The sequence below is a fragment of the Coregonus lavaretus genome, assembly GCF_964263955.1.
Source record: "Coregonus lavaretus genome assembly, chromosome: 9".
NCBI lineage: Eukaryota > Metazoa > Chordata > Actinopteri > Salmoniformes > Salmonidae > Coregonus > Coregonus lavaretus.
Window position 1 is genome coordinate 50410446 of NC_139996.1, and position 66719 is coordinate 50477164.

The 66719-nt window shown below is 43.6% G+C and overlaps 3 protein-coding genes across 3 annotated transcripts; 1 reads left to right on the plus strand and 2 right to left on the minus strand.

The window, feature by feature from the left end:
- Nucleotides 1-28152: 28152 nt before the first annotated feature.
- On the plus strand, nt 28153-29301 carry LOC311135389 (relaxin-3 receptor 1-like; the record flags this gene model as incomplete). The annotated part of the gene is made up of 1 exon (XM_084169324.1): nt 28153-29301. Exon 1 carries the CDS (start codon nt 28156-28158, stop codon nt 29299-29301), a length of 1146 nt encoding a protein of 381 aa, XP_084025450.1. The 5' UTR covers nt 28153-28155.
- Nucleotides 29302-36775: 7474 nt separating this feature from the next.
- Nucleotides 36776-43933, minus strand: LOC311134466 (calmodulin-like protein 4). Its single transcript, XM_084168149.1, has 5 exons — nt 43645-43933; nt 43494-43524; nt 38163-38303; nt 37775-37963; nt 36776-37423 (listed from the first exon to the last, which is right to left on the minus strand). Exons 1-5 carry the CDS (start codon nt 43645-43647, stop codon nt 37326-37328), a joined length of 462 nt encoding a protein of 153 aa, XP_084024275.1. The 5' UTR covers nt 43648-43933; the 3' UTR covers nt 36776-37325.
- A 3573-nt stretch (nt 43934-47506) lies between these two features.
- Nucleotides 47507-59975, minus strand: LOC311135390 (ceroid-lipofuscinosis neuronal protein 6 homolog; the record flags this gene model as incomplete). The annotated part of the gene is made up of 8 exons (XM_084169325.1): nt 47507-47657; nt 48034-48162; nt 51860-51982; nt 52273-52328; nt 53167-53355; nt 55686-55784; nt 56202-56316; nt 59917-59975. 8 exons carry the CDS (start codon nt 59973-59975, stop codon nt 47507-47509), a joined length of 921 nt encoding a protein of 306 aa, XP_084025451.1.
- Between the last annotated feature and the right edge of the window lie 6744 nt (nt 59976-66719).

Consider the following 66719-nt stretch of genomic DNA (forward strand, 5'->3'; position numbering starts at 1 on the left):
AGGAATCAGTGATATTTGTCCCCAAGCATCTATTAAAAGGTTGTTTGAGACGTGGTCTCCTACATCTCCCTTAACATACTGTCACGATCGTCGTAAGAACCGGACCAAGGCGCAGCGTGATATGCGTACATTCTTTATTTTCTAGTACACACGAACAAAACAACAAACCAAAACGATACGTGAAGTCCAAGGTTAAACACCAAAACAAACCTTACACGGAACAAGATCCCACAAATAACAAGTGCAAAACAGGCTGCCTAAGTATGGTTCCCAATCAGAGACAACAAGCCACAGCTGCCTCTGATTGGGAACCACCCCGGCCAACATAGAAACACATGAACTAGAACATGAACATAGAACACTAAACATAGAAACTAACACCCTGGCTCAACATATAAGAGTCCCCAGAGCCAGGGCGTGACAGTACCCCCCCCAAAGGCGCGGACTGCGACCGCGCCAACTAAACCCAACAGGGGAGGGGCCGGGTGGGCATTCCGCCTCGGAGGCGGATCCGGCTCCGGGCGTGACCACCACTCTCTAGCTACCCCCCCATAGCGCCCCTGATCTGGTCTGGCCCGCTGGCTGGAGCTGGACTGGACATCAGTGGAGCGGATTGCTTAGGCTCCGGTGTGGAGCAGCTGACCGGTTCCTGACCAGGCACCGGTGGAACAGGCACGGGCTGTGCCGGACTGACGACACGCACCACTGGTTTGGTGCGGGGAGCAGGAACAGGCCGGGCCGGGCTGGCGATGCGCACCACAGGCTTGGTGCGGGGAGCAGGAACCGGCCGGACCGGGCTGGCGACGCGCCCCACTAGCTTGGTGCGGGGAGCAGGGACGGGCCGGACCGGGCTGACGACGCGCACCACTGGCTTGGTGCGGGGAGCAGGAACGGGCCGGACCGGGCTGACGACGCGCACCACTGGCTTGGTGCGGGGAGCAGGAACAGGCCGGACCGGGCTGACGACGCGCACCACTGGCTTGGTGCGGGGAGCAGGAACAGGCCGGGCCGGGCTGGCGACGCGCACCACAGGCTTGGTGCGGGGAGCAGGAACCGGCCGGACCGGGCTGGCGACGCGCACCACTGGCTTGGTGCGGGGAGCAGGGACGGGCCGGACCGGGCTGACGACGCGCACCACTGGCTTGGTGCGGGGAGCAGGAACGGGCCTGACCGTACTGGGAACACACACCACTGGCCTTGTGCGGGAATCAGGAACGGGCCGGACCGGACTGGTGACACACACCACTTGCTTGGTGCGAGGAGTGGGACTGGGTTTCCTCATAAACCTCTGCTCCCTCTGCTGCCTACTCAGTTCCTCTCGCCGTGCCTCCACACTCTCCTTCTTCCTCCTGACCAATGGCCCCCGTAACCTGGTGGCCTCCTCTCCTTGTCCACACACTCGCCCTTTAGCTGCCTCCAGCAGCCCCGTCGTCCATGCCGTGTGCCCCCCAAAAAAATTATTGGGGTTGCCTCTCGCCTGTCCGACGACGGCCCGGTTGGCGCCGCTTCTCCTCTCCTGCCTGGACATCCTCCCTCATCGCCCTCCGGTAGCGGACGGCCTCCTCCTCGGTGATCTTCCCCCAACCGAGGAGGACATCCACTAGCGTTACCTCCAGCGTTTGCTCCTGGACACGCTGCTTGGTCCTTAATTGGTTGGATCTTCTGTCACGATCGTCGTAAGAACCGGACCAAGGCGCAGCGTGATATGCGTACATTCTTTTAATGAGTACTTTAAACAACAATTACAAAACAACAAAAACGATACGTGAAGTCCAAGGTTAAACACCAAAACAAACCTTACACGGAACAAGATCCCACAAATAACAAGTGCAAAACAGGCTGCCTAAGTATGGTTCCCAATCAGAGACAACAAGCCACAGCTGCCTCTGATTGGGAACCACCCCGGCCAACATAGAAACACATGAACTAGAACATGAACATAGAACACTAAACATAGAAACTAACACCCTGGCTCAACATATAAGAGTCCCCAGAGCCAGGGCGTGACACATACATACTGTAGGGGACTTCCATCAATCCTGGAAGAAAGAATCCTACTCAAGACACATCAGATAATACAGTGTTCAATTAAGGGAAAAAGACACCTTATAAAATAAACAAACTCATAACCCCTTTCGGATAATCTAATCATTGCAACCAGTGATCCGGGTCAACAGCATCAATGTAACAGTTTTGCTTCCGCCCCTCTCCTCGCCCCAACCTGGGCTTGAACCAGGGACCCTCTGCACACATCGAAAACAATCACCCTTGAAGCACCATTACCCATCACTCCACAAAAGCCGCAGCCTTTGCAAAGCAAGGGAAACAACTACTTCAAGGTCTCAGAGCGAGTGACCTCACTGATGGAATGCTACTAACGCGCACCGCTAACTAGCTAGCCATTCCACACCGGTTACACTCACCCCCCTTTGACTTCCTCCTTTTCCGCAGCAACCAGTGATCACACTACACCAAACTTAACCCATTATGTCCCTTACAGCCCACTCGAGTTCAGCGAGCCCCAGTCGCTAACACCCGCATACATAAACATGGAAACTCTTACTAGTAGATTTTTTAAAAAACATTCTCAAACAATGTTCTGTGTTTACCTCTATCGTAAGGTTAAAAACAACTTGCACAATACTAGATTGCTGTTGTAGCCTTATGTTTGGTTCAGTGTCTCTGTTAGGATGTAGGCCAACAATATTTTCCTTACTGTTTTCCTCGTGCCTAATTGTTCCCTTATTATTGTCGCTCATTTTGGAATAACCCACTGAACTTCTCTCAATACTTATAGTCACTGCTAATTGAGGTTCTCCTATTGTTCTCCTGTCTGACCTTTCCCTCTTGTGCCCTTAGCTCTTCCCCTAATGTCAGACAAGTTTCAACCTGTTCATCTATTGGGATTATTAGAAAATACATCCTTTTTGATCTGCTAACTTCTTCAAGAGTTTCTCCAATGTTCTGTATTGTTCTATCCCAGCCCAATCTTGTCACGGTTTCGGCCGAGGCTGCTCCTCCTCCTGGTTCGGGCAGGTTTCGGCGGTCGTCGTCCCCGGAGTACTAGCTGCCACCGATCTATGTTTCATGTTCGTTTGGTTTTGTCTTGATGTTGTACACGTGTGTCTAGTTAGTCCTCGTTAGTGTCCTATTTAGTTCTCGTTGTGTGTGTTTGGTGTTGTGTGTGATTGCTCCTCTGTTTGGTGTTCTGAGCTACGTATCGTCCCTCCGTTGTTTGGAGAGGTTTTCGCACATGTTAGTGCGCCTTTTGTTTGACGCCTGTGTGCGCCTTTATTTCGCCTCCGGGCTTATGGTTCTCGTGTACTACGTGAATAACTCACTAAAGTCTTTTGGACTAAGCTTCTGCGTCCTGCACTTGATTCCTGCACCACACCCACCTTCAGCACCCCTGACAGAATCACACACCTTAATGACTGGAATCAGCAGGAGCAACAGTCACGCCTGAGTCGCTGGAGGAGCATGTCCGCGGCCAGGATGACCAGATACGACAACTGGGGACCGCTCTACAGGACGTCATCAACACCCTGCACCGATGGGAGTCCAGAGGGGTACCCACACCTCCACCTACCCTGCCACCCCCATCGGCCGGTCCACCAGTCCCAGGTCCGGAACCCAGTGGGATTCGGCTCTCGCTCCCGAGGGCGTATGACGGAACAGCTGCCGGGTGTCAGGGGTTCCTCCTGCAGGTGGAGCTCTACCTGGCCACTGTACACCCGGTGCCCTCGGGACACGAGAGCGTTTCCGCCCTCATCTCCTGTCTCACGGGCAAGGCTTTGGAATGGGCCAACGCCGAGTGGAGGAGGATGGACGCCACCACCATCTCCTACGCCGAGTTCTCCCGTCGCTTCAAGGCCGTGTTCGACCATCCACCTGAGGGCAAAGCGGCGGGGGAGCGTCTAGTCCACCTGAGACAGGGGAGGAGGAGCGCACAGGCGTTCGCGCTGGAGTTCCGGACTCTAGCGGCAGACGCAGGGTGGAATGAACGGGCCCTCATCGACCATTTTCGATGTAGCCTACGGGAGGACGTTCAACGTGAGTTGGCCTGCAGGGATACCAATTTCACCTTCGACCAGTTGGTCGATATGTCCATCCATCTGGACACCCTGCTGGCCCCCCGTGGACGTCCCGAGTGGGGTCCGTCCATTCCACCCTCCGGCACCTCCGAGCCGAGCCCTATGGAGCTCGGGGGTGCTGGCGCTAGAGAAAGGAGGAGGAGGAGCCCGAGGGGGCCTGTCCCCTGCACCAAGTGCGGTCGTGGAGGGCACACTGCGGCCAGGTGCTGGGGAGGGTTCCCCGAGGGAGGAGACAACAGGCCACGCACTGGGGAGCCCTCCCAGGTGAGTAGTCGCCCCACTTACCCAGAGCTCTCTGTTGCGCACTTTTGTATACCTGTTTTGTTTTCCACAGGTTGCACCTCATTCCCAGCATAAGGCGCTAGTAGATTAAGGCGCAGCTGGGAATTTTGTTGATCGGACGTTTTGTTTAGATTTAGGGATCCCTCTCCTACCTGTTGACAAACCTTTTCCCGTTCATGCTTTAGATAGCCGCCCGTTGGGGTCGGGGTTGATTAGGGAGGTCACAGCGCCACTTAGGATGTGTGCGCAGGGGGGTCATGAAGAGACTATACAGTTGTATCTGATTGACTCTCCTGCGTACCCGGTGGTGCTGGGAATTCCCTGGTTAAGCACCCATAACCCTGCTATTTTGTGGCAACAGAGGGCTCTCAATGGGTGGTCTGCTCAGTGTGAGGGGCGATGTCTGGGTGTTTCCGTAGGGGCGACTTCGGTGGAAAGTCCAAACCAAGTGCCCGCACTGCACATTCCGCCTGAATATGGGGATTTAGCTCTCGTGTTTAGTAAAGCTAGGGCGACGCAGTTGCCTCCTCATAGACAGGGGGATTGTGCGATTGATCTCCAGGCAGGAGCAGCGCTCCCACGGAGCCACGTGTATCCTTTGTCTCAAGAGGAGAGAAAAGCTATGGAAACTTACATAGCCGAATCTTTGAGACAGGGATACATACGGCCCTCCACTTCTCCCGCCTCCTCGAGCTTCTTTTTTGTGAAGAAAAAAATGGAGGGTTGCGCCCGTGCATCGATTACCGTGGTCTCAATCAGATTACTGTGAAATACAGTTATCCACTCCCTCTGATTGCGACCATGACGGAGTCATTGCATGGAGCGCGGTTTTTCACAAAACTGGAACTCAGGAGCGCGTATAACTTAGTGCGCATTAGGGAGGGCGACGAATGGAAAACAGCGTTTAGTACCACGTCAGGTCATTTCGAGTATCTCGTCATGCCATATGGGTTGATGAATGCTCCATCAGTCTTCCAATCCTTCGTAGATGACATTTTCCGGGATATGCAGGGGCAAGGGGTGGTCGTGTACATTGATGACATTCTAGTGTACTCGTCTACCCGAGCCGAGCATATAGCCCTGGTGCGTCGTGTATTGAGGAGGCTGTTGGAACACGACCTATATGTCAAGGCAGAGAAATGTCTGTTTTCCCAGGAGTCGGTCTCCTTTTTGAGTTATCGGTTGTCCGCGTCAGGGGTGAGAATGGAGGTGGATCGTGTGTCCGCTGTGCGTAATTGGCAAACCCCAACCACTGTCAAAGAGGTGCAGCAGTTCTTGGGCTTTGCGAATTACTACCGGAGGTTTATCCGGGGTTTTGGACAGGTGGCAGCTCCCATCACGTCCCTTCTGAAAGGGGGTCCGGTGTGCTTGCAGTGGTCAGCTGATGCGGACAGGGCCTTTAGGAGACTGAAGGACCTGTTTACGTCGGCTCCGGTGCTGGCGCATCCGGACCCGCATTACCCTTTCAGGTCGAGGTGGACGCGTCTGAGGCCGGTATAGGGGCCGTTCTCTCTCAACGGTCCGGCACGCCACCTAAACTCCGCCCCTGTGCTTTTTACTCTAAAAAGCTCAGCCCGGCGGAGCGTAATTATGACGTCGGGGACAGGGAGCTGTTAGCTGTAGTTCAGGCCCTTAAGGTGTGGAGGCATTGGCTTGAGGGGGCTCAACACCCTTTCCTCATTTTGACTGACCATCGGAACCTGGAGTACATCCGGGCAGCGAGGAGACTGAACCCTCGCCAGGCTCGATGGAGTATGTTTCTCACCAGGTTCGTATTTAAAATCACGTACATCCCTGGGTCCCAGAATGGTAAGGCAGATGCGCTGTCCCGGCGGTATGACACGGAGGAGAGGTCCGTTGAGCCTACTCCCATACTACCGGAGACTTGTCTTGTGGCACCGGTGGTGTGGGAGGTCGATGCCGAAATCGAGCGAGCGTTGCGTACCGACCCCAGCCCTCCACAGTGTCCTGAGGGTCGGAAGTAAGTTCCGCTCGAGATTCGGGATCGACTCATTTACTGGGCTCACACGTCACCCTCCTCTGGACATCCGGGTATTGGCCGGACACAGCATTGTCTTAGCACTAAATACTGGTGGCCCACGTTAGCCAGGGATGTGAGGGTTTATGTCTCCTCCTGCTCGGTGTGTGCCCAGTGTAAGGCGCCCAGACACCTGCCCAGGGGTAAGTTACAACCCCTGCCCGTTCCACAACGACCATGGTCCCACCTCTCGGTGGATTTTGTGACAGACCTTCCCCTCTCTCAGGGGAATACCACCATCCTGGTCGTTGTGGACCGGTTCTCTAAGGCCTGTCGTCTTCTCCCTATGTCGGGTCTTCCTACTGCCCTACAAACCGCTGAGGCCCTATTTACCCACGTCTTCCGTCATTACGGGGTACCCGAGGATATAGTGTCTGATCGAGGCCCCCAGTTTACCTCCCGAGTATGGAGAGCGTTCATGGAGCGTTTGGGGGTCTCGGTGAGCCTTACCTCAGGGTACCACCCGGAGAGTAACGGGCAGGTAGAACGAGTCAACCAGGATGTGGGTAGGTTTCTGAGGTCGTATTGCCAGGACCGGCCTGAGGAGTGGGCTCGGTACATTCCCTGGGTCGAGATGGCCCAGAACTCTCTCCGCCACTCCTCTACCAACCTAACCCCCTTCCAATGTGTGTTAGGTTACCAGCCGGTTCTGGCACCTTGGCAGCAGAGCCAGATCGAGGCCCCTGCGGTGGATGATTGGATGAGGCGCTCGGAGGAGACGTGGAACGCTGCACACGTCCACCTGCAGCGGGCCATCCGTCGTCACAAGGCGAGCGCCGATCTCCACCGCAGTGAGGGGCCGGTGTACGCACCCGGAGATCGAGTCTGGCTCTCTACCAGAAACCTACCCCTCCGCCTGCCCTGCCGGAAGCTGGGTCGGCGGTTTGTGGGGCCTTTTAAAGTCCTGAGAAGATTGAACGAGGTGTGTTATAGGTTACATCTGCCTGTTGAATATAAGAATATTAACCCCTCGTTCCATGTGTCTCTTCTCAGGCCGGTGGTAGCTGGTCCACTCCAGGAAGGTGAGATAGGAGAGACTCCTCCGCCCCCACTGGACATCGAGGGGGCTCCGGCGTACACGTTCGGTCCATCTTGGACTCAAGACGCCGGATGGGGGGTCTCCAGTATCTCGTGGAGTGGGAGGGGTACGGCCCAGAGGAGCGGTGCTGGGTGCCGCGGAGGGACATCCTAGCCCCAATCTCTCCTGTCGGAGTTCCACCGGGACCATCCCGCGCGCCCTGCTCCGCGTCCTCCTGGTCGTCCCCGAGGCCGGGGTCGGCGCACGGCTGGAGCCGCGCGTCAAGGGGGGGTCCTGTCACGGTTTCGGCCGAGGCTGCTCCTCCTCCTGGTTCGGGCAGGTTTCGGCGGTCGTCGTCCCCGGAGTACTAGCTGCCACCGATCTATGTTTCATGTTCGTTTGGTTTTGTCTTGATGTTGTACACCTGTGTCTAGTTAGTCCTCGTTAGTGTCCTATTTAGTTATCGTTGTGTGTGTTTGGTGTTGTGTGTGATTGCTCCTCAGTTTGGTGTTCTGAGCTACGTATCTTCCCTCCGTTGTTTGGAGAGGTTTTCGCACATGTTAGTGCGCCTTTTGTTTGACGCCTGTGTGCGCCTTTATTTCGCCTCCGGGCTTATGGTTCTCGTGTACTACGTGAATAACTCACTAAAGTATTTTGGACTAAGCTTCTGCGTCCTGCGCTTGATTCCTGCACCACACCCACCTTCAGCACCCCTGACAAATCTATATATGGCCACTCTTCCCTTGCCCCTGCTAAATTTGTTATTTCTGTTAGCGATCTCAGCTGAAAGTTTTTATATTCCTCAATTAATGGTATCCTTCTCCCTAATATATCTTTATACTCTGCTTCTTTCCAAAAATGCATTTTTATCCCTTGTGTTTCTTTTAATATAATTTTTATTCTCTTTGTTCCCTTGCTTCACTTCTCATTAAGATAACACCCTCGCTTTCCTGTGCTTCGGTATTATATTCTTATTTTTCTTTGTTCCATTATCTTATCTCAAATGTATAAAACCACTTTCGCTCTCCTGTGCTTAGGTATTTTCCCAAAGGTTTATTCAGCCTTGGGTCACTATTTTCGTAATCTAGGTTTTTCGTATCTAAATTCCTATACCTGCTTCTCCTGTCTTTCGGTATGTCCACATCATATGTTATTATTTGTAGGTTTGTTGTCACGATGTATTCCACTATTGTACATCCCCTTATCCTCTACCTGAATGCGGCTAGTTCTCGTTCTAATCTTCGTCTTGATATTTATTCCCTAACTTTTCCTTTTTAGCTTTCTCTTTTACTTGCTTATATCTGGACGGCTAGTCCATATCCTAAATTCTCCTACCCAGATTTTAGTCAGTACTGCAGAACCTATGCCTATTGAAATGACAAGTAACTCCCGCAAATAGCCCAATTACAATGGTTTGTAGTTTTAACATCTGGCACATAATACAATTATCATAAACTAGCCTTAAAGGTCGTCCAAGTGTTTCTTTGCAAAGATCTCACATGCTCAAAGGGAATAAATTAACAGTCAACGAGTCAAATTCACATTGATTGCTTTTGGAATAGATTATGTTTTCCCTTGTGACATAATGAAATTCCTTTACTACATCACCTTAGCTTCGCAATGATAATTAGTTCAATGGAAACCCTAAATTGGCTTTGTACTATGTTATATGTTATGTCGATAATTTCTAGGCCTTATTGGCAGTTTTTACCTTAACCTTATCTCTATCAAGTGATCCATAAACTGCATCACCTCAGAAAACGTTTATTTATTGTTTCCCACCCCTGACGTTCGTCTACGTTTGGGTGCGCAAGTTAGTATATGAATATTATTCCAATTATTACTTTATCAAATCTCTAGTAATCGATTACACACACATAAAATTAATCATATTTTCATATATTCCCAGAATCCATTTAGAATGTTAGAAATTCTTAGGTATTCACATCAACCAATCCATTCGTGTTTTTAACGATTCTCAATCGCCACAAATCAGCTTCTTCAAACATACTCCCAGCGGAACCAAAAAAACAACAACTGTAGTTTCCCGGACACTGCCCGGCCTGTCATGGGATCCTCCCAGACAATACAGACTTGACGCTACTTTCTAAGATAACATCACGCTCTCAATACCTTTTTTTTTTTTTATACCTCCCTGTGTTATTCTATGATGGGCAGTGATATACGGAACCCCAAGATAACGTTATATCAAAAGCTTATTATCCAAATCTCAATCATTATATTATACATATTTCTATATGTTATTATCCAAACTTCAGACTAAAACTAATTCCCATATTCACACAACTCTCATATCACATTCACACAATGCTATTTCCAAACACACTTAATCAATATTTGTATAACCTGCAGGAATATTTTCTTCTATAAAGGGCCCAAACTTGGAATGTCAATTCTATCACATTAACATTTTACTATAACCAATTTTACCATAATCATAAATCACCCATAAGGTTTCCAAATTTGGGAAACGTGCAGGGATCGGTCTCACCGGGATATAATAGCCTGACCCCACCCTGAATGACTGGCCGAAATACAATGTCTAGACGTCACACACCGGTACACGCGACCTGTTCCTCTAACAACATATTTCATAACCCTCCTGGTAACGTGAATTTTCCCACATTTAGTATGTCAATGAACATTCATGCAACATTTATTCTTCTCCTCCTAAACGCGAGATTGGGTGCATCCTCTCTGCCAGGCTGCACTTAAGCAACGATCCAAAGGAGATGTGTAACCCCCTCCCATCAGAGACAGAAACTTCAAACGACCTCAAACACAGCCCCTTCCTGATTCACACAGAAACGGCTATATTCACAGGATTTTTTTTTTCTGATCACCCTCACAGATGAGCAGCCCTACTCTACCTGCCGTTTTCTGTATAGTGCAGCCCTTGTGGCTATTTCACAACTGTTCACCTACTCAGGATGATCAAAGCTACTTTTTACCTAACGGCCCTATCTAATTATTGCATCACCACCACAGGATGAGCAGAACTCTTTTAGACTTCTTGTCTACTAGTCTGCGTGTCTGCTAACCTGCTTTTCTACTAGCCTGCCTGTCTGCTAGCCTGCTTGTCTACTAGCCTGCCTGTCTGCTAGCCTGCTTGTCTATTGGCCTGCCTGTCTTCCAGCCTGCTTGTCTACTGGCCTGCCTGTCTGCTAGCCTGCTTGTCTAATAGCCTGCCTGTCTGCTAGCCTACTTGTCTACTGGCCTGCCTGTCTTCCAGCCTGCTTGTTTACTTGCCTGCCTGTCTGCTAGCCTGCTTGTCCACTGGCCTGCCTGTCTGCCAGCCTGCTTGTCTACTGGCCTGCCTGTCTGCCAGCCTGCTTGTCTACTAGCCTGCATGTCTGCTAGCCTGCTTGTCTACTGGCCTGCCTGTCTGCCAGCCTGCTTAAAAAATCAATAATCAACAACATTGCATGCATGCTTATTTCTCATTCCAACAAAAACTCAGTACTTTTCCTAAATTAAGCCTTTAATACTGGAGAGACCCCCGGTACCTGACATTCCAGAATCAGCCAAACAAACCACACAATTTTTATACTAAAAGTAAGGGATGCTGACCTTCTAGGCAGAGTTACAGAGAAAAAGCCATATCTCAGACTGGCCAATAAAAATAAAAGATTAAGATGGGCAGTCTGAGATATGGCTTTTTCTTTGCAACTCTGCCTAGAAGGTCAGCATACCGGAGTTGCCTCTTCATTGTTGACGTTGAGACTGGTGTTTTGCGGGTACCATTTAATGAAGCTGCCAGTTGAGGACCTGTGAGGCGCCTGTTTCTCAAACTAGACACTCTAATGTATTTGTCCTCTTGCTCAGTTGTGCACCGGGGCCTCCCACTCCTCTTTCTATTCTGGTTAGAGCCAGTTTGCGCTGTTCTGTGAAGGGAGTAGTACACAGCGTTGTATGAGATCTTCAGTTTCTTGGCAATTTCTCGCATGGAATAGCCTTCATTTCTCAGAACAAGAATAGACTGACGAGTTTCAGAAGAAAGTTATTTGTTTCTGACCATTTTGAGCCTGTAATCTAACCCACAATTGCTGATGCTGAAGGCCAGTTTTATTGCTTATTTAATCAGCACAACAGTTTTCAGCTGAGCTAATATAATTGCAAAAGGATTTTCTAATGATCAATTAGCCTTTTAAAATGATAAACTTGGATTAGCAAACACAACGTGCCATTTAGTCATTTAGCAGACGCTCTTATCTAGAGTGACTTACAGTTAGTGAGTGCATACATTTTCATACTGATAATGGGCCTCTGTACGCCTATGTAGATATTCCATTAAAAATCAGCCGTTTCCAGCTACAATAGCCATTTACAACATTAACAATGTCTACACTGTATTTCTGATCAATTTGATGTTTTCTTTCGAAAACAAGGACATTTCTAAGTGACCCCAAAACTTTTTAACAGTAGTGTACATTTTAGTTTAACCCCTCCCTCTTTGGTTCCACCACCACTGTCTCCAGTTTTCACCTCTTGACCACTCCGCCCACTTCCCTAGTTTATGATAGTGGCAAAATCTGACTTCTCCTCCTTCTACGTATTCAGTTTGGAAACAATGGTGGTGCGACCAACCAAGCTTTGTCATGCAAAAATAATCATGTTCAGTTTGAACTCTGTTCAACCCCGGCTCACCCTGGCTTGACCTGGAGATTCATTGTGGACATGGCAGGTCCACAATCAATCTCTCAAACATACCCAAGCCCAACCCCTCTCTCCCACCCTGTCATGCTGTACTTAATCGGGAAGACGCCCAAGGAGAGACAAAGGGATTAGCCCGAACTCTGTTCAACCCTGGCTCGTTCCAGGGATATGCCTAAGGAGAGCCACAGGGTCACAGTCTGGTTTCAGTCACTGATAAGATAAGACAACTGTAGAATTTGACCCGATGACAGGTCAGATGCCCATTTTACACACACACAAACCTAGTGAGAGGAACTAATAAAGTTCTTGCCTAGCAACAGAGATGTACCAATTTAAAAAATCCATATCAATGTAAAAATCCACATCAGTCTCTCCCAGGCCCAAAGGGCAAACTGGGAGAGGCAGGTGGAGTTTCCCTGGGTACTGGGCACAGTCCTGGGGGATACAAACTCCAGTTCCGATGCCGACCGCCGTCCTACAGGGGCATCTGGGTCACCTCGGTGGCAGATGGGGTGAGGAAGGAGGCGCTTCTGTTGGAGATAGCCTCGCTCCTCAGCAAGGACGCAATCAGGAAGGTAGCGCCGCTGGAACGGCTAAGTGGGTTCTACTCCACGTATATCATTGTTCCGAAAAAGGACATCAGCTTTCACCGATCCTGGACCTGTGCGGCCTCAACAAATGTTTAAAGGAGCTCAAGTTCAAGATACTCTCGCCAGCGTGGGTGTTGCAGGCAGTCTCGAGCGGCCAGTGGTTCACCACGCTCAATCTGAAGGATGCGTACTTCAACGTTCCTGTTCATCGAGATCACGTGAAGTACCTCCGGTTTGCCTTCAAAGGAGTGGCTTTTGAATTCAAAGTCCTCCCATTCGGCCTCTCATTAGCGCCGCGTACATTCACAAAGTGCATGGACGCAGTCCTAGCGCCTATCATGTCCCAGGGTATTCTAGTGCTGAACTACCTGGATGACTGGCTGGTGTGTGCTCATTCAAGAGAGCAAGCTACAGCAGACACAAGGATAATCTTGAAGCACATTCATGACCTGGGCCTCACCCTAAACAGGGAGAAGAGCAACCTGACTCCCTCACAGATGGTGGTCTTCCTGGGGATGTTGATCTACTCAACTCTTATGACAGCACGTCTCCCTCAGCTGAGATTGGAGAAGATACAGGCCTACCTAGACCGTTTCCGGCATGGACGAGCCATTTCCGTATTAGAGTGCCAGAAGTCACTCGGCCTACTCACGTCGGCTTCTCTGTTGATTCAGCTGGGCCTTCTTCACCTCAGGCCACTCCAGCGATGGTTCAACTCTCACCATCTACACCAGAGATGACACAGACATCGTCAGCTATCGGTGACAAATGCATGTGTGAGGACTCTGTTGAAATGGCACTCTCACTCCTTCCTGTTGGTGGGAGTGATACTGAACAGAGTCCACCAGCAGGGAGCTAGTGTGCACCGATGCCTCGCTAGCGGGTTGGGGGGCAGTGTTCAGAAGCATGGCAGCGAGCGGACGCTGGACCCACCATGGAGTGGCAAGCACATCAATGTGCTGGAGCTCAGGGCAGTTCGCCTGGCACTCCAACAGTTCCTGCCCTACTTGGAGGGGAAGCATGTCCTGGTCAGATCAGATAACCCCACAGTAGTGGCGTATATCAATCACCAGGGGGGACTGAGATCACGGCACCTCCACGAGATGGCTCGGGAGCTCTTGCTGTGGGCTCAGACCCAATTCGCATCACTGTGGTCTGTGCACATCCTCGGGGTCTTGAATCGGGCAGCGGACATGCTTTCGAGAAATGGCCTGCCAGAGGGGGACTGAAGTCTACACCCTCAGGTGGTGTTACAGCTGTGGGAAAGTTTTGGGAGAGCGCAGGTGGACCTGTTTGCATCTCAGGAGAACACTCATTGTCCCAGCTGTTTCTCGATGTTGGACCCTGTAGGCCCTCTGGGTTTGGACGCCCTCACTCACGATTGGCCGGCAACAACACTTTATGCATTCCATGCACACCATTTCCATCACAGCTACGCTAGACAGGTTAGTTTGAAGGGCCACCGGCTGCTCCTGATAGCCGAGACGACCATGGTTCAGCCTCCTGTTGTCCCTCCTCTCTGGGACCCCATGGCAGCTGCTATTGGATCACTCCAATCCTCTTGTCTGTGATCTACGGTGCCTTGAAAATGACACAAGGTGGGAGTAGTGCAGCAGCAGCTATTTAAGGGGGTCAGCCGCAGCACTACCCGGTACACAGGACTCATTTGAAATTCTTACTCGGAATGTATCCTGCCGAGCAGAAGGATACTATATTGGAGTGATCCAATAGCTCACATAACCGTGGTTACATACATAACCTTCGTTTCATCTTGTACAGAAATTATTCATACTGAGATAAAAGCTGGTCTGAATTCTAACTCAACTCTTCTCTGACTTTGTTGTTGTTCATCTTTCTTTCTCTTTCCATCTGACTTTTGGGTTGCAATCTATATTTCCAGAGAGTGGTTCACGTTCCCCTTTCTCCTTTGTGGCTACACAACATTCCCCTTATCACGTATCTTGTTTCTTTACTTCTCTAGTCCTTTATAACTGTTTTAATGCCAGGTGGGGTGCATTCTGGGTAATCAACAGTGTGTAGGCCAAAGGCCTAATAATCTCAAACACGCGGCTCAGAGCGGTGGATCAAATAGCTGTCTCATACTCAGAGCTGGGTAATTTTTTAACAGTACAATGTTTTCTTCATCACAAAGAGGAGAGCACAATTCAGATGCAAAAAGGGGACTAATGCATTTCACCTTGGGATGTGATCTTCAGTCATTCAGGAAAGTGTAGGCATTCATTTTGCTTTGTATTTATGTAAGATGTAAGATAACATGGCATCTGAAAAGCTCTAAAGATAAAGCTATTCACAAGGACACTGTCATGCCTACTCCCGCTCCAGCGCTCCACGTCGCAGGTCTACTAACCACCGGTCCTGGCAACCCACATTACATACACCTGCTCCCCATCGTTATGCACACCTGCTCCCCATCGTTATGCACACCTGGACTTCATCATCACCTTTATTACGCTCCCTTTATTTAGCCCTCAGTAGCCTCAGTCTTCAGGCAGTATTGGTTTTGTTTTCATGTCCAGTACGCTTATCTTGTTTTGTATATGTTCATGTTCCTTGTCATTAAACTTAAACTCACCAACTGCACGTGCTTCCTGACTCCCTGTGTCTGTGTTACAGACACAAAGTAACACACAGGCTTATGAAAGGGGAGTACCATGGGCTCTATTTGAATTGGGTTATCTTTTTCTTATCACACAAATGCCATTTAGCTGGAGGAAGTCATGTGAGGCATGAGCAGTTAACAAATTCACATTTTCCAAAGGCTTGTTTATCAGCTACATTGGGTATCAGGATTGGAACATGCTGCCCTTGATTAATATTATTTTCTCATTAAAATACTTATAGTAGTCTGAATGCTTTAGAGAAAGGAAAATACAAAAGTTAAATTAAAAGATTAACAGTAGCTTACAATTTTTAAAAGGCAGAGAAACCCTGAATTTCGAGTTCAGTGCACCTGACGTAGAACGTTTAAAGTCTTTCTCGCAAGCCCCAAATCCAACAGTTGAAGTACAGAATTATTGTAGTTATTGAGGATAAGACAGGGCTTGAACCAGTATTCTGTACCATATTATTATTATATTATTATTATTATTATTATTATTATTATTATTATTATTATTATATTATTATTATTATTATTATTATTATTATTATAAAAGCACAGGTCTCTTGGCTAAGGCAATAGTAGGCTGAACGCATGTACAAGAAAGCTACACTTTTATCCCTCTCCCTAGAAGAGTTCTGTGCACAAAACACAATGAAAACAAGGTAACACGGCCTGAGAGAGGACTATCCCATTACTGCCAGAGAACTGCTGGTGTGAGACTTGAACCAGCAACCCTGTGGTTATGGGGCAAGTGCACTACTACCTGTGCCATTAAAGCCAGAGCCCTTTCCCATACCATAAACGTACATACAGTGACTCTACAATGCCACTGTCTAGGAAAATAACTAACAGAAATGACAGGTTTGAAACAGGTTGAAAGAATCCATCAAATAAACGGCAGCTATGCTACAGCAGCTATACATACTATATCTGTCATCAGGGGCTAATGTTTGCATAATGCCAACATGTAGCAGCTGGTATATTTGCATGTGTTCATGTAGGCAGTGAAATATCACTGTAAAATTGCAACTGGAGATAGCATACCCATTGGAGAGACTATAATAAGCACCACAATCTACCTTTTACGGCTGCACTAACGAAGTATTGAATTTCATAATTCAGAAAATAAATGATCCTTCTGCACAAAAAAGTGTTGTTAACTGTGTTTTTTTCTTCAAATAAATTATTTTCTCACAATCCCTTATTTAATTTTACTCAATTATGTGTGCACAGGCCTACAGATTTTACTTCTCAATAACATAAAAATACGCATTTAACAAACGATTGGTTATTAGGCTAATACGATTATTAGAACACTTAAAATGCACTCTGGGATAAAGGCTACCATCCTTTGTGAAAAGATTTAGCCTGTATTATAAGCCTATACAAACTAGAACATCCTCACTGTCTGGCGCGCAAAATCGAGAGCATTTTGAAGCTGCTTTGTGGTGGAATGTTGATGTGTGCATGCTGTCCTTTCAGCGAGCATCTGGCCTCCCTTGATAAAAACAATAAATACAAAATAGCCAATCAGCGTTGAGCTAAACTGAGCGAGCTCAACTGTGAATGATCCTGGCGCACCAAAAAAAGTGTGAAGGGAAGCCAACTTGGATTTTGGCGTCACTCCTATCAAATCCTACTGAGAGCGTACGCCATTGACAGAAAACTTGAATTGTTGCATCTCGTTGTGTTGCTGTCCTCCAGTGGCTAGCTAGCTAAAATTGTCCCTTTCCTAAATTAGCCATGGATGGAGATAGGGATTTGGACTTGTGGTTTCACTCAATTCTCCATACTGGCCAATTATTTTTTTTAAATTATTATTATGTAAAAAATGTACCCCCTTTTTCTCCCCAATTACGATCTTGTCTCATCGCTGCAACTCCCCAACAGGAGAGGTGAAGGTCGAGTCATGCGTCCTCCGAAACATGACCCGCCAAACCGCGCTCCTTAACACCCGCCCGCTTAATCCGGATGCCAGCTGCACCAGTGTGTCGGAGGAAAGTAAAGCCCCCCCCGGTCAAACCCTCCCCTAACCCGGATGACGCTGGGCCAATTGTGCGCCGCCCTATGGGACTCCCGGTCACAGCCGGTTGTGACACAGCCTGGGATCGAATCCGGGTCTGTAGTGACACCTTAAGCACTGCAATACAGTGCCTTAGACTACTGCGCCACTCGGGAGGCGTTGGCCAATTATTATAATGTCGATTCTGATCCAACCATTAATTCATACATTGTTGTGCCCCTGGCCTGAGAGGATGGATGTTCAGTATGTAGCTAGATGTAGAAGGCTAATGTTAACTAGCTAACGTTGCCCATGAATGGAAGATAGGCTAGCGAGCAAGCATTTTTGCCAGGTAGCCTAGGACAACAAAAAATAAAAGCGTGTACTGTATGACAGAGTGGTAGACTGTTTCGTAAATATGAAAGAGAGGAGGATGGCATTGGGGTTTCTATAGAAGTAGGTTGAGTCAACATGTTTTTCTACTTGCACAAACACACACACACACACAGGCGCGCAACTTTCACTGGGGACAGGGGTCCCCCCCACATTCTGAAATTGCATTTTTGTCCCCCACAGTTTTAACATTGGAATGTGATACAAAATGCGGCACCATGCTTTAGGACCATGCGGACACCTCCGACCAGTCGGGTAGGCTGTTTGGGGTGTTTTTGACTGGATTTAGGACCCAGCGGACACCACAGAGCGGGCTGACAGGCTGTGTGAAGGCAACGCTTCTGGAAGGCTGGCTGGACCAGCACGGGAGAGTTAAACATAGTATACTTGTTGTGCTCTTTCACCGAGTTGTAAAAGGAAGCAGAACCAAAACTGGCTACTCTTTAGTTGACGGATGTAGCTGGCAAGGTAACTGCTGTTTAACTTAACCCTGGTGCTTAGCAGAAAAAAAAATACGTCCATTGTGGTATGGGTCAGATTGACCCGCACAGTTTAAACATACTCAAGACAGTCAAATAATCAAATAAAAACAGCCAAAACGTTATTTTGTCTTGTCAGACCTTTCAGAAAGAAGAAATACCAGAACATTTGATTTTAAAAACTCTATATTTAAGAATGATTTGCTAAACATATTTCCTTTCTCACAAACAAGCATTTTCTGTATCCCCAAGTAGGCATTTTTTTTGTATTTCCCAGTAACAGTAACACTTAGGTGTGATTTGACCCTATTGGTCAGAATTATCCCTTCAGTCTTTCTCTCCATATGTTGAACACAATGTACGTGTGTGCTTTCTGCAGATGACAGTCTACTTTGACTTTGTTGTGGTGACGGTGACGATTCTATATTACCATCTTTAGACTTCCATGTCCTCTCGTCTCTGGATGATGGGTGTTGCATGTTCTCTCTCTCATCTGATAGAGGGGATGGTATGGCAGACTCCTCCTCTGAATCCAAAGAAAAATGCACAATCTGGATCATCAACAGCAGTGTCCTCTATCTCTGAAATGTCCTCTGTCTCTGAAACCTCTTCTTCTATTTCATTGTCACAGTCCAGAATTTGTGATGAGGCTTCATTGACTGAAAATCTTTTGGAGCCCATTTTTGAGTGTCTGTGTCAGAGATCTGCTGCTCTCGCACTGAGAAGGAGAAGCTTGCGAAAGCTCCTTTTCACCCAAACATAATTACAAAAGTGCAACCAGAAGCAGTCAAATCACAATACATAAAAGATACTTGTTTATTTTGGACCTGTGCAAATATCTATACACATGAAAGCCTCCGGGTCAAAATGACCCACAACATCTACACAGACATTCCACAACACATCAGTGTGTCCACATTTTGCAGTTAGGTTCATGAACCTAAATGAGGAAAAGTCATTTAATTTCATGGAGAAAAAGAGAGGTTAACTAGTATTTTAGACAACTTAAAAGTGGAAATGGGTCAAACTAGTGTTTATTCTCAGTGCTGAGCGAGTATTGTAACTAACATGTAACGTTAGCTAATGTTTCATCCCGTCTCGACTGAGGGGAATGAATAAGCTATGCTAGTGAGTAGCTACCACAGCCAGGTCAGCTCTAGCCTCTAGTTATGTGTCAGATAGCGATATGAGGTGGCTATTATTACTATATAATAGCAGTTGTTTATATGGAAATGTTTGTAGCCTTTGTTTTGTCCCGTTTCAGAAGTAAATGAATTAGGCAAGCTTTCACCAGTTGTTGTACCCTTAGAGAGAGAGCTGGGCAAAATGTGGCTTACATTAGCTATTATTTTTGCCTCAATCAAACTAGACCTGAATCAAACAATGAAACAATAGGCCCAAACGACTGACGATTGATATTCTGACGTTTTTTCAGTGCAATGTGAGTTGTATTAGTCAGTATGACAACGTAACGTTATTGATCTTTCAGTTTCCCTAGCTAATTCCCTACTTTTCACACTGACAGAGTAATAAACAGCTCTAACGTTACAGGCTTCACTCTCATGGTACACAGTGGAGGTCTGCGCGGGACCGATTTCTTCATCCCGCTCCCGCCAGCACTCGCTGGCTTTCTGTCTGACTCCCACCCGCTACCGCAAGAACTGGTCCCAAACCCAACCACAGTCCCCAATGTTATTTTAGGCGTATGTGACGGAGCTCAGTTGCCAGCCATGGTCCCAGCAATTTTGCGCCCTATAGGCAATATCAAATGCGCAATAATAACTTAAGAAATAGGTTAAATTACCAGAGATTCTCACACGGCCCTTACATTGTATTACTGGGCTATATCAGCCAAAATGCTAGATGTAGTTTAAAGAGAGCAGAGTTAGAGAGACTTGCAGTTTCTCTTGAGCAATTTTTTATAGCCTACCTTTTAGGAATGGGAAGATTTTCAGATGGAGAAATATGGGTGATCAATATTTAGGCCTATTTAGTAAGTACATTTCCTTGGAAAGATAACTGCCCGTGCTTCTCCGCCCATGTATACATAGGCTATAGTCTAATCTATTTAACTGAGACCTGATCTTGCAGGTATGGTTACTGAACTGGAAGCAGCAAGAATGATGAGAGCGACACTTGCTACGTTTTGCATAGTCCTATAGGTTATAGCCTACCTTTTAGGAGGACGATTTGCAGGCAGAGACAAATAAATGGGTAATCCATACTTATTGAAAATGAAAAGGCGCAAAACTCGCTCACCATGGTAGCCTAACCTAGATCCTGACCCCTTGATTTTTTCCACATTTTGTTAAGTTACAGCCTTATTCTAAAATTGATTAAATTATTTTTTTCCCTCATCAATCTACACACAATACTCCATAATGGCAAAGCAAAAACAGGTTTTTAGAAATGTTTGCAAATGTATTAAAAATAAAAAACGGAAATAATAAATGTACATAAATATTCAGACCCTTTACTCTGTACTTTGTTGAAGCACCTTTGGCAGCGATTACAGCCTTGAGTCTTCTTGGGTATGACGCTACAAGCTTGGCACACCTGTATTTCGGGAGTTTCTCCCATTCTTCTCTGCAGATCCTCTCAAGCTCTGTCAGGTTGGATGGGGAGCATCGCTGCACAGCTATTTTCAGGTCTCTCCAAAGATGTTCGATCGGGTTCAAGTCTGGGCTCTGGCTGGGCCACTCAAGGACATTCAGAGACTTGTCCCGAAGCCATTCCTGCATTGTCTTGGCTGTGTGCTTAGGGTCGTAGTCCTGTTGGAAGGTAAACCTTCACCCCAGTCTGAGGTCCTGAGTGCTCTAGAGCAGGTTTTCATCAAGGATCTCTCTGTACTTTGCTACGTTCATCTTTCCATCGATCCTGACTAGTCTCCCAGTCCCTGCCACTGAAAAACATCCCCACAGCATGATGCTGCCACCACCATGCTTCACCGTAGGGATGGTGCCTGTAGCTCAATTGGTAGAGCATGGCGCTTGTAATGCCAGGGTAGTGGGTTCGATCCCCGGGACCACCCATACGTAAAAATGTATGCGCACATAACTGTAAGTTGCTTTGGATAAAAGCGTCTGCTAAATGGCATATTATTATTATTATTATTATTATTTCCTCCAGATGTGACGCTTGGCATTCAGGCCAAAGAGTTCAATCTTGGTTTCATCAGACCAGAGAATCTTGTTTCTCATGGTCTGAGAGTCCTTTAGGTGCCTTTTGGCAAACTCCAAGCGGGCTGTCCTGTACCTTTTCCTGAGGAGTGGCTTCCATCTGGCCACTCTACCATAAAGGTCTGATTAGTGGAGTGCTGCAGAGATGGTTGTCCTTCTGGATGGTTCTCCCATCTCCACAGAGGAACTCTGTGACCATCAAGTTCTTGGTCACCTCCCTGACCAAGGCCCTTCACCCCCTATTGCTCAGTTTGGCTGGGCGGCCAGCTCTAGGAAGAGTCTTGCTGGTTCCAAACTTCTTCTATTTAAGAATGATGGAGGCCACTGTGTTCTTGGGGACCTTTAATGCTGCAGAACATTTTTGGTACCCTTCCCCAGATCTGTTCCTACTCTATTTCAATGAGACCACACATACTAGGCGCACTTGAACTCTCACGCCCAACTATGAGAAATATGTGTTTTTAATACAATAGGTAGGCTAACACATACAAAGCAGAAAGAGGACCGTTTCAAAATAATCTGTGGTAGAACAAAAATATTTTAATCCCAAAGTCATCCGTCTGACCGCCCGCTCCCGCCTGCAGCATGAAAAATGCTGACCGGGCCGCAATAATCTCTGTCGAGACCCGCAGGCCCCGCAGGCATCCCGTGACAATGCAGCCCTCTAGTGAAGTCAGTACACAATACTATGCTCATCATGTTTTAGCAGGATCAGATGGTGACAGGGGTCCCAGCAGGGTTAGACAGCCAGGGAAGACTAGTCTACGGAGCTCAGGTGAATGTTGCAGTATATTCAGTGAATGATACAAAGTTCCATCTTGAGTTGATGGGTAGACCTACAATAGCTACAGGACAGCAGCTTAAGCTTAAAGCTACAGTCTGGGATCTGGGAATAATGGTCATTTCAATTAATGAACCATTTATTCTATTCTTGGATAATATAATGTATAAATGTACACCAAGGTAATTCTTTGTCATGCCTCATTTTAGGAGGATCAGATGGTGACAGGGGTCTCAGCAGGGTCAGGCAGACAGGGAAGACCAGTCTGTGACAGAGGTGAGGTGAATTTTTGCAGATACAACACTTTATTCTCTCTGTCCAGCAAACACTGGACAAGCCAGATGCTATTTTAAGGCAGTCTGACAAAGCTCCAAAGTTGATTTTTAAACTGTATCAAGGGTTGATAGAGGCTTTTCCTGATGACACAAACATGTCAAACTAAAATGTGAGGAAGACCTGAGAGACGCTATTGATGATGATGAATGGATACAGATATGTTAAAATGCCCAGTCATGTTCATATAATCTCAGACATAATTACTGCAGTTTAAGACCATCCATAGAAGGTACTAAATGCCAGTGAAACTGAATATCAAGCATTCAGAAATTGTATTATTCTGCTGGAGGTGTAAAGCACAAAAGGGGACATATTTGCATATTTTGTGGTCTTGTGAAGGCTGGCTGAATTCTGTCAAAGAGTATTTTATTTTATCTCAGCATGTCTACAGATTCTCCCTTCTCCCTGTTTTTGTTTGCTTGGAAATGTTGATACTGGAGACTGTTATCAGAAGAAACTGTGTAACCTAGCATTTATAGTGGCTAATAAATGCATTGACATTAATTGGAAGGTTGGTTATCCTCCCACAATGTATGGATGAAATGTCAAATTATGTATAGTATTACTAGATTTGTTTTAAGATTAAGGGTATATTGTGCAAGGTCTGGCTGGATGCCTTATATGGAATACTGTCTAACAAAAGGAGTCTGTATTGAAAACATGCCCATGTCAGGGGATACACCTATTTAGGCAATCCCTAGCTGCTGGGCTGCTCAGTCCTAGCCCTGGGGGTCTGCTGTACTGTTGTCACTCTGGCCTTGGCCTAACACACCTAAAACCAATAATAAATGTTTCACTAAGAAACCAATAATGAATGTTTCACTAAGATCCTAAAGCTGAGTTGGGTGTGTTTGGTTGGGGCGCTGCAGGGCTGTGGACCCCTATGGGCAGGATGGGGCGACCCAGCTATATTGTGTGCAAGTAAAAAGAGCTCTACAGTACTATTAGGCCTATGATATTAATTATATGGAGGGTGTACTGTTTCTGTGTGTTAATGTGTACAGTGGGGAGAACAAGTATTTGATACACTGCCGATTTTGCAGGTTTTCCTACTTACAAAGCATGTAGAGGTCTGTAATCTTTATCATAGGTACACTTCAACTGTGAGAGACGGAATCGAAAACAAAAATCCAGAAAATCACATTGTATGATTTTTAAGTAATTAATTTGCATTTTATTGCATGACATAAGTATTTGATCACCTAACAACCAGTAAGAATTCTGGCTCTCACAGACCTATTAGTTTTTCTTTAAGAAGCCCTCCTGTTCTCCACTCATTACCAGTATTAATTGCACCTGTTTGAACTCGTTACCTGTATAAAAGACACCTGTCCACACACTCAATCAAACAGACTCCAACCTCTCCACAATGGCCAAGACCAGAGAGCTGTGTAAGGACATCAGGGATAAAAATTGTAGAACTGCACAAGGCTGGGATGGGCTACAGGACAATAGGCAAGCAGCTTGGTGAGAAGGCAACAACTGTTGGCGTAATTATTAGAAAATGGAAGAAGTTCAAGATGACGGTCAATCACCCTCAGTCTGGGGCTCCATGCAAGATCTCACCTTGTGGGGCATCAATGATCATGAGGAAGGTGAGGGATCAGCCCAGAACTACACGGCAGGACCTGGTCAATGACCTGAAGAGAGCTGGGACCACAGTCTCAAAGAAAACCATTGGTAACACACTACGCCGTCATGGATTAAAATCCTGCAGCGCACGCAAGGTCCCCCTGCTCAAGCCAGCACATGTCCAGGCCCGTCTGAAGTTTGCCAATGACCACCTGGATGATCCAGAGGAGGAATGGGAGAAGGTCATGTGATCTGATGAGACAAAAATTGAGCTTTTTGGTCTAAACTCCACTCGCCATGTTTGGAGGAAGAAGAAGGATGAGTACAACCCCAAGAACACCATCCCAACCGTGAAGCATGGAGGTGGAAACATCATTCTTTGGGGATGCTTTTCTGCAAAGGGGACAGAACGACTGCACCATACTGAGGGGAGGATGGATGGGGCCATGTATCGCGAGATCTTGGCCAACAACCTCCTTCCCTCAGTAAGAGCATTGAAGATGGGGTCGTGGCTGGGTCTTCCAGCATGACAATGATCCGAAACACACACCCAGGGCAACTAAGGAGTGGCTCTGTAAGAAGGATCTCAAGGTCCTGGAGTGGCCTAGCCAGTCTCCAGACCTGAACCCAATAGAAAATCTTTGGAGGGAGCTGAAAGTCCATATTGCCCAGCGACAGCTCCGAAACCTAAAGGATCTGGAGAAGGTCTGTGTGGAGGAGTGGGCCAAAATCCCTGCTGCAGTGTGTGCAAACCTGGTCAAGACCTACAGGAAACGTATGATCTCTGTAATTGCAAACAAAGGTTTCTATACCAAATATTAAGTACTGCTTTTCTGATGTATCAAATACTTATGTCATGCAATAAAATGCAAATTAATTACTTAAAAATCATACAATGTGATTTTCTGGATTTTTGATTCTGTCTCTCACGGTTGAAGTGTACCTATGATAAAAATTACAGACCTCTACATGCTTTGTAAGTAGGAAAACCTGCAAAATCGGCAGTGTATCAAATACTCCCCAGTGTAGGTGTATGTGTGTTTTCATTAAACGTTTGTTTTCCAAGCCTTTCCCTTGAGTCGGGCATGTAGGCGGCTTGGGTTGGCTGAAATGAAATATAGAGGATGTCTTAAAGACAATCAAAAGTTGTCTTTGTACTTTATTTGTAAGAGTTTGTTAGGCTATTTGTTAAAGTTGCAACACAATATTGATTATTGAATTATCATGGATCTAGTTCAGTCTTATCAATCACTTTAACATATTTAATAATCTCTTACCTAGCTTGATGACTGTGGGCATTTTTGTGTACTTTTTGTTGTTCTTAATAGAGATAGTTAGAAGGGCCATAGGTCAAATTAGATTGTGTAGAAATGCTGGAAATGTGCTTTAGATGCCCCCAAAATGGGAGGACCTCCAGACCCCCTGCCAAGTTATGTCCCCCTCTGCAAATAGCACTGCTGGGTGATTTAAAAGTCATAGGCAATCGATCAATAATATCATAATCCTCTTAGCAAAAAATGTTAATTTTTAATTTACAATATGTAGATGGTTCAGAACTTGTGTGAAACATCACAGCACAGTTGAAAAATATATGGCAAATAGAAATCAAAACTGGATGGTGTTAAGAGATAGATGGGAGGGGTTGAGTGGAGCTGAAGGAAGGGACTAAAACAAACAAAAGATAACTATTGTAAAATATACAGTGGAGAAAAAATGTATTTAGTCAGCCACCAATTGTGCAAGTTCTCCCACTTAAAAAGATGAGAGAGGCCTGTAATTTTCATCATAGGTACACGTCAACTATGACAGACAAAATGAGAAAAAAAATCCAAAAACTCACATTGTAGGATTTTTAATGAATTTATTTGCAAATTATGGTGGAAAATAAGTATTTGGTCAATAACAAAAGTTTCTCAAGACTTTGTTATATACCCTTTGTTGGCATTGACACAGGTCAAACGTTTTCTGTAAGTCTTCACAAGGTTTTCACACACTGTTGCTGTTTTTTTGGCCCATTCCTCCATGAAGATCTCCTCTAGAGCAGTGATGTTTTGGGGCTGTCGCTGGGCAACACGGACTTTCAACTCCCTCCAAAGATTTTCTATGGGGTTGAGATCTGGAGACTGGCTAGGCCACTCCAGGACCTTGAAATGCTTCTTACGAAGCCACTCCTTTGTTGCCCGGGCGGTGTGTTTGGGATCATTGTCATGCTGAAAGACCCAGCCACGTTTCATCTTCAATGCCCTTGCTGATGGAAGGAGGTTTTCACTCAAAATCTCACGATACATGGCCCCATTCATTCTTTCCTTTACATGGATCAGTCGTCCTAGTCCCTTTGCAGAAAAATAGCCCCAAAGCATGATGTTTCCACCCCCATGCTTCACAGTAGGTATGGTGTTCTTTGGATGCAACTCAGCATTCTTTGTCCTCCAAACACGACGAGTTGAGTTTTCATCTGACCATATGACATTCTCCCAATCCTCTTCTGGATCATCCAAATGCACTCTAGCAAACTTCAGACAGGCCTGGACATGTACTGGCTTAAGCAGGGGGACACTTCTGGCACTGCAGGATTTGAGTCCCTGGCGGCGTAATGTGTTACTGATGGTAGGCTTTGTAACTTTGGTCCCAGCTCTCTGCAGGTCATTCACTAGGTCCCCCCATGTAGATCTGGGATTTTTGCTCACCGTTCTTGTGATCATTTTGACCCCAGGGGTGAGATCTTGCGTGGAGCCCCAGATCGAGGGAGATTATCAGTGGTCTTGTATGTCTTCCATTTCCTAATAATTGCTCCCACAGTTGATTTCTTCAAACCAAGCTGCTTACCTATTGCAGATTCAGTCTTCCCAGCCTGGTGCAGGTGTACAATTTTGTTTCTGGTGTCCTTTGACAGCTCTTTGGTCTTGGCCATAGTGGAGTTTGGAGTGTGACTGTTTGAGGTTGTGGACAGGTGTCTTTTATACTGATAACAAGTTCAAACAGGTGGCATTAATACAGGTAACGAGTGGAGGACAGAGGAGCCTCTTAAAGAAGAAGTTACAGGTCTGTGAGAGCCAGAAATCTTGCTTGTTTGTAGGTGACCAAATACTTATTTTCCACCATAATTTGCAAATAAATTCATTAAAAATCCTACAATGTGATTTTCTGGATTTTTTTTCTCAATTTGTCTGTCATAGTTGACGTGTACCTATGATGAAAATGACAGGCCTCTCTCATCTTTTTAAGTGGGAGAACTTGCACTATTGGTGGCTGACTAAATACTTTTTTTCCCCACTGTACTGTGTCCGTAAAATGTATATAGTATGTATAAGCTGGAAGTAGAAGCCTAAGTGTTGTTTTCCATTAGTTTACTCCAGTTATGGTTAGGGGAACATAATAAAGGAAAATACATTTAAAAAATATATGGGGAATTGGAAATGATGCAGACAATTACATTGATGGAAGCCACAATCTATCTGCAATATTAAAGCTGATCTACTCCCCCCCAAAATAAAAAGGTATAATAATTGTGTGTTCCCCACCTCTAAAACCAAAGTTGCACCCCTGCACACAGATATCAGATCCATGGACAACCACATCATATTTAGCTTACCTTGATTGGACTAAATTGTTTTTGGTATCTTTTAGTGTTCCTTTTACTTTAGCAGGCTTGAAATACCCATGTCAATCATAATAATATGCAATTTAGCAGACGCTTGTATCCAAAGCGACTTTAAGTCATGTGTGCATACATTTATACCTATGGGTGGTCCCGGGGATAGAACACACTACCCTTGCGTTACAAGCGCCATGCTCTACCAATTGAGCTACATAAGTACGTTAACCAATCGTTGCCTATGGGGTGGCGCTTCCACTGGCAGAGTAGGCTATTTAAAAGCCAGTGTGCGTTCGAGGGCACGGACCATTATAACATGAGAAGATGCAGACTTTCAAGTATCTTTTTTGGACGTATGAAAAGTTTATGCTACCATACCATGTTTGCAACGATGTATCTTTAATTGTTTTTGAATATATTTTACGTCTGGAACTAAATAGGGGATATGCAATTGGCACTTAGCTTGGTGCTCCTAAAGGCACCTGCCTTGCCCAGGATGGCGGACACTTGGAACCATAACATCAGCTCTTACAACCGGTCCTCTACGGACCCAGACCGATTCAGCAGCCTGGAGGATATAGATGTGACCGCCGACGGCAGTCCAGTGCTTCGAATCATGATATCAATCGTGTATTCTGTGGTTTGCGCAGCGGGTTTGGTAGGGAATTTGTTAGTCGTTTTCTTAATGAAAGTGAGACGAGGGAGAACAAGGTCCACCATACACTTTTTCGTTCTTAATTTGGCCATGACGGACTTCCAGTTTGTCCTGACCCTGCCTTTCTGGGCGGTGGACACCGCTCTGGACTTCAGCTGGCCGTTTGGGAACGCGATGTGCAAGATCATTCTCTCCGTCACTGTTATGAACATGTACGCGAGTGTGTTCTTTCTCACTGCTATGAGTGTCACGCGCTACTGGTCGGTTGCCTCGGCTCTAAAGGACCGGACTAGACACAGATATTGTTCGGTGAGATGGGTAAGCGCAGTACTCTGGGTCTCTGCCACTGTGGCCACCGCGCCAACGGCTATATTCTCCAAAATGACAAACATCGCTGGGGAGAAGCTCTGCCTTTTGCGGTTCCCGGAGGGCCAGCACTGGCTGGCTTTATATCACTTACAAAAAATCCTAATTGCCTTTGTTTTCCCCATGCTCATAGTATCAATTTGCTATGTGATGCTCCTACGATTCGTTCGCCAGAGGAGTATGAACCACAACCATCCTAAACGGAGTAACAGAGTCACTAAATCCGTTACCATTGTGGTTCTTTCATTCTTTTTGTGTTGGATGCCAAATCACGCCATCACTTTCTGGGGCGTCCTGGTCAAATTTAATGTGGTGAACTGGGACAAGTCTTACTATATGGTTCACACCTATGTTTTCCCTGTGACCGTGTGCCTGGCACATGCCAATAGTTGCTTGAACCCTGTTTTATATTGTCTCATGCGAAGAGAGTTCAGGAAAATGTTGAAGGATTTATTCTGGCGGGTTTCCTCACCTGCGAACAGCTGCCAAATACGTCCCTTTTCTGCAACTCCAAAAGCCTCTGTCCACGCTGACACCCAAACAGTAATACCTTTGAATGTCATAGACACCGACCTCTGTCAACTATCCATTGTAACAGATGCTTTGCAACGTCGCGACTAGGGATTCATATTTCCCCGAAAATCTACCAAATTCAGTACAGGGAATACTTCATATGTATCCCTTGAGTCCGGGAAGTACGGCAAAATTGGAACTGCCCAATTCAAAGCGTTTAAAACCAAGATATGGTCACTATGCCAGGGTTCTCCCCAAATAATAGGGGCGCTGTGCCACCTTGTCGGCTTGGATGCACCACTATGTAAAGATTTCAGAGCAAATGAAACTTATATTTAGTAATGAACTATATTTGATCGCCAATGACACTATTGTGAATTAAATTCCATAAATCCCGAGCGTTATCATGTTCCTCAATTAATTCAGTGCATATCTCGACACAGAGCGCGTTCAGGACGCACAGAGCGCACCTGGAGTATAGTGTTGTCGAATCATACAAACTATATAACGGCAGTCAAAAAACTGTCAACTGACTAAAGTTGCTACGCTTGCTAGATAACCTCCTTCAACGAATGACAAAGTATCTCTTATATTTTGCAAAATCGAGTTGATGATTATACAAATAACATATCAAATCATTAATAACGGGGAGATTAAAAATATAAATAGTTTAAATATCAAGGTATCTTAACAGGGACCAACTCTGTTATCCATATATATATCTACTTTCATACCGTTTGTTGATCACACAAACCGAAGCTCTCATATGGGCAGCAACTATGACAGGAGAAGATACAGTACAATTTTCACTCATGCCTCTCTGAATTGTTAACAAACTGTGACAGAGATGCCTATGTAGTGAATTGTGCATAGGCCTATCAAATTTGTGACTGTCTGGAGAGTCACATTGACGGCTCAAATAGGCACACGTTATTTTATAGGCTATACTGTAAGGGTTTCCTGTAGGGCAGAGCTCTCCGACCCTGTTCCTGAAGAGCTACCATCCTGTTGGTTTTCACACCAAACCTAATCTAGCGCACCTGATTCTAATAATTAGCTAGTTGATAAGAATCAGGGTAGTTACAACTGGAGTTGGAGTGAAAACCTAAAGGAGGGTAGCAGTGTCAATTATGCGTGTGCTTTGAATTTATGGCAACATTGTGTGAAGTAAATACCTGCGCTAAAGGCTTCCATGTGACAACCTGTTTGGATAATGTGCTATTTAATTTTTTGCTAATCTCCATGGTGTGTAGTTTGTGGAATTTTATTAGTGCGACATTGGGGGAAAATGTTGTAGGCTAATTTCCCGGGTCTTGTCATTAACCTTTTTCGGGAAATGTGAAGAGGGTACCTGGGACAGTCCCAGGATTCCGGTTACTCATGTTACTTCTTAGTTGTGACTATAGCCTATGCCTATTCCAAGGATTTATATAGTCTATACACTAGATGACTGACAGGGTGGGCTGTGTTGAAGCCACTGTGCCTTCATCTTGTCACTCCCCCACGTTGCAAAACATATTTTGGACGCTATAGCAATGCATTTATTAATGTCTACATTTGTTTTTGCCACATTTATTCTATTACAGACACCTTTATGCATACAAAATGAAAAAATATATAAAAAAATGTCCTTAAAGTATAATTTTTTTGAGATTGCTAATGTTGCTGTCCCCACTACAACAACAAAAAATACTTAAAATACATGTAATCTTGTCCTTGAAACATTTAATTAAAATACTGTAGAATTCCATTAATTCCTGTGGAGGACTGCTTCTACTGGGGAGTGCCAATATGGCCGACCGATGGCCAGGGTTTATGAACATCATTGGCCTATTCTATTATCAACTACAAGGAGAACTTTGGAAACATCTGTGATGTAAATATTGAAAAGGTTTCTGTGACTGATGCCTGTGAAATATGTGTACTCTTCGCTAAAAACAAATGTAATGACTGATATGTCGACCATACATCTGCATAATAAAATTATTTCTCATGGCCATTTGTTGTCTCATTTAGCAGTGATGTTTGGCACTAAACAAAAATAAGTGGGAAATCATCAACACAATAAAAACGAGACATTTTGGAAAACCGTCAGTGCCAAGGGTAAGACAGAAGTGGCAGTCCATTGCTCACTGGTTGAGCTATGGAGCTAATATACGATAATTGAATTTGTCCAAATACTTATGACTTCTTCAAATGGAGGGACTAGATACATAAGGTCCTTTCATTTCTGAATGGTTAAAGAGATATGTATGAAAATACCCTCAAATAAAAGGTGACATTCTGTACTGTCGCCTCATATGAAACATTTAATCTCAAATCCAAAATGCTGGAGTATAGAGCCAAATTAATTGTAGCTCCTAACCCAGTATGTCCACTGAGGGGCCACTATAGTCAATACATCATTCATTCAATCTGAACATGGACTTAACAAGACAACAAAAACAGCAAAATATGTAGGAGAAAACGAAGGGAATTATTGAGCCATACATGGTCCTGTGTAGCTCAGTTGGTAGAGCATGGCGTTTGCAACGCCATGGTTGTGGGTTTGATTCCCACAGGGGGCCAGTATGAAAGAAAAAAAAATATGTATGCACTCACTAACTGTAAGTCACTCTGGATAAGAGCATCTACTAAATGACTACAATGTAAAATGCTGTGTTTAATATATATTCTAAAATAAACAAAAAACCAAGTCACAACAGGTTATTTTCAGTTTCGACCCACATGGGTGTTGTTTTCCAAGTGAAGGTTATCCTGCTCGCTAACAAATTACTTCACATTTTATAACCCTTCTTTAACCTGTCAATCTCTACAAAGTAAAACATCATAACCTTAATAATCTACCACACACCAGTTTACCTGCCTCTATCGATTCACTTTAGACAGAATCACTGAAAGGGGTCTACATGGCTGAGGGGCTATAAAGTATATGCCATATAAATCCCTATGGTATTTGTGCAATTGAGTAATGGGGGAGGTCATGAACTACTGACAACCTTTTATGAGATTATTAAGGGCCATAGAGATCCACAGGGCTACACACACACTATTGTACAGCATATACTGCTCAAGGCACATTACTGTAACAGCACTGTGTACACACTCAGTGTACCATGTCCGCTGAAATTACCCTATAGGTTTCCATTTCATAGCTCCAGAGCATTATCCTGTTCAATAACTAATTTAGAATTGACACAATTACTGCAATCCCCAAGTCTGAATATTGCTAGTTTGCATTGCCTAAGAGTAAACAATACTCAGTGGAAATAAGGATACTTTATCAGGAAGCAGTAATCCGAAAATAGAATATTGTAAGGCAAATAAATTATATTTGCAATAAAAATACATTTACTCAGCTGTATACACAATGGCCCAGAGGTACTTTCACAATCGCAAAAGGAAAATCTAATCTATAGTTACACAATAATAGTAACTGACACCATTTCTTATCTGCCTTTATTTTTAGCAATTTGTGAAAATTAACTTTACAGATATATTACGTAATAAGATTAGGTAAACAGTTGCAATAGTAACCTCTTTCTGTCTCAGGTTCATGTAACTGCTTGGGTGGTTTTGAAATCCAAATACACCTGTAATATACCGTGAGGGGAAAAAGTATTTGATCCCCTGCTGATTTTGTACGTTTGCCCAATGACAAAGAAATACTTTTAATTTTAATGGTAGGTTTATTTAAACAGTGAGAGACAGAATAACAACAACAAAAAATCCTGAAAAACGCATGTCAAAAATTGATTTGCATTTTAATGAAGGAAATAAGTATTTGACCCCTCTGCAAAACATGACTTAGTACTTGGTGGCAAAACCCTTGTTGGCAATCACAGTGGTCAGACGTTTCTTGTAGTTGGCCACCAGGTTTGCACACATCTCAGGAGGGATTTTGTCCCACTCCTCTTTGCAGATCTTCTCCAAGTCATTAAGGTTTCGAGGCTAACATTTGGCAACTCGAACCTTCAGCTCCCTCCACAGATTTCCTATGGGATTAAGGTCGGGAGACTGGCTAGGCCACTCCAGGACCTTAATGTACTTCTTCTTGAGCCACTCCTTTGTTGCTTTGGCCGTGTGTTTTGGGTCATTGTAATGCTGGAATACCCATCCACGACCCATTTTCAATGCCCTGGCTGAGGGAAGGAGGTTCTCACCCAAGATTTGACGGTACATGGCCCCGTCCATCGTCCCTTTGATGCGGTGAAGTTGTCCTGTCCCCTTAGCAGAAAAACACCCCCAAAGCATAATGTTTCCACCTCCATGTTTGACGGTGGGGATGGTGTTCTTGGGGTCATAGGCAGCATTCCTCCTCCTCCAAACACGGCGAGTTGAGTTGATGCCAAAGAGCTCCATTTTGGTCTCATCTGACCACAACACTTTCACCCAGTTCTCCTCCGCATCAAATCTTGGGTGAGAACCTCCTTCCCTCAGCCAGGGCATTGAAAATGGGTCGTGGATGGGTATTCCAGCATGACAATGACCCAAAACACACGGCCAAGGCAACAAAGGAGTGGTTCAAGAAGAAGCACATTAAGGTCCTGGAGTGGCCTAGCCAGTCTCCAGACCTTAATCCCATAGAAAATCTGTGGAGGGAGCTGAAGGTTTGAGTTGCCAAACGTCAGACTCGAAACCTTAATGACTTGGAGAAGATCTGCAAAGAGGATTGGGACAAAATCCCTCCTGAGATGTGTGCAAACCTGGTGGCCAACAACAAGAAACGTCTGACCTCTGTGATTGCCAACAAGGGTTTTGCCACCAAGTACTAAGTCATGTTTTGCAGAGGGGTCAAATACTTATTTCCCTCATTAAAATGCAAATCAATTTATAACATTTTTGACATGCGTCTTTCAGGATTTTTTTGTTGTTATTCTGTCTCTCACTGTTCAAATAAACCTACCATTAAAATTATAGGCCGATCATGTCTTTGTCAGTGCGCAAACGTACAAAATCAGCAGGGGATCAAATACTTGTTTCCCTCACTGTAGCTAAGAAAACTACAAATATAAGCTTTAGTAGTTTAGCATTAGCTAGCTAGGTTGATGCAATCATGCAGCCACAAGCTAACGTTAATTATATAGACTCACTAACCAGGTATCCATCCCACCTTTTTATGTGAGCAAAGTACATGTGGGTTAAAAAAAATGCCATGACAGTTTTCGGGAAAACTTTACTATTGTCGAGAAAACAAAATACTCTAGACAAGGTTGGATCTTTTTGTGTCGATAAAATTAATTCTGCAAGAAATGTCGATGGAAGCGCTTTTATGCGCAAATATTGCTATATTAACCATCATATCGAAGTAAACATGGAGTCACGCGATGACAGGTTGTGTGGTCCTCCCACTACGACTCGCCAGGAAAGCATGCAGTTTATAAGGCTACACAGGGTAAAGAAGATGAAACTATCTGTTGCTGCTACCAAAGACCAAGGGATTCTGAAGTTCCTGAAAATGTTAGTCAGCCAGTTTGTTAGTCCATTAATGTTAGCATATTCTTTTATTTACACTGCTGGTGATTATTCACAAATGTTTGTGGTGAAAATGTCACTGTCTTAAAAGTAAAAAACCTACAAATTCCACCACAGAGCAGTCTAAACAGACAATATGAACACGTTTGTCCAACCATAACAGTTAAATGGCTAATGCATTTTTTTATTAAATGTTTTGGACATAATAGACAAAAAAACAGGAAATCAGCTCCAAGTGATTTTAATTTAAGAAAGAAACGTGATCGTATACAAATGTAAGCAAGGTTTGACATTGTTATGTTTTAGTCAAACATTATATCGATTTCGGCTTCTTGAGGTCAATTTGCTGTCTACAAATTATTTGTAATTATGTTCCGGACCCCCGACCATCCGCTCAAGAAAAAATAATCCCGCAGCTAAATCTAGTTGATGATCCCTGGTGTATAGTGTTAAATGAACCCTTGCAACGAACAACCATATGTGTGTTTAGAAAGATTCTGATAGTCAAATATTTATCTTTTTTTTTATGTGTATGTAACATCAAAAGTGTAATTATTGAAAGATAATTTCATCACACTTCTCTCTTTCAATTATAGTTGTGTCACGTTCGTTGAATGACGGGTCAGACCAAGGCGCAGCGTGATATACGTACATGTTTATTTTAACGATTAAACACACGACAAAACAACAAAGGAAACGAAACGTGAAGTCCAAGGTAGAACACACACACACACACACACACACACACACACACACACACACACACACACACACACACACACACACACACACACACACACACACACACACACACACACACACACACACACACACACACACACACACACACACACACACACACACACACACACACACACACACACACACACACACACACACACACACACACACACACACACACACACACACACACACACACACACACACACACACACACACACACACACACACACACACACACACACACACACACACACACACACACACACACACACACACACACACACACACACACACACACACACACACACACACACACACACACACACACACACACACACACACACACACACACACACACACACACACACACACACACACACACACACACACACACACACACACACACACACACACACACACACACACAACCTTACAAGGAACAACATCCCACAACTAGACAGTGCCAATAGGCTGCTTAAGTATTGCCCCCAATCAGAGACAACGAGCGACAGCTGCCTCTGATTGGGAACCACACCGGCCAACATAGAACTAGACATACTAGATCCTCATACATAGAACAAGCACAACAAGGAATATACACACCCTGACTCAACATATAAGCGTCCCCTGAGTCAGGGCGTGACAAGTTGCTAGTTTTTTATTAAATATTTCAGTATTTTCCATACTTTTTATATTGATTCATAAAATCAAATTTTTTTCTTCAAAAAGCACTTAAATGGTTCTTCGTCTATAGGATTAAAATGTAACCCTGCCTTACATAAAGCTTACAGAATTAATTGCAGAAGAGCACTGCAGTCAGATGAACAGATAATAGGTTGTGACAGAATTAAAATTATTTTCTACATTGAAACCTGTCTGTCTTTTTTTGTTTTAAAAGTCTACTGCTTAACATTGTGAGTGTATATATATATTATAATATTTAAAGACATTGTAAGCATAACACTCAGCCCTGCTATAGTACTTCATTAAACTACAAAGTATGTTGTCCATTGAAGTTGTTGTCTCTGGATCTTTTGATATCAGATTCAGAATGAATAATAACAGGGTTTGTGGTAGTTTGAAAGGTCCACCTTAGGCCAGAAGTGTTTCCAATTCACATGACCTGACAAGAAAAAACCCAGCCCTATAGTCATAGCACAGATGAAAAGGGAAGCTATCTATAATTATAATATTTTGTCATAGCCTATGAATAGGACCCAGAGTTTTACCTGACCAGGTCATGAGATCAGGAAAAACTCCAGGCCCCAGAAAAGACATGTATGAATTTTGCCACACCACTTTTGAACCACACCACGTAAACTACCTCTGGCATACAAAGTCTGTCCACGAGAGATTAATGTGTTTGACCCAAACCTACAAAGCTTATTCACATTTACATAAAAACAATTTTATAGCAAATCTGGACCTAAAATTATTGGTCCATTTATTATCAAGAAATCAAGTTGCTCTTGTATCAATAAGAAAAACAATGTCATTACTTTGTGGAAATGTCAGTAGGCTTTTTAGTGATGACTTGGTAAAAGTGATAAGCTATTACAATGCCAGTTAGTATTAGCTATCTATTTAAAGTGCAGAAGATTCAACCAGGCACATCATTGTTTCCCTCAACATATAAGGAGATATAATGGAAACATAAGGAAAACATAATAACAATCGAAACATATCCCTCAGAAAGCTTATAAAGAAAAAAAACTATTTACACAAAAATGTATGCACGCATGACTGTAAGTCGCTTTGGATAAAAGCGTCTGCTAAATGGCATATTATTATTATTATATTATATTATTATTATTTCTCATCTCAACATGTTGTTAGTGGGCAGCCCGCATGCAGATGCTTAGAGTCAGTGCACTTTTGCGGTACAGTATGATCGTGCCCGGCCTGATGGCTGCTCAGCAGTTTGTAGAAGGAAGGGTCATTGTTTTGGCGAACTCCTCGTAGTGGACACGTCCGTCTGGTCCCACACCAGTCTCTTTCAGCAGCTCGTCAACTGCAGGGAAGTGAGAAGATGACGCCCACACAACTTAATTATAACTCATCGAATCAGTCATTTCATCACTGGTCTTTGAATGTTTTAAGACATTTTATGACTACTGGTATACAATCTCTGTCATACATATGTCAAATGTCAAGTGTTTTTCAAACAGAATATACAGTTTGGGTGTAATAAAGTAACAAAGTAATTCAATTACATTTACTACCATTGAAATGTTGTTAAGTTGGTACAATAATGCACACCCGTGATTCTGGATGTGTGGGGTTTGTACAAACAAACACAATGCACATACATACACTCTACACTCTCTCGTATACATGTGGCACGCGTGTTTATGACCCTTACCTTCTTTATCAGTGAGCTTCTCTCCCAGCCCGGTGAGCTTGGCCCGGAGCTCCGAGGCTAGGATGTAGCCCTTCTTCTGCTTGTCCGTCATCCTCATGGCCTCCAGGATCTCTGCTCTGGGATCCTCCTGCTGGATCTGCTGGTGCATCATGGTCAGGAAGGTGGAGAAGTCCAGCTCTCCGCCCTTATCTAGTGGAACGGAGGGAGAGTGGTTGATTGAATGATCGATCAAATGATTGGTTGAATATGAAATTGATTGATTGTAAGGGATAGTTTAGCAATGACAAGATATTGAAAGACGGACAGCCAGGCGGACGGGCAGACAGACAGATAGACAGACACATAGACAGACAGATTGACTGACCGACCGACAGACAGACATGCGTACCTATCTTGGAGATTTGCAGGTGTCTGTCCACCTCAATGAAAGTGGGGCTGACCCCCAGGCAGCGCATAACTATAATCAGGTCCTTGGCCTCAATTTTACCCTTGTGCTTCTTGTCATAGAGTGAAAAGCATTCCTTGAATTCTGTGAGAAAGAAGAGGTTGTCACATTTCCACAGCTCTTCTAGGTATGTCTATGTAGGCTTCTAATGGCTATTCCCCTGAGGAGATCAAACCATAGAAATGGAATGAATAGAACGGACATCCCCATACAGGTTAATTATGCCATAATAAATGGACTGTCGGACATTTTAAGTGTACCCATGAGTTTACCTGTCAAATGTCCATGGTCAGAGGTTTCAAGACCGTTCTAATCCTTCTAATTCAATAGGTTTAGTTTAGTTTACTAAGATCACGATTAGCTACTGCACATTCCTTGGGTTCACATAAAATGTACAAATACAGTGTATTCAGACCCCTTGACTTTTTCCACATTTTGTTACGTTACAGCCTTATTCTAAAGTTGATTAAATCGTTTTTTCCCTCATCAATCTACACACAATACCCCTTAATGACGAAGCAAAAACAAGTTTTTTATTTTTTTGCAAATGTATAAAATAAAAAAATCTATAAAATATTATATTTACATAAGTATTCAGACCATTTACTCAGTACTTTGCACCTTTGGAAGCGAGTACAGCCTCAAGTCTTCTTGGGTATGACGCTACAAGCTTGGCACACATGTATTTGGGGAGTTTCTCCCATTCTTCTCTGCAGATCCTCTCAAGCTCTGTCAGGTTGGATGGGGAGCGTCGCTGCACGGCTATTTTCAGGTCTCTACAGAGATGTTCGATCAGTTTCAAGTCCTGGGTCTGGCTGGGCCACTCAAGGACATTCAGAGACTTGTCCCGAAGCCACTCCTGTGTTGTCTTGGCTGTGTGCTTAGGGTCGTTGTCCTGATGGAAGGTGAACCTTCGCCCCAGTCTGAGGTCCTGAGCGCTCTGGAGCAAGTTTTCATCAAGGATCTCTCTTTAATTTGCTCCGTTCATCTTTCCCTCGATCCAGAATAGTCTCTCAGTCACTGCCGCTGATAAACATCCACACAGCATGATGCTGCCACCACCACGCTCCACCATAGGGATGGTGCCAGGCTTCCTCCAGACGTGACGCTTGGCATTCAGGCCAAAGAGTTCAATCTTGGTTTCATCAGACCAGAGAATCTTGTTTCTCATGGTCTGAGAGTCCTTTAGGTGCCTTTGGCAAACTCCAAGTGGGCTGTCATGTGCCTTTTACTGAGGAGTGGATGCCGTCTGGCCACTCTACCATAAAGGCCTGATTGGTGGAGTGCTGCAGAGATGATTGTCCTTCTGGAAGGTTCTCCCATCTCCACAGAGGAACTCCCTGACCAAGGCCCTTCTCCCCCGATTGCTCAGTTTGGCCGGGCAGCCAGCTCTAGGAAAGGTCTTGGTGCTTCCAAACTTCTTCCATTGAAGAATGATGGAGGCCACTGTGTTTTTGAGGACCTTCAATGCTGCAGACATTTTTTGGTACCCTTCCCCAGATCTGTGCCTTGACACAATCCTGTCTCGGAGCTCTACAGACAATTCCTTCGACCTCAGGCTTGGTTTTTGCTCTGACATGCACTGTCAACTGTGGGACCTTATATAGACAGGTGTGTGCCTTTCCAAATCATGTCAAATCAATTGAATGTACCACAGGTGGACTCCAATCAAGTTGTAGAAACATCTCAAGGATGATAAATGGAAACAGGATGCACCTGAGCTCAATTTCTAGTCTCATAGCAAAGGGTCTGAATACTTATGTAAATAAGTTATTTCTATTTTTATATAAATAAATGTTTTCACTTTGTCATCATGGGGTATTGTGTGTAGATTGATGAGGCTTTTTATTTTATTTAATTCATTTTAGAATAAGGCTGTAACATAACAAAATGTGGAAAAAGTCAAGGGGTCTGAATAATTTCCGAATGCACTGTAAGTACAGAACAGCTATAGACAAGAACAACATAAGATATTACATTACATTTTAAATAAAAACTAGGAGTTAAATAATAAGAACACCTTTCTACTACTGAGAAAAAAAAAGGTTAATAATGTATTGTGTCATTTTGGATTCACTTTTATTGTAAATAAGAATATAATATGTTTCTAAACACTTCTACACTAATATGGATGCTACCATGATTATGGATAGTCCTGAATGAATCGTGAATAATGAGTGAGAAAGTTACAGACGTACAAATATCAACCCCCCCCCCCCCCCCCCCCAAAAAAAAAAATTGCTAACCTCCCCTGTTATTGTAATGGTGAGAGGTTAGCATGTCTTGGGGGTATGATATTTGTACATCTGTAACTTTCTCATTCATCATTATTCACGATCCATTCAGGATTATTCGTAATCATGGTAGCATCCACATTAATGTAGAAGTATTTAGAAACATATTCTATTCTTATTTATAATAAAAGTGACTCCAAAATGACACAATACATTATTTACCATTCATATATATTGAGCACAAAATCATCTGAAACACAATCAAAACAAACAGCAAATGCATCCAACAAATTTGTAAAGTCTCAAACTTGATGTAGTTATTGCGTGCTATGAATAAGGGATCAAATACTTAACTTTTTACTACTTGAATCCACATATAAGTGAATTTGTCCCAATACTTTTGGCCACCTAAAATGAAGAGACTATGTACAAAAAGTGCTGTAATTTCTAAACGGTTCACCCGATATGGATGAAAATACCCTCAAATTGAAGCTGACAGTCAAAAATTGAAGCTGACAGTCTGCACTTGACAGTCTGACAGTCTAACCCCATAGTCATTGTACATTTCAAATTCAAAGTGCTGGAGTACAGAGCCAAAACAACAACACATTTGTCACTGTCCCAATACTTTTGGAGCTCACTGTACAGATTCATATTGTTATATACAGTACAGTTAAATTACAAATGTAGAAAGAGGAGCGGCGCTGTGATAGAATATGTTTGTTTTTTATCCGTTTTTTTTAAAGCTAAACTTGCTTTTTGCCTGGGTACAGTGAAGAAACCTATAATGGGGTATGTATGACTGTTTGAAGTGTATGCAAATAGATTATACATGTGGTTAGGCATTTTCAACACACACATTATTTTTTTAAAGACCAGAAGAGAAGTAGTCCATTTCTCCTTAACCCTCAACCATGAAAGACTATAATGCATGTTGTTGATGTTAGTTGTGTGTGCAGTTAAGGGTAAGGTGTGCTGTTAAACTCACTGTGTTAAGCATAAAGCCCATTTATCTCACAGACTGAACTAGTAGATTAAGACACCACGGTGCCGGCGTGAGACAAGGCTCGGAAAACGTACCTCAATCCAGGGATGACAAATGCGTTGTACTCCGAATTGTCCCATTATCCCAATTGCTACACTGAGAAAATTGAGCGACAGCTAAAAAACTAACAGTCGTTCAATCTTCTCTGTGTAACAGTTGTGATAATGGGACAATTCAGAGTACAACGCATTTCTCATCCCTGGATTGAGGTACGTTTTCCGAGCCATATTTTGCGCCGGCTCCCCGATGTCTTAAGCTACACAGGAAGCCTGTCCAACCTTAGTGCAGCTGTAAGCAAGCCGGTCTGATCTGCTGGCTAAGACTGAACTAGAGCATTATACTCTTCATTGGGAGATACAGGTCAGTCTTAATCGAGACAGTATCTGCAGTCACCGCTCATTAATCTTTGATGAGGGATTACAGCCGTCAGGATTTGCTGCGATCACACAGAGGAGAGCATAGGCTGCCTACTGAAAGGCAAGCACAGAAGGGCCATTTAACTATATATGGGTTGCATGGTGCACTGAATACTAGCCCTTGATCATGACTCTCAGTTCCATTACATTACATATAAGAGTCATTGGACAAAGGCGTCTTCTGTAGGGGGGAGTTTTGTTAAGAGCCCCAACGCTGGGTCTGAACGTTAACATGCATCGTTTGTGGTACGGTTTTGGAAGCACAAGGACCTTATCTTTCATATCAGGTTAAATTGATACACACCTTTATAAGGTTAGGGTCAGTGTTCCCACACAGCCATATCTTCATGTTACAGCGCATGTTTACGGAAGACAGAGGAACAACCTGTGCTAACTAGCTATCTAGCATGCTCCAAACACCTGTGTGTAACAGAAACGTGTCGTCACTGAAAAATACTGTCGGCTGCAACTGTGATAAAGCCGGTTAAAATAGTACGTGTATATTTTGCATTTGTGAAATTATTTTGATGTGATATGAAAATAAAGGCCTTTATGTTTCTAGAACCGTATTGCAATCGAGAATCGATTCATGTGGCACTCCTCCCGAGTGGCGCAGTGGTCTAAGGCACTGCATCGCAGTGTTAGCTGTGCCACTAGAGATCCTGGTTCGAATCCAGGCTCTGTCGTAGCTGGCCGCGACTGGGAGACCCATGAGGCGGCGCACAAGTCGTCCAGGGTAGGGGAGGGAATGGCCGGCAGGGATGTAGCTCAGTTGGTAGAGCATGGCGTTTGCAACGCCAGGGTTGTGTATTTGATTCCCACGGGGGGCCAGTATGAAAACTAAAAAAATTATGTATGCACTCACTAACTGTAAGTCACTCTGGATAAGAGTGTCTGCTAAATATTTGGCTGTTTTGGATGCCAGTCAGTCTACCTCTGAAAATAACATTAGGACCTTAAGGGGTAAAGGTAGGCACCTTAAGACTACATCTTGGGCTAGGTGCATACATGATGCATGATAGCACCAATCAGATGCTTTCAAGATATATTGGTATACATAAACTAGTCCTCCACAGTCTGTAATATCCTATTAAAAATATTGTTGAACAGTTTTATGATCGACATTTGACAACAAAACTATCAAAAGACTGGTGATATAAGTGATTCATTGTGTGTGTCTTCTCAACAGGAACGTTAACACAAATGGGGTGCATTGTGTTGTGGCAGGCACACGGAAAATTACGTGGAATAGAAGTCTGTTCACATCAACATCCAGCAATAAGAAGTAGTCCTGGAATGTAGGCTTCTGTGAAATTGTAGTAGTTTTCATCTTATTTGCCAATTTATTGAGTATCGATCAGAGACTATCCTAAGCCCAATCATCAAGATAGTGGACATTTTCAAACAGTAACGCAATGTAAAACGATTATAAATAGGTTGTGCGTACCAGGAATTAATTTAAATGAATACCCACGATTATTTCGACATGTGATTAACAATCGTGCCTTGTGCCGTACTCGCCTAAAATTATCACCGTTATCCAATTCAACATATATGCACACAGCCTAACGCGCCTTACCATTTATTTGGTCTTGAGTCAGGAACTTTGCCTGTAACAAAAGAAGAGAAGCACGTAACTTTTACACGCAAGTAACTATTTCTAGTGTAGGCTACATCTAACTATTAGCCGACTATTGTACATAACGATTTCACTGGAATAACTTCCTTACCATCGTGGTTACGCTCAGTCAGTGCTCCTAGACACACTCGACGTGTCAGGTCCGCTTGTTTTACCTGCGTGAGTAACCTTTATTTTGTAGTTTGCGATATGTTGCCATGCGATATGTTGCCAGTGTTGCCATGAGCACACGGTGAACTAGACACCACACCAACTATAGGCTACTATGCTATTTATCTCCGATCACCATGAAACGGTCGGTCACAATAAAGGCACAATCCTTAATTTGTGTTTTAGCCGAAAGGCAGACTTGACCCACCGCTTGGTTTGCTGTAGGGGTGTAGAAATGTAGCCTAGCCTACTACTAAGTTCGTAAATGGGGAAATACAGTATGTGTAGGGGAGAGCCGGGATGAAAGTAACACCGGGTGGAACTAACACGCCCATTTCCTCTGGTAAACAGAAGCTAAAATTATGTAGTGAAGTCAGCACATTCCTAATGTAGAGGATGAGCATGTTTCGCAGAGTTCATTTTCAAAAAGGGATTTTAACCGATGTAAGTAACGGACCCGGAAGTGCTTTTCGGTTGTAGAGTTGTGTTTAGTTGTTTAAGGTTCCAAACATGTCATTTTCTTAACACATCTAGAGACTAAATGACAGCATAGGTTTCCAGTATCATGCTAGCTAGTCTTAGTTGTTAGCCTAGGAGAAGTTCCAGGAGAGACGGGTGGGACAAAAGTAAGACAACATTAACTCATGACCTGGAATAAAATAAAATAAAGTTTAAGCACAGGCCATTGTCTCCTCTAGTTCAGATTGCTTTTAGAATGTTAGCACAATATCAAATCAAATTGTATTTGTCACATGCGCCGAATACAGCAGGTCTAGACCTTACCGTGAAATGCTTACAAGCACCCAGGGGAACAGACACATCCAACTGACTGGCATTGCCTTCTGCCTGGATTCAGCCCACTGTCTCCAGTTATTGTATTTAGTGGAACATGTGACCTGTCTTCTCTTCTGGTAATGTCTCACCAAACTTGCTCTAGGCCTCATTATCCATGATATGGCACTATGGCACTATACAGGTTATTATTATATTATGCCACACCCTTTGTGTGTGTGTGTTGTTTTAGTTGTGTGTATCTCTACAGCTTATACCTCCAACACCATGTACATCCAGGTTGTTGAGGTGGACATAGGCGAGTCGTCTAAGTTCATGGGGGTCCATATAAGAAGCTGAATACACTACCTTACATGTTTTATGTGGGTTAAGGTGCATGTTTTATATGTGTGAGCTTGTCTTATCTCTGGTGTACTGTGTGATCTTAGGAATGCTTCCACTAATCCCCATCTTTCTTTCTCTCTGTGCCTGAGGACACCCTGGCCTGATGACTCCTGGCTGTGCTTGTCTCCTTCTGGTCATGCTGCCTATCCCATGCTGCTAACTCCCTGGCGTGCCCGGACTGATCCCTGACTACCATGCCACTTACCCACCTCACCCACATACTGTACCTTGACTTCCTAAAGCATGAAAAGCCATCTGACCTTACAGTCTTGGAAGTGTTTGTGCACTGTCATTTAATAAACCTGTAAACAATACAATCATTACATTCATTGCATATTGCATCTCGGGTGAAAAATACATTCTACTCTAAATCTCGTTTTAACTTTATCATTTCACTTAATAAATGTTTTATCTTTCTTATTCAAACTGTGAATAATGTTCTGTAAACGAGTTCATGGCAACAAATCCAATGCATTTAATTAAAAAGTGCTTGTTCAGTAAGCACCACTTTTATTTTGAAACAGACCAGGGGTGAAAACAGACATCTGCAACCTGATTGGCTGAATGTGGTAAGCACCATCCCGGTGTAGCATTAGCCACTGTAGCATAGTGGTGGAAAGTTGTGTTTTATTAAGACAGTCTCTTTTTTTTTTCACCGACGAGGCATTAAATTGAGTTAAGGAGGAAACTGACACCTTTGCAGCCTGAATGGAGGATGCTTTATTTACGAGCCAGTCCATGGGGGAAACGAGTGTATTGCCGGCTGTGCACATTAAATTCGGACGTAAGATGACAAACGACATAAAACGGGTAATACCGCCATCTTGCGGCCGTTGGGCTATAATTAAACAATAAGGCCAGAGGGGGTGTGGTATAATATGGTCAATATACAGCGGCCAAGGGCTGTTCTTCCGCATGAGGCAATGCAGAGTGCCTGGACACAGCCCTTAGCTGTGTCAAACTGTTAGAGAGCTGTTATTATAAACTGGGTGGTTTGAGCCCTGAATGCTGATTGGCTGACAGCCGTGGTATTGCTATTATAAACTGGTTACCAATGTAATTAGAGCAGTAAACATAAATGTTTTGTCATACTAGTGGTATAAGTTCTGATATACCACGTCTGTCAGCCAATCAGCATTCAGGGCTCAAACCACCCAGTTTATAAAAACAGCTATCTCTAACAGTTTGAGGTTGCCAGATTGGGTCATATCAGACCTTACAATCTTCACTTGTGTGAGTGAGCATACAACACAGACTAAACATAATTCATTATTTATGGCTTTATATAGGCTACAACAATAGTTTGGACAAGTACAGTATAGAAAATATGCATTGGAATATAGGAAAATAATTAGGCAATATTTTCCACTATTAAAGGTAGACTCAGCGATTTGATGTAGATGCAGAAATTAAACAGCATAGTGGGTCAATTTCTGCAAACAACTAAGAGCGTTGAGGCTCAACTTCTGTTTTGGAGCCCTGGCTACCACACTGTGAACAGTGTGAAGTGAACCCGTGCACATTAGCAGATAATGTGCGTGACTGTGTGAGAGCGAAGTGTTGCATCTCACTCATCTCTGGTGCTGTCATTTAGCTGAGTGTACCTTTACATTCTACAAGAACCCAGTATGAAACAAGATGGAAAAGATAAAGGTAAAAATTTACAACATATTTTAAATTAGTCAAGCCATAATAAAACATAGTCATCTAAAATGTCCTCACAGTGTTGGTGGTGCACATCATAATAAAAGCTTAGATGACTTCATATCATCCAAGGAACTTAATGAAATCTGCTTCTGAACATTGATAAAACTATGATGACCTTTTTGATCCTGATAAAGGGCATAGAGTGAGTGACAGGGTTTGGGTCAATTCCATTCCGTAGCTTTTCAACAAGGAAAATCAGTGTACTAACCTGAATTGACTGGAAATGTAATTGACCCCGAAATGGAATTGACCCCAACCCTGGTGAGTGGGTGTGATCGAAAAGCATCTCTGCAGGAATCCCAGGGGACTCATACATTCAGTTTCTCCAGCCTCCACACAGTGTTGACAAATGGTGCTGGCTCAGCTCCTCCTACTGTTCTGAGACATATGATACAATCAACAGGGGCTTGCCACGATTACACCACATCACTTCTCTGTAAAAAATAAGCAATGGAGGAATTGCATCTGTATCTGCATATGCAATCAAGTTCATTTATCTTAGGTAACTTTAAAAAAAAGAAAAAAAAAGTAACTTAACTTTAGAGATAATTCAAGTTCTTGACACAGTCCCAAAAGTACAATACCTCTCAACATCTCTTTTTTTGCATAGTAGGTAAACACATGCTCTATCCCTCTGTCTTTTCCTCCCAGCACACGTGACTTGAGTGAGTCATTTGAGCAGCTAGTGATTGTACATGTTGGAGATCGACTGCATTGCAGTCGGAATGGGCAAAATCTACAAATCACCTCGCATCCCAGATAGCTACTCATTATATTATGGGTGATCAAGATAAGTGATTCTGTGCCTCGCTTGCTCAAACTGATTCCATCCAACACGCTGATTGTCTCTGCTGTGCACCTGCATCCAAAGTAACTACTCATTATGTGATCAAGATTAGCGATTCTGCACCTCGCCTTGCTCAAGCTGATGGCCCCTTGTCTCTGATGTGCAGAGTGTAGAATGCCCAAGGCTCCGGTATGTAGATGACCCCTCGGTATTTCTTGCGGAGGACCTGGTCGCTCCAGAGACAAGCAACCCAGACGCAGACCAGACCCAGAGCGATGGAGAAACTGTCAATTCAAGTTTATTTTAAAATACATTTTGCTCAGGTCTCAATTCACTTTAAATAATGGGATGGTTTCCCAGAAAAAGATTAATCCTAGTCCTGGACTAAAACATCTCCATTGAACATGGAGTCCTGTGTAGCTCAATTGGTAGAGCATGGTGCTTGCAATGCCAGGGTTGTGAGTTTGATTCCCACGGGGGGCCAGTATGAAAATGGATGCGCTCACTAACTAATCTGGATAAGGGCGTCTGCTAAATAATGTAAAAAAAAAACATTGTTTTTAGCCTAGGACTAGGCTTAATCTGTGTCCGGAAAACCGCCCCAAATATTCTTTAAAAAAATAGGAACAAACAATGTAGGAAACAGGACTATTATTATACCTGTAGAGCAGGAAGAGCCCATTGCTATCGGGGACAAAGCCTTTACGTTTCTGGTGCATCACTGTGGCCGTCATGGCGAAGAAGGTGAAGATGAAGAGGATGAAGATCTGGCCCTCCGTGATCAGGTACCTGTACAGAACAGAGCTGTGTTCATTAGTGCAAAAAACAGAAATTGGGTTACTTAAGTCCCTCCCTGTTACATTCAGTTTGATGCCTTTAAATGTATTTTCTGTCATTTAGCAGACGCTCTTATCCAGAGTGACATACAGGAGCAATTAGGGTTAAGTGCGTTGCTCAAGGGCACATCGACAGATTTTTCACCTAGTCGGCTCGGGGATTAGAACCAGCGACCTTTCGGTTATTGGCACAACGCTCTTAACCACTAAGCTACCTGCAGTGCCTTGCGAAAGTATTCATCCCCCTTGGTGTTTTTCCTATTTTGTTGCATTACAACCTGTAATTTAAATTGATTTTTATTTGGATTTCATGTAATGGACATACACAAAATAGTCCAAATTGGTGAAGTGAAATGAAAAAAGAACTTGTTTCAAAAAATTCAAAAAAATAAATAATGGAAAAGTGGTGCGTGTGTATGTATTCACCCCCTTTGCTATATAGCCCCTAAATAAGATCTGGTGCAACCAATTACCTTCAGAAGTAACATAATTAGTTAAATAAAGTCCACCTGTGTGCAATCTAAGTGTCACATGATCTGTCACATGATCTCAATATATATACACCTGTTCTGAAAAGCCCCAGAGTCTGCAACACCACTAAGCAAGGGGCACCACCAAGCAAGTGGCACCATGAAGATCAAGGAGCTCTCCAAACAGGTCAGGGACAAAGTTGTGGAGAAGTACAGATCAGGGTTGGGTTATAAAAAAAATATCAGAAACTTTGAACATCCCACAGAGTACCATTAAATCCATTATAAAAAAAATTGAAAGAATATGGCACCACAACAAATCTGCCAAGAGAGGGCCGCCCACCAAAACTCACAGCCCAGGCAAGGAGGGCATTAATCAGAGGCAACAAAGATACCAAAGATAACCCTGAAGGAGCTGCAAAGTTCCACAGCGGAGATTGGAGTATCTGTCCATAGGACCACTTTAAGCTGTACACTCCACAGAGCTGGGCTTTATGGAAGAGTGGCCAGAAAAAAGCCATTGCTTAAAGAAAAGAATTAGCAAACACGTTTGGTGTTCGCCAAAAGGCATATGGGAGACTCCCCAAACATATGGAAGAAGGTACTCTGGTCAGATGAGTCTAAAATTGAGCTTTTTGGACATCAAGGAAAACGCTATGTCTGGCGCAAACCCAACACCTCTCATCACCCCGAGAACACCATCTCCACAGTGAAGTTTACATACACCTTAGCCAAATACATTTAAACTCAATTTTTCACAATTCCTGACATTTAATCCTAGTAAAAGTTCCCTGTTTTAGGTCAGTTAGGATCACCACTTTATTTTAAGAATGTGAAATGTCAGAATAATAGTAGAGAGAATTATTTATTTCAGCTTTTATTTCTTTCATCACATTCCCAGTGGGTCAGAAGATTACATACACTCAATTAGTATTTGGTAGCATTGCCTTTAAAGTGTTTAACTTGGGTCAAACATTTTGGGTAGCCTTCCACAAGCTTCCCACAATAAGTTGGGTGAATTTTGGCCCATTCCTCCTGACAGAGCTGGTGTAACTGAGTCAGGTTTGTAGGCCTCTTGCTCGCACACGCTTTTTCAGTTCTGCCCACAAATGTTCTATAGGATTGAGGTCAGGGCTTTGTGATGGCCACTCCAATACCTTGACTTTGTTGTCCTTAAGCCATTTTGCCACAACTTTGGAAGTATGCTTGGGGTCATTGTCCATTTGGAAGACCTATTTGCGACCAAGCTTAAACTTCCTGACTGATGTCTTGAGATGTTGCTTCAATATATCCACATAATTTTCCTTCCTCATGATGCCATCCATTTTGTGAAGTGCACCAGTCCCTCCTGCAGCAAAGCACCCCCACAGCATGATGCTGCCACCCCCGTGCTTCACGGTTGGGATGGTGTTCTTCGGCTTTTTCCTACAAACATAACGATGGTCATTATGGCCAAAGAACATTTCTCCAGAAAGTACAATCTTTGTCCCCATGTGCAGTTGCAACCCGTAGTCTGGCTTTTTTATGGCGGTTTTTGAGCAGTGGCTTCTTCCTTGCTGAGCGGCCTTTCAGGTTTTACTGTGGATATATATACTTTTGTACCTGTTTCCTCCAGCATCTTCACAAGGTCCTTTGCTGTTGTTCTGGGATTGATTTGCACTTGTCGCACCAAGGTACGTCCATCTCTAGGAAACAGAACGCGTCTCCTTCCTTAGCGGTATGATGGCTGCGTGGTCCCACGATGTTTATACTTGCGCACTATTGTTTGTACAGATGAACGTGGTACCTTCCGGCGTTTAGAAATTGCTCTCAAGGATGAATCAGACTTGTGGTGGTCTACTATTCGTTTCTGAGGTCTTGGCTGATTTCTAGTGATTTTCCCATCATGTCAAGCAAAGAGGCACTGAGTTTGAAGGTAGGCCTTGAAATACATCCACAGGTACACCTCCAATTGACTCAAATTATGTCAATTAGGCTATCAGAAGCTTCTAAAGCCATGACATCATTTTCTGGAATTTTCCAAGCTGTTGAAAGGCACAGTCAACTTAGTGTATGTAAACTTCTGACCCACTGGAATTGTGATACAGTGAATTATAAGTGAAATAATCTGTCTGTAAACAATTGTTGGATAAATTACTTGTGTCATGCACAAAGTAGATGTCCTAACCGACTTGCCAAAACTGTAGTTGTTAACAAGAAATTTGTGGAGTGGTTGAAAAACGAGTTTTAATGACTCCAACCTAAGTGTATGTAAACTTCCGACTTCAACTGTAGACCCTAAGATCAATGCACTTGTAGAGATCTGAGAGTATTTGATTGGTATAAGCATGGGGAAATGTCCATCTAGCCTATCAGAGTGCAAGGTGGATCTATTATTATATTGCTTACACCAATCAAATCCTCTCAGATCTCCACAAGTCTACAGGTCGATTTGGGATTGGGCCATACTCTCTCTTTGCCTTGTTCATTGAAATTGACCCAAATTATCAAACCACTTTGAAAACAATGGATGAAATCCTTTCCTGTCAACTCCTACATTTCATATTCTCACATAGGGGAGGTTTCCCGAACACATATTAAGCCTTGCAATAAAAAGTAATTTCAATAGAGATTCTCCACTGAGCTTGCTTTTTAGTCGAGGACTAGGCGTAATCTGTGTCCGCGAAACCATCCCATACAGTTTTGACATGAAGGATAAAAAAGTAATTCAAAATGTTGCCTAAAAACGTACAATGTCTTTCAGTGCCTTTTATTTGGCTTTTAAGTCTGAAAACTTGTCTGATAACTCTTCCAGCATGTTACATTTTAGTAGCATATGGGAGACATCTGAAGGGAAATACTGTAACTCTGCACCATAACCTTGTGAACGCAGCCCATAAAGAACTCGACAGATAGAGGGCAAGTCTCAGGGAGTGAGTTTTGCTGTGGTGAATAATGGACAAGAGTCCATTGGAATCAGAACGTACAATGCATCCCTCCCTCCCTCCCTCACTCCCTCTCTCCCTCACTCTCTTCCTCCCTCACAAACACGTGCACGCACGATACACTGACGTGTCCTGCCCTATGCCCAGGGCTAAGTCATTGTGTTCACTCACAGTGGATGCGGAAACAAAACAACCATTCTAGCATTACAGGCTGTGATAGTATGATATGACACTAGAGAGGGGTGAAGAGGCTGACCAATAGTAGACGGCGCTGGGAGCAAGAAGAAACCAAGCAGGGAGCGGCATCCTCTTCTCCTCCTTGATGTGTGTGAAGCAACCAGTGAAGTAGAGGAAGAGGATGAGGAAGAAGGGAACATACCTGTGGAAGAGAAGAGAAAAAAGCACATTTTGAATCATGTTCAATTGTGTTTTTCCCAGGGAAGACTAAATCATTGAAAGGGATTCAAATGCTGGTAATCTGCAAACACTGCACATCATGTCAATATATCTATGACAGTCTTCACATCTATGTAATCTTCATATGACATTCACAGTTTGAATGGTATAAATTGATGTTTAGCTATGGGCAAGGTGGAATTACTTTTTTCACCTGATTCAGTCATTCAGTACAGTACAGTAAAGATACTTTCGAGCAAACATGTTCCTTACCACATAGAATGGCCAAGCTTTTCATCATAATAGTAAAGTAGCTCAAATGAATCTATCTGTGGGGAAAAGAGGACAGTAAAAGTATATAATTCCTGTAATTACTGTGACGATCTCGGTTCCACAAACGCTGGGAGATGGGAAGCAAGTACAGGCTGATGATTTAATAAATAAAAGACATGGAACAAAACACGGACAGCGTCTGGACAGGGGAAACGAAACAACATCAATGCAGACACGGGGATCACAACTGAGGAACAGACAGATATAGGCGATGTATTTAAACAGTGATGAAGTCCAGGTGAGTCCAATGAAGTGCAGATGTGCGTAAGGATGGTGACAGGTGTGCGTAATGATGGGCAGCCTGGCGCCCTCGAACGCCACGGAAGGGGAGGGGGAGCGGGAGCAGGCGTGACAAATTACCAAAATATAATCAAATCAAATCATGCTAATGAGTACTACAATTTCATATTTGGTCTTTATACGAAAACAAGCCTATCCAATGAGCAAAAACAATGTAAAAAGTTACACACATTATCAGTATAGCAGTAGCACAGTATTCATGGGAGTATGGCAGTCCTTGACTTTCACAGCTTTATGTTCAGCTTTCACAGTGTTATTGACAATACACAATGTAGTAGGCAGATAGTGGTATGTTATTGTGTGGCGGACACTCATTATCTCCACCCAGCGGTTTACGGCAAAACTGAATGAAATGACTTTGTTACAACCTTGCAATAACATCCTGGCAAAACTGATTGAAATTACATAATAATTCCACGTAAGCCTTAAACTGGTTGTAAAGGTGTAATTAAAACCAGCTTGCCCGCTGGTCAAGACAAGTACTCCTGAGTATGGGAGAGGTATAGAGGGAGATTGGGTGTCATGGTGGAGTACCAGAGAGGCAGGCTTGAGGTTCTTGATGATGGGGTTCTCTCTGACAGACAAGTGGAGCTGGTAGCCACTCAGCAGGAGGCGATGGTTGATGGAGTCACCCACCAGGTGGATGCTGGCGCCCATCACAAAGGTGATGATGCACAGGTACACGGCGGAGTGGGGCAGTGTCTTGGGGCTCCGCTCGATCAGCTAGAGAGTGATGGGAGAGAATTGGGCAGTGAAATTCCTTCTGGAGACAATTTCAACAGGGGGGTCAGTGGGAGATGGCAGTCCAGCAGGGACATAAAGGTTATGTTCTCTGTTCAACTTGACAGGCTGGCACAAAACATAATCTCAATACCACTGTCCAGCCCACCTGTTCTTCAGAAAACTGAATCTCAATTCTGTCTGACTGCCTGTGCTCTTTCAGCTCCCTCAGTCCAACATGTGTATGGGTTTCATCTGAGACATGACAAATAAAATAAAATAAAATTGTATTTGTCACATGCACCGAATGCAATAGGTGTAGACCTTACCGTGAAATGCTTACTTACAAGCCCTTAACCAACAATACAGAGTAAGAAAATACTTGCTAAATAAACTAAAGCAAAAAAAAAAGTTACACAATAAAATAACAATAACGAGGCTATATACAGGGTGTACTGGTACCAAGTCAATGTGCAGGGGTACAGGTTAGTCGAGGTAATTGAGCTCATATGTACATGTAGGTAGGGGTAAAGTGACTATGCATAGATAATAAAAAGCTAGTAGCAGTAGCGTAAAAAAGGGGGTCAATGCAAATAGTCCGGGTAGCCATTTGATTAAGTGTTCAGCAGTCTTATGGCTTGGGGATAGAAGCTGTTAAGGAGCCTTTTTGGTCCCAGACTTGGCACTCCAGTACTGCTTGCTGTGCGGTAGTAGAGAGAACAGTCTATGACTTGGGTGGCTGGAGTCTTTGTCAATTTTTAGGGCCTTCCTCTGACACCACCTGGTATAGAGGTCCTGGATGACAGGAAGCTTGGCCCCAGTGATGTACTGGGCCGTACGCACTACCCTCTATAGTGCCTTGCGGTCGGAGGCCGAGCAGTTGCCATACCAGATGGTGATGCAACCAGTCAGGATGCTCTCGATTGTGCAGCTGTATAACTTTTTGAGGATCTGAGGACCCATGCCAAATTTTTTCAGTCTCCTGAGGGGGAATAGGCATTGTCTTGCTCTCTTCACGACTGTTTTGGTGTGTTTGGACCATGATAGTTTGTTGATGATGTGGACACCAAGGAACTTGAAGCTCTCGACCCGCTCCACTACAGCCCCGCCGATGTGAATGGGGGCATGCTCGGCCCTCCTTTTCCTGTAGTCCACGATCAGCTCCTTTGTCTTGCTCACGTTGAGGGAGAGGTTGTTGTCCTGGCACCACACTGCCAGGTTTCTGACCTCCTCCATATAGGCTGTCTCATCATTGTGTCGTCGGCAAACTTAATGATGGTGTTTGAGTCGTGCTTGGCCACGCAGTCGTGGGTGAACAGGGAGTACAGGAGGGGACTGAGCACGCATCCCTGAGGGGCCCCCTTGTTGAGGATCAGCGTGGCAGATGTGTTGTTGCCTACCCTTACCACCTGGGGGTGGCCCGTCAGGAAGTCCAGGATCCAGTTGCAGAGGGAGGTGTTTAGTCCCAGGGTCCTTAGCTTAGTGATGAGCTTTGAGGGCGCTATGGTGTTGAACGCTGAGCTGTAGTCAATGAACAGCATTCTCACGTAGGTGTTCCTTTTGTCCAGGTGGGAAATGGCCGTGTGGAGTGCTGTAGAGATTGCGTCATCTGTGGATCTGTTGGGGCGGTGTGCGAATTGGGGTGGGTCTAGGGTTTCTCGGATGAGGATATTGATGTGAGCCATGACCAGCATTTCAAAGCACTTCATGGCTACAGACATGAGAGCTACGGGTCGGTAGTCATTTAGGCAGGTTACCTTGGCGTTCTTGGGCAAAGGGACTATGGTGGTCTGCTTGAAACATGTAGGTATTACAGACTCGGTCAGGGAGAGGTTGAAAATGTCAGTGAAAACACTTGCCAGTTGGTCAGCGCATGCTCTGAGTACATGTCTTGGTAATCCGTCTGGCCCTGCAGCCTTGTGAATGTTGACCTGTTTAAAGGTCTTACTCACATCGGCTACAGAGAGCGTGATGTTCCATAAAACGAGTAAACGACTGTCTGACCTTCCCATAACTGGCCTGACTGAGTGGAGCTGACATTTGCTTTAGCAAGTTAATGTCAATGCCTTCAAAGTGTCCCTTATAAACTGCCAGTGTGCCTGAAGAGAAACCGATGTTGGAGGGACAGTAGCGTGCCCTCGTCATGTAGCATTCAGCCGGGTTGTCGTGGATTGTGTTTATTAGGCCCCAAAAGGAAGAAAACTAACTAGAACAGGGATGGACTACCTGGACTTGTCCAACAAGAAACACTCGTTTTCGTATCAGTTTTGAAACGTCTCGTTATGGTGTGTCTAATAAACACCACCCTGTCTCTGTGTGCCATGATTAGTTACCTTGAGAAGCAGGAAGGGTGTGATGATGTTGTAAGCCATGTGGAAGTAGTCCCCAGCACTGGGTCTGTTCAGGGGGAACCACTCTAGAGGGAGGATGATCTGAAAATATACAGTTCATCAGTTAGAGGAGGGGAAAGCTATACACCACAGGGACATGTAATAAGCATTGTGTTTACTCAGAAATGGTAATATGGTAATTATGTTATAATGACCTAATAATTACTGTGGTTTCTTGGGTGTTGTTGAAACAAGCACCACTACTTGACATTTGATACTACGTACCTGTAGTTACTATTTGTGTCAAAGTTACCATAAACCACTCATTGTGACCACATACTGTTTTAGTACCAGCCAGAATGATTAAGATGAAATAGGCCGTATTATGAAAGTGCTACTGCACAACCTCCGACAACCAATTGAGTTGTAGTCTGAGGGGTTGTCCACCATATAAATACAATTACTAGACCGGACATTGCCATTCAAGTCAATAATACTTTTTCTTTTTCTTTCACTCACCATGACTATGGGCCTCCCTAAGTCCAGCAGCCAGTTCTGGATGGTGAAACTGACCCACAGGTCCAGGTGGAACTTGGGCTTCAGCAGAGACGATTCCATGTCTCTGGACCCATGCCTATTGTGTATAAGGAAGACAAAATAAGATCAATATGGACCCATGCCTGTTGTGTATTAGGAGGACAAATAAGCTCATTATTAAAGTTAAAAGGATTTAATGTGCTCAGACTTTAAATGGAAGGCCTTTGATATTTTGCAATGACATCAATAATAACCCTTAAGCTTTGTGCACAGCTTTGCTCTCTGTAGGGTGCATTAGGTACCTAATATGATTTTGTTGGTTAAATAAAGTATGTATGGTTCAGAGACAGCGTTAGAAGAGTAGGAACCTCACAAGGCAGAGTCAGATTGTTGGAAGGGAGAGATGTGTCCCGAGGGAGGGAGGGCGGATACACAGTATATACACAGGGTTGGGTGGTCTCTCTTCTATACAGTATTATACAGTAGGTCTGCAAAGGCTTTCTCTGCTGTAAGATATTAGTCTGGACTTTCCTTTATGCCCCAGACCATCTGCTGGCATTTTTTAATGCCATCTGTTCGTCTTGGCCCCAACATTAACAAGGCCAACAAAAGAACAAAACAACAGCGCTGCTGTCATCTCTCTCACAAGTTTAGTGTCTCTATTTGGTCATTAAACAAGACACATGCAGTTGAGAGAGAGATCCACTGCTGGCTCTACACATTCCCTAGCAGAACCCATTTGGCCTTAGCTTCCATTCAGCTGCCTGTGTTGGAAGTCTGATTATGGGAGCCTCGTGCACACTGCATGGGCAGATCTTCTAGCCAGAGACAGAGTATGTGGAGCATCAGCAGGGGTTGTGGTGACAAATGAGTGCATGCCCTGATCCTGTGGCAGAGAGGACATCTTCCCTTTCCCAATCCTGGAACTGCCTGGAGAATCAACTCTAATCTCATCCGATTTGTCTCTTTCAAATCCTGAACGAACACACTCCTCCTGCACGCTGGTTTCATAAGGTCAGTACTCCTGAGTGGAGCTAAGAGGAGAGGAGAGGCAGCAGCTGCACTTGGCAGGGCATAGTATCACTTTTCTGTGGGCTATCTTTCAGATTAATGTGACACATTCACTCATGGGGACTGACCCTGTCAATCCCACAGAAGGAAAGGAAACTCCTGCTAATGCGCATTTGAGCACCTACTTGCAGCAGGCCCAATAGGGGAACTATACCTTGGTTAGATCAAATGTATGATACTACACTGAAAAAAATGAAGGTTCTTAAATGGTTATTCCTCAGCTCTTAAGGTTCCTTGGAGAACTCTTGCCCAAGAAATTACCTCTGAGTGAAGTGTGGGGTTCTTCACGTGGCATCTACGGTTCTTCAGAATTCTAAAAGGTTATTGAAATGTATGGAAGCCTGCAGATGTGTCCCTTTTAGCACACAGCAAATTGGCGAGTGTTAACTAGTGTTGATTCTTCAGTGTAACATTTCTAGTGTTGATTCGGGAGTTAAATTAACACTCAGTGGTGTAAAAGAACCCCAGTGTTGGTGTCAATAACCAGAGTTTAACCAAAACCACGCCCATTATTATCATATTTCCCAGCATGCTCTATTGCAGGTAGATTTCTAGAATAGTTTGTTTCAGTATCTTGTTTCATACATTTCTCGAAACTATTCCAATCTCTTACTTGGACTTATTGCACCCGTTGCTGAAATGGTTGTTCCAGTTAGATGTTTAAGGTGGTCTCATATCTTAGTCTTCCCAACCCGGCAATCATTCTGAATGAAGGTTGCGGGTGAATAAAAATTCAAAATGTTGGATATCCCCACTCTGGCTGGATGCCAATAGGAATTACAATTACAATAACTTTGCAAGCCTGCATAACGTAACTTGCAGGCCTGATGTGGCCTGTAAACTATGAGTTTTAGGCCACTATATTAGGGTAAAACTATGTCCTCAAAAGAAATACGAAATATGCATTTTATTGTCTTAGGGCCCGATTCCGACTTTCCTACACACGCCTTTCCTATGCACTTTACAGTAGTTGGTATTCAGCCTTACCTTATTCAGTCGCGTAATGCACTCTGCAGGTGTGGCTACCTTGCGTGCTCTGAATACATTTCATTCAACCACTGAAAACCATCCTACTTGCCGGCCAACAGATTTTCTCGTGGAGTAGGGTTTTCAGTACATTTGTCTTAATCTTAAGCCATCCCTTTAAATAAGGTGTACCTTTTAGTTTGAATTGCGCCATGTGTTGGGTTAAAACTGTTAAGGCTTGGATCTCCGCTCCATAACGATTTAATTAGCCAACATATATATTTTTAAATATTATAAACTGTTAATAATGATCCTCAGCAACAACCACATATATATATGCAAGAAAAAAAAGAAGAAAAAAAACATATGGGGGATTGGAAGTGATGCAGACAATTACATTGATGGAAGTTACAATCTATCTGCAATATTAAAGCTGATCTACCCCCTAAAATAAAATAATAATAATAATAATATAAATACAACCACATGGCAGCATTTACAAAGGAAGCAAATGAAGGTAAACTTAACAATGTAATGAAATGGAATGATAATGTAGACGATACCAACTGAAGGAAACTAACAGTAAATTGAAGGTTGAATATGTGTTGTTATTAGGCCTACTGACGGTCGATACTGATAGTGGCTAATATTTAACATGATAGAAATAGGAAACAGAGAAAGTTGGGGTAGACTATAATTAAGACATTAAGACAGTCAAGTTGTACATTACAGTGCATGGAGAACGGTGTTATTTCTATTGGAAAAAATCAAGTTGATGCTTTTTTTCACTTGGAACCGGTAGGTTCGCTAGACCTTATTCATGGTTTCCTCGCGCTTAAAGGTGGTGGAATTATTAGGTAATTAAGTCAAGGTCAGAATACGGTGTATCTGTAGACAAACCTCAACCACACCTTCATTTATTTGATTTCCACCCCAAACAAATAGTGGGTGAATAGCATGCTATCCTCATGCTTAAGTTCAAGGTCAGAATACGCATAGAGAGAAAAGTGCATGAAAAGGGAATTACATTCCATTTACGTGTGCTTAACTCGGGTCGGAATCAGACCCGTAAAGAATACAATTTATGACAACATATTCACTTAGGATCTCACTTGGTGAAGGTCACAGGACTGAAAATGAATGAATGCAACAACCATGTCTCTGTCACTAGCAAACACAGTCATGGGTGGTACTGGTAACTCGAAAATCCACTCGAAAAAAATATGCAAATAAGGCTTAAAACCCTACAGCAGGGCTATTCAATTCCGGTCCTGGAAGGCCAAAACATTTCTGGTTTTGGATTTTTGTATGATTCTTAAAAAGACCATCACATTTATGGTTCTTCAGAGACCCTAAAATGGTTCCCTATGGCATCACTCTCAAGAACCTTATTTGGTTCCAACTTGCACCTTTATTTTTAAGAGTGTACTGTATGGCATTATTTACAGACACATGTTAATGATTAGGCTTTAATATGTCTACTTATGAAATTGTTAATAATCGTAATGTTGACATTAACATTTAAGATGTGAGGGGTCATACATATGAAAGGTAGGGGAAGCCAATAAAGGGCAGACAATTCAATTGGATATGAGTTGTTTAGGTATGACTATTTTAATTACATTTTTCAAATGTTATATCAAGAAGTTGTTTTTCAAACCTAGGGAGAAAAGTTGACTGCATAGCATAGCTCTGCCGTTTCCGCATTGATGCGTGCATCTCCCTTCCAACAGAACCATTGAAGATTCTCCTCGATATCACTTCTTTCAGACCCGACTTGGCAGCCACCGTCCCTTTACACTTGGTCAAGAAACTAGATGATCAAAAATGATTTCACAAAGGAAATAGCCATTTGTAGATCTGTGTTAAATAATTGGCAAGTCAACAATCCGAATAACAATGCGACCTCTTCTTTCGCTCACCGCAGCTCTCCTTACAAAGTAGCACAACAATAGAGATTGACAGGCTCAGTGACTATCTGTAACATAATAGCCTTTGATGAGATGGGAGTCCCACACCCTCCAATTGTATACACGATATTCCTCTCCTCAGCATTAGTTGATACAGGCTGTTATTGCCCTCAAAAAGTCTAACCCGTGTCTAGAAGAGAGTTCTGAAATATTATCACACAGTTCGGCTGAGTGAATCTCTTTTGAAACGCATGTTCCAGTTCTATGAGTCTGTTTGAGTCTAAAGGGATATTTAAATAAAATGGTTCAGTAGCCTGCAGATAAACCGTTAATCTGTTTTCCCCACCCCCTTTTTATCAGGGGCATAATCTCTGACTTTGGCAGAGTAGAGCAGATAGGATGCAATTTAGGCCGGCCCGGTACATAAATAGCCATCAAACCAACAATGATCAGTAAAATGATCTCTATTATACTGATTATACTATAAAGGGGAGTAGTGGAATCCAGGCTGTGAATGGGACACGTAGCTAGACACTCACAAAATTGATATAAACATCAAATTGGGGGTGCTTCAAGTTGTCCTGTTTCACACATGTACAACTTGGAAATGTGTTTTTTTGCATATCCCACTCCTCCTGACACACCCTCGGAGAGGATCAGACATTATTGACAGCAACACTGGAGCAATTAGGGTTAAGTGCCTTGTTCAACGGCAGCTGGACAGACTGCACCTTGTCAGCTCGGTGATTCGAACTAGCAACCTTTACCGGTTGCAGGCCCAACACGGTAACCGCTGGGCTACATGCCGCCACCTGCCTGGTGACATCAATAAGAAAGACAATTCCAAACCTCTCTGCCAATAACAGATAGTATTCAGTTTTCCCCTACCCACTCATACCACTCACAGACAGTCCTAGTAAAATTCTTGCTTGAGAAATTGCTCTTTGCTAAGAAGGTATTTTTATTTATTTTTTACCATTTCAATTGAAAAGAATCATAGTAAGGTACTTAATTGTTACCCAGAAATGATATGATATTGAGATTTTAAAAAATTGGCAACATTGGACCTTAAGGTTTTCAAACAAATGATAATAAATACACAAGGAAGATAGACACACTATGATTGTAGCTACAGTGGCTTGAGAAACTATTCACCCCCCTTGGCATTTTTCCTATTTTGTTGCCTTACAACCTGGAATTAAAATTGATTTTGGGGGGGCTTGTATCATTTGATTTACACAACATGCCTACCACTTTGAAGATGCAAAATATGTTTTCTTGTGAAACAAACAAGAAATAAGACAAAAAAAACAGAAAACTTGAGTGTGCATAACTATAAGTCAATACTGTGTAGAGCCACCTTTTGCAGCAATTACAGCTGCAAGTCTCTTGGGGTATGTCTCTATAAGCTTGGCACATCTAGCCACTGGGATTTTTGTCCATTCTTCAAGGTAAAACTGCTCCAGCTCCTTCAAGTTGGATGGGTTCCGCTGGTGTACAGCAATCTTTAAGTCATACCACAGATTCTCAATTGGATTGAGGTCTGGACTTTGACTAGGCCATTCCAAGACATTTAAATGTTTCCCCTTAAACCACTCGAGTGTTGCTTTAGCAGTATGCTTAGGGTCATTGTCCTGCTGGAAGGTGAACCTCCGTCCCAGTCTCAAATCTCTGGAAGACTGAAACAGGTTTCCCTCAAGAATTTCTCTGTATTTCTGATCAGTTTCCCAGTCCCTGCCGATGAAAAACATCCCCACAGCATGATGCTGCCACCACCATGCTTCACTGTGGGGATGGTGTTCTCGGGGTGATGAGAGGTGTTGGGTTTGCGGCAGACATAGCATTTTCCTTGATGGCCAAAAAGCTCAATTTTAGTCTCATCTGACCAGAGTACCTTCTTCCATATGTTTGGGGAGTCTCCCACATGCCTTTTGGTAGAACACCAAACGTGTTTGCTTATTTTCTTCTTTAAGCAATGGCTTTTTTCTGGCCACTCTTCCATAAAGCCCAGCTCTGTGGAGTGTGCGGCTTAAAGTGGTCCTATGGACAGATACTCCAATCTCCACTGTGGAACTTTGCAGCTCCTTCAGGGTTATCTTTGGTCTCTTTGTTGCCTCTCTGATTAATGCCCTCCTTGCCTGGGCCGTGAGTTTTGGTGGGCGGCCCTCTCTTGGCAGGTTTGTTGTGGTGCCATATTCTTTCCATTTTTTAATAATGGATTTAATGATACTCCGTGGGATGTTCAAAGTTTCTGATATTTTTTTATAACCCAACCCTGATCTGTACCTCTCCACAACTTTGTCCCTGACCTGTTTGGAGAGCTCCTTGGTCTTCATGGTGCCGCTTGCTTGGTGGTGCCCCTTGCTTAGTGGTGTTGCAGACTCTGGGGCCTTTCAGAACAGGTGTATATATACTGAGATCATGTGACAGATCATGTGACACTTAGATTGCACACAGGTGGACATTATTTAACTAATTATGTGACTTCTGAAGGTAATTGGTTGCACCAGATCTTATTTAGGGGCGTCATAGCAAAGGGGGTGAATACATATGCACGCACCACTTTTCCATTATTTATTTTTTTGAATTTTTTGAAACAAGTTATTTTTTTCATTTCACTACACCAATTTGGACTATTTTGTGTATTTCCTTTACATGAAATCCAAATAGAAATCCATTTAAATTACAGGTTGTAATGCAACAAAATAGGAAAAACGCCAAGGGGGATGAATACTTTTGCAAGGCACTGTAGATCTACTCAGAGTTTTCTAAGGCTAGTCAGCTTCAGTTAGCTTCACATTCCAGCTCAGGCTTATTATATTGCTCTTCCACCTGCCGTTAACTCTAGCAGGCTCATAACTGTGCGTGAATGTTGCATGTGGCTAGTCGAACGCCAAACTCTTCATTGAGACAATGCTGAAACATCAATCCATGGACGAGTCAGTGCCATATTTTCATTTGTGCCGAAATCCAATTATTGCCGCTCAATGGGTGTAACTTTTGCTGACAATTTCGATACCTTTTGGAAACAAAACACGTTTTATAAGGAGGATGGGATCCACCCGAATAATTTGGGTTCCTGGATCCTTTCACAGCATCATAAGGCAGCATTGAGACAATAACTTATCAATCACCCAAGACCAGCTCAGCTAATCCCTACCATTGTGTCGCTGAGTTGTCATAATGCATCAGCAAATGTACATTATACCAGGGGCGTTGCTAGACAAAATGTAAGTAACCTAATTTATGTCCCTCTAACTGCCCTGAATGCCTCTGCTGATCCCACAGCTATTGTATGCAGTAATCATGTGCCTATGAACCAGAGTTATATTGTTAGCACTGAGGCGGTGTGCCATAGTAGGAAGTCCGCAGTGTGCAGCGCACCCTGCACTAACATAAATGACATGAGCATTTCTATTTCTGCTAAGCTTCCCAGTAAAGCAATGAAAACAATCAAGCATCCCAGAAAAGTGCTAAAAATAGCCCATGTTAACATATGTAGCTTAAGAAACAAGGTTCATGAAATTAATAACTTGCTAGTAACAGATGACATTCATATTCTGACTATCTCTGAAACTCACTTAGATAATACCTTTGATGATACAGTGGTAGCAATACATGGTTATAACATCTACAGAAAAGACAGAAATGGCAATGGTGGAGGTGTTGCTGTTTATGGTTAGAACCACATTCCTGTAATTATTAGAGAGGATCTCGTGTAAAATGCTGTTGAAGTAATATGGCTCCAGGTTCATCTGCCTCACCTAAAGCCCATTCTTGTGGGAAGCTGCTATGGACCACCAACTGCTAACAGTCAGTATCTGGATAATATGTGTGAAATACTTGATAATGTATGTGATATCAACAGAGAGGTATATTTTCTGGGTGATTTAAATATTGACTGGCTTTCATCAAGCTGCCCACTCAAGAAAAAGCTTCAAACTGTAACCAGTGCCTGCAACCTGCTTCAGGTTATCAGTCAACCTACCAGGGTAGCTACAAACAGCACAGGAATGAAATCATCAACATGTATTGATCACATCTTTACTAATGCTGCAGAAATTTGCTTGAAAGCAGTATCCTGATCCATCGGATGTAGTGATCACAATATAGTAGCCATATCTAGGAAAACCAAAGTTCCAAAGGCTGGTCCTAATACAGTGTATAAGAGGTCATACAATACGTTTTGTAGTGATTGCTATGTTGTTGATGTAAATAATATTTGTTGGTATGTGGTGTGTAATGAGGAGCAACCAGATCCTGCACTTGACACATTTATGACATTGCTTATTCCAGTTACTAATAAGCACGCACCCATTAAGAAAATGACTGTAAAAACTGTTTAAATCCCAGTGGATTGATGAGGAATTGAGAAAATGTATGGTTGAGAGGGATGAGGCAAAAGGAATGGCAAATAAGTCTGGCTGCACAACTGATTGGAAAAAGTACTGCAAATTGAGAAATCATGTGACTAACCCGAATAAAAAGAAGAAGAAACTATACTATGAAACAAAGATAAATTATATAAAGAATGATACTAAAAAGCGCTGGAGTGCCTTAAAATTGTGTTTGACCAGATACAATGCTATTTTACAGTAAACAAATTGACAACAGATTTTCAGCACGCTTATAGGGAAGGACATTCAACAAGCACAGCACTTACACAAATTACTGATGATTGGCTGAGAAAAATTGATGATAAAAAGATTGTGGGGGCTGTTTTGTTAGACTTCAGTGCAGCTTTTGACATTATCGATCATAGTCTGCTGCTGGAAAAACATGTGTTATGGTTTTACACCCCCTGCTATATTGTGGATAAAGAGTTACCTGTCTAAAAGAACACAGAGGGTTACTTTTTTCAATCTTTAACAACAACATGCCACTGGCTTTGAGTAAAGCCAGTGTGTCTATGTGTGCGGATGACTCAACACTATACACGTCAGCTACTACAGCGACTGAAATGACTGCAACACTTAACAAAGAGCTGCAGTTAGTTTCAGATTGGGTGGCAAGGCATAAGTTAGTCCTAAATATTTCAAAAACTAAAAGCATTGTATTTGGGACAAATCATTCACTAAACGCTAAACCTCAACTAAATATTGTAATGAATAATGTGGAAATTGAGCAAGTTGAGGTCACTAAACTGCTTGGACTAACCCTGGATTTTAAACTGTCATGGTCAAAACATATTGATACAACAGTAGCTAAAATGGGGAGAAATCTGTCCATAATAAAGTGCAGCCTGCTTTCTTAACAGCACTATCAACATGGCAGGTCCTACAGGCCCTAGTTTTGTCGCACATGGACAACTGTTCAGTCGTGTGGTCAGGTGCCACAAAGGGGGACTTAGGAAAATTGCAATTGGCTCAGAACAGGGCAGCACAGCTGGCCCTTGGATGTACACAGAGAGCAAACATTAATAATATGCAGGTCAATCTCTCCTGGCTCAAAGTGGAGGAGAGATTGACTTCATTACTATTTGTATTTGTGAGAGGTATTGACATGTTGAATGCACCGAGTATGTATGTTTGAGCTACTGGCACACAGCTCGGACACCCATGCACACCCCACAAGACATGCCACCAGAGGTCTCTTCACAGTCCCCAAGTCCAGAACAGACTATGGGAGGTGCACAGTACTACATAGAGCCATAACTACATGGAACTCTATTCCACATCAAGTAACTCATGCAAGCAGTAAAATTAGATATAAATAATAGATCAAAATACACCTTATGGTACAGCGGGGACTGTGAAGCAACACAAACACAGACACATGCATACACACACACACGATAACATATGCACTATACACACACGTACACATGGCTTTTGTGTTGTAGATACAGTGGGGGAAAAAAGTATTTAGTCAGCCACCAATTGTGCAAGTTCTCCCACTTAAAAAGATGAGAGAGGCCTGTAATTTTCATCATAGGTACATGTCAACTATGACAGACAAAATGAGAAAAAAAAATCCAGAAAATCACATTGTAGGATTTTTAATGAATTTATTTGCAAATTATGGTGGAAAATAAGTATTTGGTCAATAACAAAAGTTTCTCAATACTTTGTTATATACCCCTTGTTGGCAATGACACAGGTCAAACGTTTTCTGTAAGTCTTCACAAGGTTTTCACACACTGTTGCTGGTATTTTGGCCCATTCCTCCATGCAGATCTCCTCTAGAGCAGTGATGTTTTGGGGCTGTCGCTGGGCAACACAGACTTTCAACTCCCTCCAAAGATTTTCTATGGGGTTGAGATCTGGAGACTGGCTAGGCCACTCCAGGACCTTGAAATGCTTCTTACGAAGCCACTCCTTCGTTGCCCGGGAGGTGTGTTTGGGATCATTGTCATGCTAAAAGACCCAGCCACGTTTCATCTTCAATGCCCTTGCTGATGGAAGGAGGTTTTCACTCAAAATCTCACGATACATGGCCCCATTCATTCTTTCCTTTACACGGATCAGTCGTCCTGGTCCCTTTGCAGAAAAACAGCCCCAAAGCATGAAGTTTCCACCCCCATGCTTCACAGTAGGTATGGTGTTCTTTGGAT

Bases quoted from the DNA above. Each gene is read 5' to 3' on its own strand.
- LOC311134466 (XM_084168149.1), bottom strand. The intron at 37,964-38,162 runs GTACGCATGTCT...CCGTTCCACTAG, and splicing joins CCTGCAAATCTCCAAGATAG to ATAAGGGCGGAGAGCTGGAC. The intron at 37,424-37,774 runs GTAAGGGTCATA...ACTTCCCTGCAG, and splicing joins GAAGCTCACTGATAAAGAAG to TTGACGAGCTGCTGAAAGAG.